Below are 72,089 nucleotides of genomic sequence, written 5' to 3' on the forward strand. Positions count from 1 at the left end.
GAAAAATCACTGTTCTCTGTCCATCTGTCTCGCTACAGCAAAAACCAAGTCCAAAACATCTTCAGGTCATTATGGTCCATTGTTGCAACACTGGGATTAAATTTTGACCCAAATAGCAATTGTTCAGTCACTTGTAGAAAAGAGGAAACAAGAGAGAGTTTTCACAGGTGTAAGTAGGGGCAACATTTGAATTTTGGCTGGTAGAGTTTGCAGAGGTGAGCTTTTCCACAAAGAGTCCAGTGCTTCCATAGCCACTGCTCTGCAGAAAGGGGTGATTCTGGCTGCCCAGCCCAAATGTCCATTCAGGCTGTGCCTGTGCTCGCCCGGATCACACATTCACACGCCCAGGTACGTCCCTGAGATGGCCTTGCTGGGACAGAGACCTGCTGCACCCGGGGAGGGCCGACACGAGCAAGGCCAAGCAGCAGCCCTGGCCTGTGGCAGCCCCACCCAGCACGGTGCTCACTGAGCACCTCGGGGCTATTTTGGCTGAACTGAGAAATGAATGTTGAAAAGGCTGTTTGCTTCGGTGGTGCTTGGCCACTCATCCTCATGCTGGTCCCAGGACAGTCTGCAGGGGTGGGCAGGGTCTGCAGTGGTGGTGCAGAGGGCATCCTTCTCTCTGCTGCAGGGAAAGGAACAGCAGGAGAAAGGAGGCAGCTGGGAGATAAGAAATGTCACGGAAAGAGAATTGGTGGGGGCAACTTGTGTTAGTTCACCTGATTCACCACTATTACCACAAACTTAGATTCGTTTATTCAGATTGTTGAGCCTAAGGATTTGGTTGTCAACTAAAGTGTGAGAGGGAGAAGTGAAAGAGGTGAGGGTGGTGAGATGCGGGGGATTCCCCTGGGCTTGAGGACTGACACTGCAGGTACATCCCTGGGTTACAGACCAGGAGGAAGACATGATGGTGTGTGGGTGGCAGGGGTGAATGGAGATGTGTAGGAGAAGGCAAAAGGCCTTCCTTAGTCTGGCCAAGGCACCAGAAACACAGAGCACCCTCAGGCTGCTTGGGAAATCCATAGGGCTTGGATGCCAGCACATGGCTCTTCCCACTGCTCGTGGTATCCCCAGCTTGAGGGCAGTCAGGGCAAGCTGGCACTTGCCCAGCTGAGGCTGGGACATGGCTTAGAGGCCACCACTGCCAGAGACCACATCTTTATGAGGCTAGGACATGCTCCAACACCTGCCTAAGTGAGACATGGGGTTGTATTTCAGGACATAAAATGAAAGAGGGCATTTAGCCATGTTTTGGGGATGCAGCTTTGAGGAATATCATTGAGTCTTGCAATATGATTCTCAGTAACAGGTGAGTTTGATGTGTCAATAAGAAAACCAGTGTTAATAGCCGTTATATTTCTGAGTTTAAATTGATAAAGTTCGGATTAGAGTTTCGTTGCTGATGGGAGCCACAGAGGGAGAGAAACTGTGATCTGGTGTCAGAATCATCTCTTGATTCCAGTGTGATCCAAGTGTTCCCGGAGACTTTCTGTATCTTTTCAAAGAGACTTGGGCTTGATATGAGATCAAGAGATAAATATATGCTTTCTTCTTGGCAGGAAGGAGATTTTTTTGGCAGGATGGCCCAAACCATGCCTTTGTCATCAGACCTTCATGCAAGAGTAACTGGCATAGTCTGTATAGACTGGTGCTCACCACTTTTGACTATCAAGAGGACAAAGAACTTTGCTGATAGCTTGATTTTTCCAGGTACACAGGAGTCACAGAGCTGTCAGCATCTCAGAAAATGGTTTTATTGGTTTCCTTCTTTCTGTAGCAGTTCTATTCTTTCAAAGAGCCAGACAAAGTGGATGAGATAAACAGAAGTGGTAAAGGGTGGATAAGACAAATGAGTGAAAGCAGGATATTGCAAAAGACTACAAGCCATTTTTTGGAATCTTCTTGGAAAATAAATCTTGATGCCTACCTTCAGCTTAATGGTTGGCTGCAGGGCCCACTTGCTTCTCCAAGCATTCAGGTATAGATATTTTAATGAGATGATGGAGTGGAAAATACGATGCAGTCAGCAGAATGTGCAACCCTTCATGTTAAAGGAAAATTTTGTGACGATGAGTAGATAGATTACCATTTGCTTGTGAGGCAGATTTAATAGACTTCTGGTTTGCTGTTGGAATAAATGACTCTGCAAGCACCTCTTGTCTTTTTGCAGACCTGTGGTGCTTTGACAACAGTAGCCAGTACCTTACTGGGAGCTGAGTCCAACAGTAAAAACATGAAAGGCAGCATCATGGCCTCTAGATGGTTTGGTTGTTGGAAGAGCTGACTGGATTTTATCTTGGAAGGAGATGAGAAACATGCAGACACAACCAGCTCAGACTGAGATGGGCACAATAAATTAAGCCATGTTACATTTTTTGAGGGCATCTTGATAAAAACTAAATGAACATCATTACTAATTGGCAGCCATGCTTTTAAGTTCAATTAAGTTTAAGCCAGTTCTTTGTGAAACAGTTTAAGGACTTCCTAAGTAAAAAGATGATGTTAGTAACATCAAGGCTGACATAAAAGCTTTGTTATCACAAATGCATCTTTTGGCTCTCAGCATATGCTGTTTCTGAAGTCTTGCCTTCTCAGGCAGGAATAATTTCAACTGTAGTCTTTTTTGTTGCTCTCTTGGGTTCTATTCTTGGATAGAAGAGACATAAGATCCCAAAGTGGTAGTGCATGGTAAGCACCATCAAGGAATATTGGGGAAGGTTATACAGGTAGTGTAGAGACATGTTAATATCATCAAATTGCATGGCTGAGACATTATTTTGCATGCTAGTTATGCCCATGGAGATCAGTTAATCCAGAATTATAGGGGGTATTGACATTTTTTCAATGTTCTTTACTGAAATTGATTACCATAATTCAACATATTGGAGCTTAGGAAATACACACAAAATGTGGCAGATTTGCATGAGGTCTGTATTTTGTATTCAGTCCATGGACTTGAAGATTGTTCTTCCCACTTCAAGTGTCTTCACACCACATTCTTGTCTTTTTTCAGTTAACACTCTCTCAGTCTCTCCCATTTTGTTTTATACCACCAGTGGTATCTTTCCTGGAGCCAAGGGCTTGACTTCAGATCTCTCACACCCCAAGAATGTGCCTTGACAAACAGCCTGCCATGGAGACTGAGCAGCCTGTTTTCACTGGAAGTTCCAGGTAGGCACTGCAAAATTCTTCCCAAGAAAACTGGCATGCATGCTTTCACTGAAATGGGTTGGTTTGGACAAATACACACTTTCTAACAAAATGGAAAATTCCATGCTGGTCCTCTACTTGCAGAGATGCTGATTTAAGTGCACTTTGACTGAGTGGACAGTGCAGTAGTGCCTAGCACCTCAAGAAAATGAAATGAAAAAACCCCAACCCAACCTCAAAAATCAAGAGAAAGGGGAAATGTGAACTCAGCATTCATAACATGCAGAGCCAAGAGCATTGTAGTCAACCAGCAAGACAAAGTGACAAGTCACGCTTCTGTCTGAACTTCATGCTCACTTCTGATGAACAAAATCACATACAGTGTTGGTCTATTCCCACCTTTATTTGTCTGGGGTCCCTTTGCAACTGTTTGGTAATCAGATCCTTAGATCCTGCTGCATCAGACAGGCCAACAGATCTTTCTCACTTCTCTTTTTCTTTTCAAAATTTTCTGAATTCTCATCCAATTTTCATTGTTCTGCTTCCCTGTCCCACTCACCAGAGGCTACCTGCCACTCATGTGGGGGGACATGCATGCACTGACACCCAGAATCTTATATCAAAAGAACATACTGAGGAAGAGTTTCAGTGAATATTCATAGCCTTCCTATACTCAGCTCTCTCCTGTCCATTTTCCTCCTCTCTTGCCTGAATCCACTGCTCTAATCTGCAAAGTATCTTCATGTGCTACTCAAAGCACTACACCAAAGAGGAAGTAATCACAGGACTGTTTAAATTGGAAACAAATAAGAATGGACAGTCAGGTAAAGGACACCTTATTTGCTTTCTTGCAAGAATAAGGAGATACTTAGTCATTTTTAAAGCACTGCAGTGGAAATCTTACCAAAAGGAAATGATCTTATATTATGCAGAAGCACTAATGCACAACCACAGGATTTAAGTAAAGCCAAGGTCAATAGGAATAATAAGGGGAATTCAACATTTGTATAAGTAATAAGACTGTAAAATTATGTCTGATGGGAATCTGTTGTTTTTTTAAAAGAAATGTTAAACCAGCATGTTTTTGAAAACCATCTGGGGGTATACTGAACACAACTCATAAGGAGAGCTGGTGAGAAATGGGGGACAGGCCAGTACACAGAGAGCAAGAGGGAAGTGATACAACTCTCTTCCAATACCTAAACCTTTAGGCAAAATAGTAGAGAGTTCCAGACTCCTGGTCTGCCTGTGCCAAACAAAAAGCTGGCAGAAGCAGTGTGGACACTCATCACTGTCTCACAGCCAATGTGAAGTGCTTTGGTCCAGTCAAGGTCACACTTGCCACAGCTGGTTAAATGGAACAAATTCACTACCACCAGATTGGAGAGCTTAAGATTTGGGATCAGGCAAATGGATTTATCATATCTTAATAAATAGAAATTTCAACAGAAGCTCCACTGCATTGCTTTCTGTAGCATCTTGCAGAGCTGTTTCACTTGAATTCTGAAACCATCTTAATTCTTGTATTTCATTTGTTTTCCATGTAAACAGATTGGCAAGACTTAGCTGCCTAATGAGGAAGAATCCCTTCATCTTAAATCTCTGGAAGCTTCTACTGTCTGGAAAAAAGGCTTTTGTGAGAAATCATATAATTCTTAATTCATTTTTATCACTACTTTATCTTAATCAGAAAAAGAAAACATGAAGGAAGTTTAAAGACATTTACTTAAGCTTCTTTTATACAAGTAAATGAGGGATTTTCTTGTAAATTATGTTCACCAAAACTGAGAGTTTGAGGATTATTTAATAGCAAAATCAAGATAAACAATAGCGCAATTCTGAATATACCTAGTGTCTATTTCTGAATGTTGAGCTGTTCCATCAACATTAGAATTTCAGCATTTGAAGAATTACGGACTGCAAAATTTAGCAACCACTCCAACCAAGCTGAAATGTCACATTAGCAAGGAAATGAAAATCTTAAAATAAAGCCAGGCCGTATTTATCCACTTGCTTTAAAGCAAATTTTGCGGATGTGTTAACAAAGTAGACAGCGCCTTCAGAATAAAAATCCTTGTGAGTACTGGATGTGTAACAGGAAGGATTTTTTTTTTTTTTTTTTTAATGTTCAGTGGAGAAAATAGAAAGATTTGTCCACACTGGTGCTAAAAATACAGAATAATTATCATCTGAGGTAGGTGCACTTCTGACTTAAGCATACATGCACACCATGTATTTTCAAGCCCTCGTTGTTAGAATAAACAGATGAATTTTTCCTCAAGTACAGACTTTAAAGGCAGATGCAAGTGGCTTCACTGGGGAAGGAAAAACAGTCCCAGAAAAGCAGAGGAAAATGGAGTCCCAATGCCTTTGACACCTTGTTGCATTGTTGCTTCCCCAGCAGGACAGTGACTGTGAAACATGTGCCACAACCCCTCTGGAGATGGTGCCAGGTGACCTGGACATTGGTGACACAGGCCTACACCATGTGTGGCCTCTGCTCCTTCTGGCCAAGGTCCCACATAGCACGAGGATACACTGTGGCATTCACGGGATCACAGAATCACGGGATGGTTGAGAACGGAAGGAACCTCTGGAGATCATCTGTTATAACCCACCCGGTTCAAACAGGGCCATCTAGAGCCTATTGTCCTGGACTGCAACCAGAAATGTTTCAAATGTTTCCAAGGGTGGAGACTCCACAACCTCCCTGGGTAACCTTTTCCAGAGTTCACTCATCCTCACAGTAAAAAAAAGTTGCTTGGGGCTTTTTTCGTGTTCATAGGGGAACATGAAAAGAAAACACTGGTGTTCATAAGGGATCTCCTATTTTTCAGTTTGTGCCCATTGTCCATTGGGACAGTCTGTCTGGTACTTTTGCTATTGTGAAGTCTTTCAGTAACCTCAGCTATTAATGGAATGTGATACCTACCTGATTTTTGACATGCTGTAGGTCAATAAACAGCTATTCTGATTTCCTGAGTGCATGCTAAACCTTCAGAAAACCAGGAGTGATATAATAAATGAGTAGGTGTAAAGTCAATGCATATTCAGCCTGCATAGTTTTGGTGAAAGAAGGTGAAATTTGATGCTTTCTTCCTTCTGCTTGGATTCTGGTTCAGTTTGTCCGTGTTTCACTTCTACACTCCTCCAGGTTTTCCTTCTCAGGGTGCAGTTGAGGTCTGCACCTCTAAGCATGCAGGTGACCAACAGTCCCTTCTGGACCAACTCTTTATGACAAAAAGGGTTTCTAACAAGCATGGGATGTGCCTTATGAGAGCTAGGACACAGCATCATATTCCAAACAGCTCCTTTAATTATACTGACTCCAATTTTATCCGTGCTCCTTCACTATCGTCTACTCTTTTTGAAGTCCTACTCTCCTCCACTTCCCTGACACCTCTTTTTCTTCTCAGCCATTTTGTAATGGAAGATTATTTAGCCATGGAACTGCTGCTTAACATGGATAATTGGATGAACTGCCTGCAGAAGACACATTTCAGACTGCTTCTCCATGTCCATGAAGCCAGTAAGGCTTCAGACTGGAAACACACTTTTTTTCCTTCCCTCTCACTGAGGAGTGCATGGGTGGGAGAAAAAAAGGTGGGAGAGGGTTTGGTGTACTTGGTCATAGACACTGGGGCAGAGCTGAAATCCTGGACCCTAATCACAGTTGTGCCAGAATCAAAATGTGGCTCAGATCCAGGATACAGGTCTGGGCTCAAATACCTTCAGTGTGTCAGTTTTTCTGAAACATTTCATCACTACATCATTCCTCATTGTGTTCCAGGGCCACAGGAAGAAGGACAAGTTACACTCCACAAGTGTAAAGGCCTTTTTTTGATTCAGGTCTGTGTGAATGCACATAGGCTGCTAAAGCAGAAACATCAGCAGTTATTTAAAAATTAAGGGCCTTTCTTCCAGAAAGCGCTAAATAACTGATTTCCTTCATGCATGGTCTTTCCAGAATTATCCATTTGTGTAATAAAAACCAGCTACACTTCTGAGAAAGAGAGAGTCTTACACAACGGCAAATAAAAGCCACTTGCACTGTTTGTTGAACATGAATCAAGTAATTTTTTGTCTGAAATAAAAAGCAATGGATAACCTAGGTAAAAAAAAGCCAAGCAAGCGTGCCTGTATTTGAGCTGTTTTGAAGGTAATCAACACTCAGTTTTTGCTCTCACTTGGTAAGAAAAGCTCCTTTAATACCTTCTGCCAACTCTCTTAAAAGTTTGGCTTTTCTTCTGAAGAGATGCAGGAGTGCAGGCAAAATCCTTCTTACTTTGCCACTTTGGGTCCTATTTGTTTCGGATATGATGGTTATCTGACTTTATTAAGAGGTCGTACAAGGTATCCCACAAAGAACAGCCTGCAAGGCAGAGAAAGACAGGGATATGCCAGAGAAAGGGGACCTATACAAACTGAACGTACCATAATGTAACAAAATCAGGGCTATTTTAAAAAAACAAGTGGATCTAAGACAAGGGTAAATGGGTTCAATTTATTCCTCACAGTCTTATCAGGCAGAAGATGTGGGCAACTGACAGAAGAGACTTGCTACAGTCAGGAACCTAGGGATACCTTCAGTCCCTATTTTCTCTAGTCTTTCTTCATTGTAGGCAGTTTGAGGCCAGTACTTTTAGTCCTTTTTGCACAGAGCAACTAAGTAGTTCTGTCTGTGCCCCACAAATTGCTTTTGACAGTGCCTGCTAAAGGAAACCTGTTCTGCATCCATTTAAACTAAGAAAATATATCCACAACATATTTACACTGTGTAAGGTAACCCTTTTTTCTTGGTCCCCCTGCCTTCTAAGTAAACAGATCTAACCATTTGTTGTATAACCATAAACACACACAATTTACTCATAATTTAATTATTTCTGAAGGTTTAAATCAATTTTCCCCCCCCCCCAATTTTACAGGTATATATGGATTTTGTGTGAACTGAAACCGTTCCACCTACTGCAGTCAAGTGGAGTTGACATCCATGTTATCTCATCTCAGCTCAGCTCTTTCATGCTTAGAAAATAAAAACAGGATTATGAAAAGAATTGATGTTTTTCCTCTTTTGTTTTAATTTAAAATGCTTTAAGTTAAACATATTACATTTGCTTTTGTTTGACTTGGTGGGGGGGCGACAGAATGGCCCATTTAACTTCAAATAAATAAGTCTTTCCAAAATGAAAAGTTTAGTTTAACCACTTGCTTTGAATTCAAGAGTGCTTTCAAATTTTCCTGTGCGAATGACCTAAACTCTTTGATTTTTGCAGCTGGAGTTCTCTCAACCCCTGGTGGCAGAGGAAGGGGAAATTTCACATCAGATGAAATGCTTGAACCCCTGTGGGCTCTGTCCCCCCCCGCCCCCCGTGGTTGCAGTGGACTCTGTGAACAAGGTGGCTCTGTGGCCATGGAGAAGAGCAGAGCAGAGTGCCAGACAGATGCACTTAGTGACCATCCAAGCCAAAACTCTCTCTCTGGCCATATTCAAACAAACCTTGGTGCCAAATCTTTCTGAGCACAAAGCCATTGGACTGAGCAGCGAAATGTGAAATGTTCACTGTGACTGATGGAGACAATATGAAATACTTTGCTTCTCCACTTGTAGCATATTGATACTTAATCAAGCAGTTAAAAGGAATCCAAACTGTTACTTGGGGTAAACTGGTGAAGTGACCCATGGACTTGAGCTGAGATTACTTTTCTTTCTCTGTTCTTGCCATCAACAAGCAGCAAGCAGGCACTAACCCTTTCCTCAAGCTTCCTGCTGCTTCCAGAAACAAGTAAGCCACAGTAACAGGAGTTCCCAGAGGCTGCTTTTTAGTGGTAACTCCTGATTTATCCTCTGGCTGGAAATGCATCTCCAGGAATTGGATAGCTCATTCATTAGTCTTTCATATTGTCCAGGGCCCCTTTCTGCTGGTGGAGCTGTAGCAGCAAGAAGACAGAAGTTGATCTGGGGTAGGCTGCAGTAAATTTAAAAAGCTACAAATCGAGGTATACAGCATCCACTGAATCAGGCATCCACTGAAATTTCTGTTCACAGAGAAATTCCCAAGAAAAGAGGACTTGAAACAGAGTTTGCAGAAAATTTGCAGAGACCAAACTGAAACCAGACACATTAGCATAACCCAGAAAGTTTTTGGATAATCAGGTGTCTGTCTCTGTGGACTCAAAATTCCCCTCTGGCACGACCAGCAAATGTTTGCTTGGGAGGTAGAAGTGAAAAGCCAGTGGGTCTGAAATCTGAGCTTCCACAAGAATTTCTCTGGTCGGTGTTCCGCGTTGCCTTCAGGGGATGAGAAGGCCGGGAGGCAGGATGTCGGCTGCTGGGCTGACTCCCAGTGCCTGCGGTTATTGCTCGGGTAATCCCGCATGGTATAGCTGAGCTAAAACTAAATTATATCCATTTCTCCTCAGCCCGTCTTTCCAGAAGCAAGGAGATTTTCTTACTCTGAATAAACACCAAAATAATATTTTTTCCTTATAATTCTTTGTCTGGACACTGTAGCTGAAAGTATTTCCTTTTGCAGCAATGAATATCTACGCTGGCAATAACTGCACTGGCAGTGCTGCGGACTGGCTCTATTTTACTTGCCTGTGGCAATTTAATTTTTCAGTAGCTCTTTCCTTTAAAACATTTAGAAATCCCACAGAAACAAGTAAGCCTTGGATATGTGAAGAATTCCAGGCATAAAACTTAAATCATAATTAGAAAAGAAATGTAAACACATCTTTTCATGCCTGACATGGGGCTGAAGATTGCCTTTTACTTTTAGGAATAAGCTGTGCACCCAAAGCCATGATAAATCACACATAAATAAAACCATCCCATAATTCAGATGCCCTCCCAGAAAGGGCAGTTCTAAAATGTTCATTTAAAGAAGTGTTTTCTCATACATTTCAGGTTTTACTCAGAGAAGGGAGTACTAGAGGGTGTTCAGAGTCTGCTGGAAAGAAAGGAGAGGAAGACTTTTTTCTTGGCTTAGGATAAAAGCAGAGCTAGATGTCCTAGAATTTAAAATTCAACATTGAATTTGTATTCCCTAGGCACAACACAGTGAACCTGAATAAAACAAATTCAAGGAGATTAGCTAAAGCCATGTAGGACAAATGAGTCTAACCTCACTCTTCTTACAATATGACTTCATTCATAAGGAAACATAAAACTCTTTTCTTCGTTCTCGCTTTCTTATTTCTATTGCTTTCTTCTTCCTGCTTGAATAATGCAACTGTCCTAACTCTTTGTACCAGAGCTCAGTATTGAGCCATCAATACCAGTGAGTCAGAATCCTTTCCCACAAGATTCAGTACTTGGGATTTTTCAGGGAAACAGTGCCAGCTTGTTATGTCTCAATGGGAATTTTTTGGAAAACACCTTACATTTGGAACATGAAAAACAACCGTTGAGCATTATGTAGATGAGGGCCAAGGACGCATTATCTTCCTAAAGGATACTTTACCAAGAAGGTAGTAAACTGCTCAGGAGGTGGGGAAATTACTCCAAGCTTTCCTCTATTGTTGGCAAGCAGTTCCCTTCAGGCATCTCAGGATTGAACATTAACTTATTCTAGAGAGAGTGAAAAATATCTCCAGGGCTGAATTTGAAACCCAGCGTTCTCCTACAGAAAAAGAACAGAGGTGGCTATTAAAAAGCTGTAGTGTTTTTTATTCTTATTATTGTAATTATTTTTATTTCATGTATAAATAGCCAACTCTGGAAGTATACATTTATTTCTACAGTTAAACTTTCTGTGGGAATGGTATCTCTGGGGCATGAGAGCAAACCCAGGAAACTGCTGATTAAATACTTACTATGCTGAATGGGCTTGTGGGTATTTTAGCTTCAAGCAAGGCTAACCAGGCAACAGGACTGATGCTTTTTTTGTGGGTGTCAGATTTATTGTTGCTCCAGCAAAACTGAAGCATGTGTCTTATAATACCTGAGCTGTGGGATATGAAGAATGATGATTCTTCACAGGGCTGTATTTTCCTAGCTCAAGGGTTTTCCTAGTCATTACCCTACATATAATCCAGGCTTTTTGTTTGTCAGAGTCCTTTTATTCTGTATTCTGTGGGTGTTTGAGTTTGTCCTATACCCTTCAGGCTTACAGTGTGGGATGTTGCAATAACCACCCACTTATCATCATGTGAGAGGGAGCAGGGACATTTCTGTGGGAATAGGTGCAATTTCTTCACTTCCAAAGCATCTTGTAAATACAACGTAGCACAGAGCAATAGCACAGTGCTCTGCCATCCTGGTCACTGCTGTTGGAGCCTTTGCAGTAACAAAGTATTTTTTGTAGAGTCAGTTATTTAGAGTGCAGTGGCTCTGTGGTTAATTGCTGCCCATTGCAGCCTCAGTATGTACCTTGCAGGTTTTCTGCATGGTGACATGAGGATGACAGCATGGCTGAATGGGAGAGTGGTAAAATGCAATGTAAGAACTGAGCCATTCTCTCTGCCAGAGCAGGGGAATGAATTGCATCAACAAACTGTGAGCAGCATGAAAGCAGAAAGAGCTGTAATACGGCTATTGTGTGATGAGAATGGTTTTAAGGGAGCAAGGAAGATGAGACATGAACAGTCAGACCTGGTGTTGTCTCACCCAATACTGTTCTTTTTGAAATTTATTTCTTTGTGCATGTAGAAATACTCTAAAATTAGTTTAATTGAAAAGAACACTAAATTAACAATAGTTAACTCAGAGTTTGAATTCACAGAGCTGTACAAAGCGTTTTTGATACTCCCCTGGTTGTGGCTCCTGGCCATGACTTTTTGTCTGAGCAGGCATATTTTTTCTATTCCTGTTTAATGCAAATTAAGTTCCTGCCTGCCCATTTTTCTTTAACTGTTTAATACGCACTCAGCCACTGGTGTGGCCCCATTCCAGGATGGAGGCTGGTGACTCCTTCAGGCTGTCAGGGCCCCTTCCCAGCAGAGGTGGGTAGAGTCCCCTGAGACTGGGGAAGAAGAATTGCACTCCTGTTGCCACCTCCCTTCTGTGTGTGCTCTTGGATAAGGAGAGGTGGGCACCAGCAGCTCCAGGTGTGGCAGGAAGGTGAAGTAATTATCTGCACCTGAAGGAATCGCTTGGCTGGATTGCACCACAAGGGAGAGCCGGGCTGTAAGACCATGTGTCACTAAGACAGTGGTGGGGTGGGAATGGAGGGACACAATTTCAGTACACAGACCTTTGCAACAGCTTCCTTAGTGGGGCTGAACATCCTTGTGCTGAGTTTAAAGTGCCCAAGTCCATGGAGGGTACAGAGAGAGGCTGGGAACATCACTGGGTCACCACTTCTACAGCTGGGCATTGAACTGCTTTGATGCTGCCATTGCTTGCCTGTGAGCATCCTCTGACAACACGAAATCACCCACTTTGGGTCTTTGTCAAGAACTGCAAGAAATCTTTTCTTTTCTGAGTATTTGGTTTTTGTGATTGTTTCAAGAGAGAAAGTCTGGTTTTGAGGCACCAAGAGCAAAATTTTTCTGCGTCATTCCTCTGTCTTCTTGAGGTTTCGGCATGTCAGTCTTCTCAGACTTTCAAAAACACTTCTCAACAGCAGTAACTACCCATTCCTTGTATCCCCGTGTTGGGTCCCAACCCACGCGGTGTCAAACCAAGCTGCTTCTCTAGCTCCAAGAGACAGGAATAGCCTAGTTTCCCAATGGCTTCACCAGCCTGCCAGCTACTCTCAGTTTGTTTTGTTGCAATCCAAAAAACACACCCTACTTCAAGCATTGACACATCTCCCAAGTGTGGACACCCTTCCCAAAAATGTGAGCCTGTGTTCATCTTCCCTAACTCTGGCCAGGAGAAAGAAGCTTCTGTGAAACTGCTGGTGTTTAAGCACCTTGGTCTTTGATGTCTCAGTCTCTCCCGTTCAAAGAATGCAAAGACCTGACCTATCTCTTACTGACACCGAATTTCCATTGTATTAAACGGGATTAATCATCCTTTAGGATGTGCCATTTCAGTCATCTAAAGTGCCATAGGCAGAGCTGCAGCACAACACAAATACCACACCACTGATACTGTCAATAGACAGAAATCTTGTTTTGTCTGCTGACAAAATTCTGCATATCCAGAATGATATATATCCTACTTGCAGAAAGTTTATTTATTTATTTAAAAGAGAATGAAGACTTGCCTTCTTAGATAAAGAAATAAAGGAGAAAAATATTCTCCGGAAAGTTCTGTCTTCACCATTATTGAACCACACCCTGTCTTCTTCATATAAGAAATATTGCCAAAGCCACAGTCTTTCATCATGTGGTTTCTTTTAAATAACCTCCTAGGTACTAAAGGTCAGGATGATTTTAAAAAAATAGCCTGGTAGTATGAAAGAACTTTTTTTAAATGCGAAAAGACAAACAGAGGAATCCTACGCAAACTTGCCATAAATACAAGGGATGAAGATGATGATGAGTGGAATAAATTACATTTACATTGTGTTCATCTGCTTTACTTCATCTCAAGTTTTTTCAGTTCAAAATTCTAACGTAAAAATAGAATTACTCAATTCATTGCAATTCTGAGTCCATTCTTTTAGTCCTTTTCCCATAGATTTGTCCTTGAACTCCACGGGGAAAAGTCACACAATGACTGCAGCCTTAGCTTTGTACGTATTTTTTTCTCTCCTCATTACCGAGCTTATTGTCAATTTTGCTTCTTCATCTAAGGTAAAGGAAGAAAAATGCAAAACTCTTTTTTTTCAGTTCTTTTTGTCTGATTTTTATTTCTCCACATTATTTCAACAAAGTAATATTTTGAAGGGTGGGCCTTTTTCATATTTGACATTTGTCCAAAACTGAACAGTTTCTGATAGTCTGCAGAAATTACTGGTACCTTTTTCTAGAAATATTTGTTTATTTCTGAGCCATGGTTTTGAATTACTTTAAGGCTGAAAATTTGGCCACTTTGAAGGTGATTCACGAGCAAACCAGACACCTGTGCCTTGGATGTGGCAATGTTGACCCATATCAAGACAGGCAAGGTGGATGTCTGAGGATGATGAAGGGCTTGGTTGAGCTGCAGTCCCCATCATGGCCTGTTGAAGCCCCAGGATAAGTTGTGTTCCTGGTGTATGGTGTGTGTGTGTGTGTGGTGCTCGGTTTCAGTTTTGTGCGCATTCCTAACCATCACTTTGAAACATCATTATTCAGTTCTCTAAACTTTTTAAAAGCTATCTACTACCTGGCTTTATTTTTAAAACATTCAGTCGATAGCAGGCTATACTATCAATTTTTAAATAAGAGCATTCATGGGCCACGGTCAGGGACCAGGCCGGGGTCTATTGCGCTTGGTGATGTGCACAGCATAAAAAAATATTATTACAGAGATTAGTATCTAGTTTCTTCACTAATTTTCCCCATAGTCCAAAGCATTTTCTGGAATTCAAGAGACTGCCTTGATGGAGTACATATAAAGTACATATAAAAAAAACATTTAAAAAGCAAGGTTGTAAAAAATTTTGGAATCATAATGTTGTGCTTTAAACCCATGTTATTTTTCAATAGGTCAGGGTTGTTTCCATGCTTCGAGAGCAGAGCTGGACAGATGACAGCTGAAGAACCTGCCTTAAAACCCATCTCACTGTCTCCTTCAAATATTCCCCAAACAGCTTTTCCTTTCTCTCAGTGAAGAGGAAGCTGACAGGACAGGACAAACCCTGCCCCTGGCTGGGGCAGCAGAGGCAGCATACTCCTGTTGCTTCCCTGTCCCTCTCCTCCTTTCCACCCCAAGGCAAGGCCAGCCTCACTTCTGGCCAGAGGATGACAAAACGTTTGCTTCCCAAGTCTGGTCATCAGCCAGGCTGGGAGGAGAGCAGGCACTGTTACCCTGGTAGGTCAGGGCACCCTGAGCACAGAACCCCTCTTCAAGTCACCCCCAAGGCCCAGCTCTGGTTGGTTGTCCCCAGCCCTCACACCTCACATTTTCCTCCCCACAGCAGCATTTCCTCCAAGCCATGGACAGAGGGACCCCTCTCCCACCTGATGCCCATTGCACATCTTCTTTCTCCTGCAGCCTTCCTTATAAAACAAGCTACCACCCCCAAACCCACATTTTTTCCAAGCATTCCTCCTACTTTCTGTTTGCCTCACCCTCTCCCTCATTATCCTGGGTCTTGCTTTTGTTTGTCTTGGCTATTTTCGGCTGGAGGCTCTTTGGGGAAGGGAATACAGTTTAAATGTCGTCTGCTCAGGATGTGTTCAAGTCATTCCAGCTGAGTGAAGCTGAATTGATAAATGAGGCACAAACTGACTGAGAAGTGTCTACCTGAGCATGGGCAACTGATTAACTGAATCAGCTTTAAGAGGTATAATTCATTAAGCATGTGTATCTTTAAGTTTAGGGGGAAAAATCCTGTTTTGAAAGGCACAGGTAATAGTTTAATGCTAAATTTTCCCAGGAAATCCAGTCCAGGCCATACTCTACTGTAGTGAAGCACAGTATGTTCACATGGTAGTTATAGCAAAAACTGTAGGTTCTGGCTCCAAGCACCTTCTTCACTATTGTTATTCCTGAAGGACCACAAACACTGTATTGCTTACAATGAGAGTTACATATAACTATTTGAAAAATGGAAGTATAAAGTATAAATTAAAACCCATGTACTAAGAAGCAACTGTGCTTTTCTCTAGAGTGATCTATCTCTGTGAAACATTTTTAAATTATATTTCTACTTGATAATATAACTATACTATCAATTACAAAATTGTTTTATATGTAGACAGGATTCAGATGATATTGTTTACAATGTGTGTGTGATCTTAATTTTGTTGCCAGTAAGATCATTATTCTCACTTTAACACCTAGAACACCCCAAACCTCCACACCTGTCAGAGTCATGGAAACATCTGGTATCTATTTTGCAAATTTGAGACTCTGTTGTTATAATCTTTTAATTATATGTAAAACCACTTTCTGTTGTAGAAGTATGTAAATTATCCCAAGTGAATCAACACAAAACTAGGAAATTTTTGTGTGTTCAGCACCATTTCTCAGCTACACTGATAAATGAGATGCTAATAGCATGTGAAATTTAAAAGGGAGTTTATTCCTTTTGATAAAAAGGTGATGTGAGAATTCAGTGAAAAATGAATCCCCAGTATTTTAAATTAGTATGTCCCATTTTTATCCTCTGTATGGAGAGCAATTCTAATGAGCACCTATTGTATTAACCAGAAATCTCTTTCTCATTCTTTGCTTAAGTTCCTCTCATCTGTAGTAGAAGAATATTTGTCATACAAGCCTAAATGCTTATGGATTTCCTTTCCTTACACAATGGAAAAGAATATGTTGAATATTCAAGCTCTGTTCACATGGTTTAAAGAAAAAACCCCAAGACGACAGTCTCTCTCTGAAGCCACCAAAGCCTTTGGTGTGCATTGTGAATGACCACTGGTCCATAAAATTGTGAGCTTTTGATAAGACACTCATCCACTCTCTGTTCTGTTTTTATGGGGCTCAGGGCTTTGTAGGTGCCTCATCCTGTAGCTGAGGGAAATGGTAAATGACTATTTTTCTTCTGTGACCTCTCTGTGTTCCCTTCCTTTAAACACAGTGGCAGTATGTGAGGCTTTCCAAGCCTGTCAGGCCCATGCATCATCTTTCCTCCATGAAATTACAAGCTGTGGTTAGGGCAAAGGTTGTGAGCTCTCCAAGAACATCACTGGGCCAAGAGTGGTGCTGGCCCAAATGTGTCTGTGGAGTTGTAATCAATTGTATCACAACCACCTGGGCCTTTTAGACTGGAACCATTAATACTTTTTTAGCTTCTTCTACATCTTTGCAATGACCGTGAAAATCCAGTGCTCATCAATATTTACATGGTTCACATATTAACTACTAGACCAGAGAGGGAGTAGCAGAGATCCAGGCCCAAGATAAGGTGCAAAATCCACATAGTCTGTCTTTGTAATTAGTTCCTACATCAGAGTCAAGAGTAAAACACCAGTCAAAAAGTAAACTGAAAAATTTAATTGTTTTATAAAATAAGATTATGAAATTCTATATAAAAATCCAGCTTCTTAAATATGGTACATTCACTTCCTCACAGAATATTTAAATATTCAGGTCACTTGAGCTATATTTTCACCGTATTTGAGTTAAAATCATTGGATAAATTAAAACATCCTTACCAAAAGATACCACAACTTATACAAATAATACTAAGCAATAATACATTTTTTTAAATACAAAATGTAAAGAAATTAATAACTCTTAGGGCATGCTACAAAATTTTACCAGAAAAATATATGGAATCATTTTTGTTTAACTAGAAAATATACAGTGTGCTTTCCATTCCTCTTCCTAAAATTCAGTCTCATACAATTTCCATTTAACTTAATAAATATGTACAACAAAAATGTTTATTCTTTGAAGAATATAAATAGCAAATACTGGAGTAGAGAGCCTGGTCTGGCATTCCTTTCTCATCTAGTGACTGTAGTGGGACTTTTCAACTCTGAATGTGCAAAAATGCAGAATCAGGCTCTTAGTGTTATCATTGGGTTAACAGCTTACACAAAAGTGATTTTTATTAAAGAAAAAATAAACCTTCAAAACCACTGCAGGAGACTTAGAACTATTCCAGTCAGGCATTCCTATAAATAGTAAATCAAAATGTGGCAAAATAATGTTCCAGTTTAATTACTGCTGGCAGTAATTAGAGAAAAATAGTCAGTGGAGAGAGAAACATATCTTGAGCTAGACACATCTTACTTTCACAGATTTAAGTTGGTTCCCTACCATTTCTAAAAAGAGTTTCTGGTATAATCTATACATTGTAAATCTGTGAAGAAACTTAATCACCTTTTTCAGACTTTGGATGGTTCGTTTTGGAAAGTGGTACATTTTCAAGTGCTTCAGTCCATACATTAAACCTGTAATGGTGTCCTGGTCACCATTCTTTATTCTCCACAGATTGAGAAGCTTCAGAACTTGCTCTGTGGGTTGACATAGTTTCATTGTGCGCTCAACATCTTCTTTTCCCACCTTCTTGCCTGGTAAGCTTGCCATCAGCATGCTGAGATGTTCAAAGGTGAGGTTCAGGTGGCCAACATGCTTGAAGACACTGTTTTCACAAAGATTGATATCTATAGAAAGTAAAAAGATAAGAGAGGTAAGTACAGAACATTACAAATTTACTGTAGCCTGCAGAAAAGCTTCCACAATTCCAAGGTGAGTTTGCTTTCCAAATACCTTTGCTTCAAATAATTCTCTCATCTTTGCTTTTTTAGGCTTATCTATTTTGTAAAATGTTGTGTGTATGTGACAGGACTCCTAGTATTTGGTTCCAGTGAATGAAAATTTAGCTCATTCTGTTCAGAAATGCCTAGGCAAGCTTTGTTAAAATAATAATTTTGAATTTTGAAGTACTCTATACACTTCACAGTCTGACATAAGCATACATACTAAATAGCAGAGGGTTAAAAAAACATTTCTGCAGCATTTTTCAAATCTACTCTGAGTGGACTATATGCCATTCGAACATGGTGGTTGTTGATGGTGGCTTACATGAAAAGGGTTGGCCTGACTGTTGTAAGAAACCTTGCTATTAACACTGCAGCACTATTTCATCTTTGAAACCTGTCTTGGTAGATTCAGCACAAACAAAGCAGTGAATCAGCATGACAAATAGGTACCAGAAGGGAAAAAGAAGGGAAAGCCTGTCTGTGTATTCCTCACTCCCATGTGCCCGCACCCTGTGGATAGATGTCCCAGTCCAAAATATCAACCTCCACCTTATAGAAGACAAATTGCACTCTCAGCTGCAGGCAACCAGCTCCCTCTAACCTCAACTGCTCAAACATTACAGTGGGAAACACTTTCCTCACTTGATCAAAATTCTTCGTATGTTGTGCAGTCTCAAAAGGGGACCTTGGTCATGGCACAACACACGCTCCAAAGCAGGCCACAAGTCTGGGAAGAATTCAGTCCTTGACTGATCTGGAGAAGTGGAATTCTGTTCCTGCTTTCCCCCATCTTCTCTATGCTCACTGCATCGATGTATCTCAGTCAGCCCCTGCAGATCCTTCTCCAAGCACAACACATCCCCAGGGGGTATTTGATCCCAAACAGTTTTTAAAATGCCATTCAGAAGGTTGTTTATAATGCACATGCTGTCACAATAAGATACCTTGGATAATCTTCTTGACCATATCCTGTTCTTTGTTTTGCTGCTTCCATATTTTCAAAAGCTGAAAGGTCTGCTCTTGAGGACTGTGCCTTTGTTTAATCCTTTCGATATCTTCTGTGCTAACCTTTGTCCCAGGCAAGCTGTCTGCTAGTATGTTCAGCCACTTAGGTGTGAGATGAGTAGGAACAACAAACCTGAACATAGCCTCCTCACACAGGGTTACATCTGAAATGAGAAAGAGATGTCAGTTGTTCTGATCTCTTACCTTGACTCAGAAAAAAAAAGCAACAAAAAAACCCCAAGAATGATAAGAAAACGTGTTAGTAAAACAGACTAAGAAGTTATCTTTATAGTGCTGTTTCTCTTTCTGCTCGAGTTCTTTTTAGTCTGAACTACAATAGTTAAAATTCTACTATGGCCATCACCATAGCAGGCAAAGAGCTAACAAGCTAGGTATTTTTATCCCAGATTTTGATAAATTAATTTCAATGATAACTAAAGGTATGTTTTCAGAGCATTCTTCTTTAATGTGATACACACCTATTCCACATTTTTGAGGTGTCATATCTGTATTTTCCTGACAGATGTTGTCACGAACCTCATTTCCTTTCAAAGCTATTTTGAAACCCAGGGCACTACAGTTGGTGTGCTTAAGACAGGTTGCTTTGGATGAGGTTTCATTTGAGAAAAATCCTTCTGGACATCTCTCACATACAGTGTCACTCTCAGCGGTACCTGTGGAAACAGGAAAACAATGCATTCAATTATGTATAACCTCAACTGTGGAAAAAAAATTTAAAAGAATACAGAAAGCAAGGAAAACATTCCTCTAAACTGTCATGCTTCTGTTTTTTATGTTTGCAATCTACTAAGGAATCATTTAAAAAAAAAAAAGACAGAAGATGCCTAAAGAGAATTATGTTCCTGCTGGTGAAATACAGTAAATAGTACTTTTAAATATGCTTGTTACCAAGTTTAAAATCAGTGATCACTGGTTAAATCAGTAATTTAGTAAAGTAATATCTTTAAAACCTCAATTACTTGAATCTGTTCAGACATTACACTATGTCTGATCTTCATCCTTCAACTGTACAAATATTCTGTAAAGCAATTAAATGGCAAAAAAAGTGTTCTGAATTTCACTCTGCAATAACTGCCCAGAACCTTACTTGAATTACTTCAGTTCTAGATAAAAATACAACCCAACTAAATATCAACTAAAGACAACAATTTTGAAATTCTTTTGAGGTTTGAATTAAGTACTATTAAAAGCAAAGAAAGCAGAGTAACCAATGTAACAAAAGTATTTAATAGACATACATGTTTCGCTTGGTGATTTATAATGCGTATTTTTACTTCAGAACTAAATATATGATACAACAACAGAATGACAACATATGGTTCTAGCACATTTACAAAGAGGAAGAAAACTAATCCATGAAATCTGAAACTATGCAGTCTAACCACTAGTGTCAGGAAAGTAACAGCACCAATAACTGCTGTATATTCACTCTTAATTCATCCTTATTCATCCAACATTTAACAAGTGCCTGACGTTTGGTATCTAATAGTGCATTAATGAACATGAACTTAAACACGTGCTTAAAATTTATTCGAAATAATTGGAAACTATACTTGAATTAAGAAAATACCTCCATCTAGTGTATTTTTAAAGTATTTACATGTGGATGATTATTTTAATGTTAGCTTTTAAGTAATATTCTATTTATTTTGGGAAATCCTTAGAGAAAAAGAGTATGAATCTCAGGTTTTGAATCAGCTGTGAAATAAAGAATAGTGCTTGCATACAACCTGACTTAGCACTTCATCAGACAACGAGTGAAAACAAAGGAGTTTATAGTTGCCAGAGACCCTGTATGTAGCCAAGCAGCTCCCAAATCCTGTGCTTTCTGCAGCCACAGCGTTGCCCTTGCGCAATGTGCACTGCCTGCAGTTATGGGCTGTCCTGAATCAGCTGGATTTTAGCAACTTTCCCTGCTACAGACAGGATGCTGTTGTGTTCTGGCAGCAAGGAAGTGGAAGAAAGGAGTGTTCCCGCAAATGGTGCATCGTTCTGCTCAGAGCTTCCTGCCTAATCTTTGCAGCACAAGAGAGGAATAAACCGGGTAATCCATCAGTGTTCTCATCGCTGAGCATAAAGTCACCCTCCAGCTCTGCCAGGTTCTTCGCTGTTTACCTCGCCGCTCTTGTTCAGGGCACAAACTGCCGCTGTCTGCCTGCCCCTCTGCCACTCCCTCCAACTCGCTTGGAATCCCCCATTCGTCCCAGGGAAACGGCAGCCGCCACCGGGGAGACAGAGCTGCCTCACAGCAGTGCTGCTTCCCTGGTACAGTGATACCCTGCCTCGCACAGGGCCGGCCGTGGCAGAAAGGAACAAAGCCTTAATCTGCACTCACAAAAGGGGATTACAAAAGCAAGGTGATATCCCAGTGTAATCGTGGACAACTGGCACCGGGGAAACAGATTTCTAATGCTTTAAGCCTTAAATGAGGCACTGGACCACACCACCTCCCTGTGTGGGAGTGAAATCATATTTTTCTACTCTTAGGTTTTATTCATCTGAATTTGCATCATTACAAAGTTCAGGGCTATCATATGGAAGAAGGCAGTAACACAGTGCAGTACGTGCTTATTAAATTAATTGCTGCCTCACCTCAAAAACTGACTATTGACATAGGGGGAAGCAATTATTTTTACAATGTTTTCATTCCTTGTTTGAGGTCTGCTTGGGTTCAGCTGGTTCAATCTGATGGTCTTTTGGAAACCAATTTTTCAAGATACTACAAAATTCAACATTTTATCTTTAAAAGTTTGCTTCATTCTGAGCTGAAGGATTGAAATTTGTCTGCCACATTTCCTTGTGCTCACAGGGATGCAGCATGCTGGTTGCTCAGACAATTTATACTTTGTTCACCTCCCAAACATTCTTTCTGAGAACTTTGTTTCTGGCCCCTTTTGACTTGCTGCCGAGATACAGTGGAACCTCATTAACCCAAGTCCCTGGGTATAATAGTTTAGGTTAATGAAGGTTTACAATATGGAAATGGGGTAGCTGCCAGTGGAAATGCTTAACAGTGGAAGGGCATCAGGATAATGCTTCATCAACCAATTACTCAAGGACTAGTGAGCAGCTACAGCAGTGACATTTCTCCTTACATCAAAGCTGCTCTCCAAGGAGAGGTTCATAACCCAGAAAAGGGCTTCCAGCCTGTCATTCAGCTCAGCTCTAAAATGTAGAGGCGAGCCCTAGTGTTTCTCACTGCAGGTACGTCATTCCTAGGGAAATCATTCAGTAGGCCGGAGACGGGTTGCCTGTGGGTGTCTGAGACGCTTTGATTTTCTGCATTTCCTTCCTCAGTTCTCCTCTCCAGACGGTGATCAAGCTCTGATACAATGACAGTTTACAATTCTTTCAGGCTGTGTTAAATACTGGAGCTAAACTGGGCCATGACATTTACCAAACAATAAATGATGTATTTTGTTTTGAGGGAAGAACATATTATTGGTTTAACAATTTATGTTGTCTTAAATGAAGAATACACTCCACTGAAAAGTGCTGCTTTGCTCTATATCCCCATCAGACATTCAGCACTGTGCCAGCCTGCTTGACAAAGAAATAGTTGTTTGCTTGATAATAGTAACAGTTTCCCTAAGAATTCCACTTAGGATGGTGATAATTAATTATTACCACATATTGCTGTGATGCTAGAGCTACATTAATGCTGTTATAATTATACACTTGGTGTCAAATGTAGTGCTCCTGGTGTTTGTCAAGATACACAGTTGCTTGAAACAGCAGATTTCAAAACGAAAACATTATTATTTATCACACACAAACACTACACGCCAGATAATGTTCCTTTAAAAGACGCAATCCATCATGTTTCTCATTAGAGTGCAATTTGCTACATTTGCTACTGCCATTAAGTTATATATTACAGCAGGAGCAGGGTATTCCACTGAGAAACCTTCATTTGGCTACAGCCCAAATGATGCAGACTAGAACAGGTTCAATTGGCTTTACAATTTACTGTCCTGCAATTTCATCTGGACAAGCCTCTTTCCTAATCTTGTAACCGCCATGAATCGGGGACGTGCGGCAGGGCTCTAATTCAGTCTGTGCCTATGGAAGAGCGGCACCCACCTGCCTGTGCAACACCGAACCCGGGCGGACACTCCGTGTGCCTCAAGCAGAACTCGAGCTCCAGGTACCTGCCCTTGACGCACTCGCAGACGCGGTTCTGCGTGCTGGAGCACTCCTGCCTGACGAACTGCAGCTCCTTGCACACGGTGCTGCAGTACTGGCACTCCTCGTTGCTGTTCCACTCGTCGGCGTAGTACTGAGCCGGGCACGGGGCGCACTGCGTCGGGCTGCTGGCGCTGCAGTGCTGCTTCACGTAGCTCCCAGGAGGACACTGGTCACACAGCAGCTGGCGAGATGTTCCTGGGTCGTAATGGAGATACTTAGGGGGAGAGTCATCCTGGATGGTCCACTTAACAGAAATGTCCAAGAGCTAGTGACAGGAAAATAAAACATCACTTCCTTTTAGTTCCGGGGAGCACCATGATCAAAAAGAAACCTGCACTTTAATGAGTTTATGAGTCTACTCATGTCACTATCCTCAAGCAAATATTTGCGTTAGAAATTGCCAAGATACTGGCCAGCTTCCAGACTCTTCCATGTCTATCTTAGAATGGGAAAGTTTCAGGATTTTATCTAGCAAATCTTCCCGACCTAAGTGATTCCTTGTTCTTCCAGAGATGTAGATCCTATTCTTCTCCCATTTACACCCTTTTAATATCACTGGGCAATGGCCTTTTACTGCCTGGCACCAGAGAATTTATCTGATGCACAGTCAGTGTGGGGATTATGCACCCCTGTGTTCTTGAGTACCTCAGATACAAAAGCAATTGTGCCCGAGCATATGAATCTGACCAGTGTACTACACCACCACCACACCTTTAAAGGTGATTCCTCACACTATTTTGCTTACACTATTTTTTTACCAGGAATTAATGGCTAGAACAATAGAGGTTACTTTTTAATGCTTTCCACTTAATTTTTCACTGATACGCAGCAGCTCTTGGGATGCAATGTGGCAGCTACATCAAAGGGGAAGACACAGCTGGAGACAGAGGCAGAGAATGACGCAGGTTATGAAGGGCACATTAAGTACTTAATTGCATGAGCTGGAAGAGACCAGGCCAATGCTTTCGTTTCCTACCTAAAACCACAGGCTCACAGCTGTTGTGAGAATCTGGTTCTGTACAGGCATATGCAATGACAGCTACAGTCCTCCTGCTTCCTACAACAGCCTGCTTTGCTGGTGTGATTTGGGACCTAGTGATCGGAGACATCCTGCCCTGCTGCAGAGACAACCTCCATATCCCTTTGTTCTGGTCTTATAATTGAAAATTTGGTTCTGTGATTCCACCGGTCTACCACAAAAATAACTCTCGAGAACCACCCTGATCCCCACAGGGTCTGCCAACAGCAGACTCCTCCTCACTGATAACCCAGCTCTGTCCCAGCACTGTATGCATGTGCCACTTCTCTTCCAAAACCTGTACATTTTATAAAGATGAAGTAAACTGGCTCTAACTTAAGATGTTTTTCTTAAGTGTATCAAATCAAATTATAGATCTGACAGACTTATCTGTGTTGCTATTTTAATCCCTCTCAGCTAATACAGAGTTGCCAATTCAATTTCAAAAATGTATTTCTTCTTTTCCAAATGTCCCAAAGTATAAGTGGAATTAACTTTTTTTTTTAAACTCTGTATTTCCTTGAGATGCTTCATTTAAGGGCCTCACTTCTGCCACATCATGGCACTTCTAAAGCCATAGTCTTATTAAGTTTGGAAAGGACAATTCAAAATTTCATCTGCATTAACACAAGTCACAATAAACAACTTAGGTGCTTAACTTGGGAACTCTTATTGCTTAAGCAAATACTCTTAAATGCATTCTCCTGTTGCCTGTCTATGAATCCACTTTTCATACAGCTATAGTTAGGCTGAGGAATGAAATGCAGATAGTATGGATATTCCCTACAGCCTCTTGTAGCTACCTTTGACTAAGTCTGATAACTTATCCAATCTGTGATTTCTAGAGGTAGAGATCTCACTTTTCTTGTGATCTCAATGCACAATACCTTTCATTGTGAGAAATTCCTTATTAGTCTTTGAAGTTTGATGAGCAAATCCATTTTCCTTAAATGACTGGATCTGGTTCATGTGATCTATTTAACAAAGAGGGCGCAGCACATTTTTTAATAGTGAGTGGCTTTACATTGAGGAAAAATGCCCCCACCCTTGGTAAATCTACAGCTATGACTCTAGTAATAAGGAAGTCCTGGTAATCTCATTAATTGTTGATGTGAACAGTAAAGTTTTCTTCTATAGTTTTAATTCAGTAATAGATAATACAATTACTAGCATCCTAGAGTCCAAGACTTGCATGGACACATGCGCTCCCCTCACAAAACATATCTGACTACAATCTGTGGCACAGGCACTACAAGGACAAGAATCAACCCACACTTCATGAAGGTTTCTGTGGAAACCCAAGACAATTCCCAACAGAGGTAGAAGTGTGACACTGTGAAAATTATTAGGGACAGCAACCAGTCATATGGGCAGCACATCCTCATGCAGAAACACCAGTATTCCTGCTCTGCAGTGCACAGCTCCTAACAAACCCAAAGCTGTCACTGCACTATAATCTGCTCGTCTGGGTTGTGCCTCTACCCTTGGTGACACATTTTCATGTGACAAACAGGTAGGTGAATCATTTCATGACTTTTAACTGTACTCTGCAACACGTAGGAGCAAGAACAACAAGATTTTATCTGTGTTCCTTACTCAACTATTTACAATGGAAACCATGTATGAGGCAAGTAAAGAATTTTGCTGCAGGGGATGATTCAGCATTAAAATTAATTAGAATTCAACAATCAGAGTATGAAAACATAGGGGTGTGTAGGGGAAAATGGAGACGCTTCCTAAAGAACCTACAGCTGTGGAAACAAGCCAATAAAAATTGAAAACATTTCAACACAATTTTAAAAATTGAGCAAAACAATACTTGAACACTATGTGTGTGAGATATGCAGAGTTTTGTCTTTGGAAGAACCAATAACTCTGAACTAATAATGACAACCAGAATGTTATTAATCTAAATTAGCATAACCAAACCCCATATTAATAGGATTAATAAATCAGCATCACTAAAATCAGTCTTCCCATTTGATTTTTTTCTTTGTGCTTTTAAAACAAAAGCACATCACACTTGTTTTCCCTTTTTTTCCCAGAAACACAAATTACATAGCTGCAGTAATCTGTTGATCAGTGGCTGAGCCACACGTATGCAGGATCCAACTATTTTATTTAGTGAAAAATTATGACATAAAGATTCTTCAGTCAAACTAAAGATATAAATGCAATCAATATCTCAGGATTTTACCAGAGCATTTTATACATCATTTTCAACATAGAGCTAGATTATCATCACTGCTACTGTTTGACTACTATGAGTTTATTAGCACAGTGAGCTGTGCAACTTACTGCCACAGGACATTGTAAACAGTCGAGTTCATGATGTTACCTGACATAGTAATAGATGAAAATCATAAAGGACTATTAAACATAAACGTCACCTTTTAATCAAGAAATCCCAAGCTAAAAATTGCTTGAGTCTGAGGACTGTTTTGGAAAAATAGTGATATTTTTCTGTCTTTTTCTTCCATGTCTTCTATGCATCAGGTGTTGACCACTGCCATAGACAGCCCATTTTAGGGCTTTTTGTTTCAGGATTTTTTTTTAGACCAAATACAGCCATTAGTACTTTGCTAAGTACATTTCTAGACCTCAATCCCCAATACCACACTTCATAAGACTACTGTAAGTTACTTGATAATACTTAAAAAAAAAAATCTGCAAAATTGTCTTCTATGCAGTCTGAAAACACGTAGCACACCGGAGTACTCTGAATATTGATATGCAACCTGCAAATCAGAAGTTAGCTTTAAACCTACATCAAGTGCCAAAGTAAAAGCAATCTATTTCTCAGATGTTTTGCAAAAATTCAGTAGTAATGGTGGAAGATAATGAAATATAATTTTCACTAGTTTTACTGCAGCAACTTGGCACAAACAGAATGAAAAGACTTTTTGTCCCCCAGTTCCCAGAATAAGCTGGAGGGGAACATCACTAAATTGTCCTTTCTCCTGGCCTAACACACCCTGAGTTTGTGCTTACATTAGGAATTTGCATCACCTGTTACAGCAGATTTGCTGAGCAAAACAGATGGTGCTGCGCACCTGACATCCACATTATGTATTATTCTGAGGGGATATTTTAGACTAACTTCAATCTGCTCTCATGGACAAGCATGCATTAGTGGTTACAGTGCATCTGGTGTGTCTCTGGGGTCCATCTCTGGATTTACTTTCATCAGGCCAGTTTACTTTGGTAAATCTACTTTGTGCACTCCAGGGCTGCTCTGATGTGGAAACTTAAATACGGTAAATAAGGATGATCAGGAGAGGCCCTTCAAAAGGATGTTCCTAAGACAAATTAAAATGGTATTTAAATGAATTTTATGTCATTCCTGACATTTCCTCTCCTAAACTATGCTATGACCAACTTGATGGCAGATTCTTAGCTACATAAAACCTCTGATTGATCTGAATGCCCATATTTAAAGGTGGTCTACATACGAAGCACCTGAATCTCTTCTGTAAGAAACAGCACTATTTGAGCATAGGAAAATGCCATAATCAGAACTTACTAGTTTTGAACAATGGTCTCCCCAAAAGCTTCATAGAAAGCAAGACTTCTTCCATAATCATGCTGGCACTGGCCTGTTTTGCTCTTGCTGGAAAAGGTATATCATGTGCTAGTCTGGAAGAAGGAAGAAACTACAAGTCTGGCTTCAGTTGACGGGAATCAGAAGTAGGGACAATGAAAATGTTCATCCTATAACCCTTAAGAAACCAGAGCTGGCATCCACCAGTGCCGCACATGGCCAAATTAATGGATTTGTCATTCAGAAGATTGTGTAAAGTTCTGTTCATCTGTGTTTAGGAAAGGTTAATTCACTGGGAAGCGATACAGAGAAAGTTTAGACGGAAATAGGGAGCTTCTTCTTGGAGAGGATCTGGACTTGTTCAATAGCTTGGCAAGTCATAACAGAAGCTATGAATTCAGTACAGGTAGACAGTGACCTCAGAGAGAAGAACTTTCTCTGTTAAAGGGTAATGCTGGCAAATGAAAAGGGGATTCTCTCATCAGAAGAAGATTGGGAACAGCCTTTCACTGAGAAGCAGGTGCAAGAAATGTACCTTAAATATAGCTCTCAATGCTTCTCTGAAAGTAGATATGACATTTGGTTTCCTGGAAGAGATGGAGAAGGGACTAAAAAGATCCAGGCAGCTTCTTTCATTTTTAAACCCTCAGCCAATCCTTTATATCCCAACACTGAGGGAAGCCAATAATGCTCAGTATGTTTTTCATCTCAACAAATTAATTTTTAGTCAGATACATTTTTTTCTAGGGGTAGTGAAATGCAAGGCTCAATTTAAAAAAAACCTCCCAAACGTTAGAGGTTTTTTTTGTTCTATGAATACGAAATGCTATCAGTAATAAAATAGTTATAGCAAAAGAAAACCTAGTATCACTAACTACATCTAACAACCTATTGTGTGAAACTGAGTTCTAGTGTCATGGGCTCAGTTCTGAAAGGACTGAAGAACTCAATCTTCATCCATCTCCCTGGGGAAAATCCTGGGCACCTCTCAGGATGCCTGTCTCAGTGTGAGAAATTGGGATGAACTGTAAATATTGGAAAGTAAGTCTAGTGTAAGTCAGTGTGATGCAAGTAAATACTGAGAACTTATTCAAGATGAAGTATCCAAGGTTAGAAAGCAGTTCTTTCATTGTGTCACTCAGCACATTAGGCCTGAAGCTATATTTCTCCACACCATCCTTATGTCAGCATACACAATGCTAACATAAAAGGCCTGTGCAGTCCATTTATTTGAGTCCTTAGAAGATGTTTTTGAAAGGGAAATAATGTGATTGTAAAATTTCATTTCAGATACTGGGCATAAAAAAATACACGCCCTTTTCTTTCATCTTTAAATGTAAGGCAAAGAGCTGCTTGCTTTCTCTTGTTGAATTAAAATGAACTAGAAGACAAAGCACATGAAGTAAAAATCATTCAAGCATCATCCCTTTAAATCACTGCTTTGTGGCAGAAAAGAAAGTGGCTTTTCAGCATATGAAAATATTATTATATAGCTTGGCTTTGTGGTTTTGGGTTGTAGACCAAAGGAGAATGTTTAATTTGCTGAGAAAGATAAATCTGTTTCTGTTTTGCATTCCGCAAGTATTCCAAAGCATATTTTCTTGTGTGATAAATAATCTTTCAAGACATCTGTCAGATTGCTCCCAGTGTTTGCATTGGGTTCAAAGTAAAACCTCATAACTCTCCTACTTTGTCTTCTACACAAAGTATTTGGACAAAGCTAAGGCAGGAGGCCTTCACATATCCTCAGCCCTCAGGTAGAATTCCTCACTGAAATCATGCTCAGGCCCAGAGAAATCCCACTGGCAAAATATTACCGGATGATATTATAGCACTGGATGATATTATCAAGGTCCTCCTCATCAACAGCTTGTGTCTCAGATCCAGTATGTGACAATGCTGTGCTGGATCAGGTCCACGTCCACCTACTGAAAATAACCATTCTAAAATATTTGTCATCCTGGGAGAAATTACTCCCATCCGGCTCTCATCCTTCTTATCTTGCTGTTCTGGAGGCCCATGCAGTCACCAGATTTAACCTCTTTGGGCCAGCAGCTCTGCAGCACTGATGAACCATGGATTGCTGCAGGCTCACAAGAGTGCTGCCCAGACAAAGGACCTTTCTGCAGACCACAGCCGAGTGCCAGGTACACAGTGAAAGCTAACATGGAGTCATTTTCACTGGTTTGAGTTCAGCTTATAAAGCTCTTCCACCATTCTGCTTCACTGTAATCCACTCACTTTGGATATAACAGAACCTACTTTTGTTTGGAAGACACTTCATAAAGTGAAGGCTGTTCTTTTACATAAGGAATGCAACTGGTGACTCTCCTGAGTGACCCGTATTGAAAACTGAGGCTATGAAACACTGTCTTCATTTCTCTACCAGTAAAGAAATACGTCAAAAAGTCAAGTCTTGTAGAGACTTTTTGAGGCACCATTAGTTGTCATTCACAAAGCAATTTAGGGGTCGAAACTACTGTTTCATTTTCAGTGGTAGGAAAATGAAATTCAGCTGAAGAGCAGTTTTATATCTTATCAAACAAGTGCTAAATTGAAAGTCTTCATTTATATGAGTTACATTTGCCTTGAAGCTTGTAGAGGGAGAAAGCCGGAAAAACTAACCGGATACTCTCCAAAATACATGTCTTACATTTTGGAACATTATTCACCAGAGTGACAGCAAGATTTAGAGCTAACCCAAAGCTGGGGTGCTCCCACAGTGACTACAGTCTCCCTTTGCACTAACATAATTTCTAACAGCTGACTGCTAGCTAGAGAATGTATGTCCAGTACTATGTGCAAACAGGTGTTTTTACAGAAGGAAAAAAATTAAGTTTTCCATGAGATTGAACAGTGGGTGTTGCTTCAATTTCGACAATATTTTTTAAAATTCTTCTGGTAACCTTAGTGTTTTATTTTTAACCAAGACACATGCAGACAGAAAGAAAGTCAGACAGAAAGATAACTCCTACCCTCGCGGGCTGCAAAGCCACTGCTGCCTACGCACAGCAAACCCAACAGGCAAGCCAGAAAAAGAATGTCACATGTGCCCAGAGATCCAAAATAGAGAAAGGTCAAGTATAAGGGTCAAGATAGTTACGTGACAAGTAATGAGATTCAGCTCTGGGGAACTTCTTTCCATTCAGACCAATTTCATAATGTTTGTAAGCAGCTTTAGTGTTCCAAGCAAACAACACAAACATGAGTGCACCAGGTAACCCTTCTGAAACCTTAGCAAAGAGGCCAAGGTTCTCATCATGCTCCAAAAGTCTTTTTAGATACAATGTCTCCAAACTAGGTTTGGAGGCGTGTGAGCCAAACAAACACAACTTTGAACAACAGTTGTGCCTCCTAAAAGGGTTCTTATAAAACAGGTACTAAAGCTACTCTTCTAAGCTCTAGCACATCTGATAGTACTTGAACTTCACTAATTTTACTTGTCACAATAATTTAAAATAAATTGCATAATAATAATAGTAATAATGCAGTTGAATGATTAAGCTCTTTGTTATCTACTGCCACTGATGTGTTTCAGCTCCAAGACTCATCTGTCAGAGGATTAAGCTGAACTTCACCAAATGCTATTACTTTATGGGAGAACATGAATAGGCACATTGCATTTAATCAAGATCAAAATCCTGATGTGATTATTTTATGACAGCCACAGATAAGAAGGCAAGTTGATAACTAGATATTGCTGAAATTCCCAGATTAACTTCCTGTGATTTCATACTGAAAAAGCAGGCACAACATCAGACATGAAATGAAAAACTGTCCTGCATTTCAATCTGCCGACCACAAGCCTGACAAATTTTTCTTCCCTTGCACCATTAATTACTTCGGGTTTGTTTCTCAAAAAGCTCTTTCAGAAAGTTGTACAGAGAATAATAAACACGCATTACTCATCAGATCCTGGAAATCTCGTTGCATTTATAAAAAGCTTTCAGAATAAATGGATCTCAGTTCTAATGCTCTGCCACAACATTAATGCCAATGTACTCACCAAAACAACCCAGAAGCAAGTTATTCAGCCTGCTCTGAATATTATTTTTTAATGTTTTTCTTTGAAAGTTTCCTTATGCAAAAGATGAATAGCCTCCAAATAGATGTTACACAGGATCTGTCTGTAAGCAGGTTTTAATTAAACTGAACTCATATACAATTCCATATGACTAAATGGATTAAATAACATTTTGAAAGATTTACTGCACTGCTAACATCTCTAAATTTGCACCTGGAAGCATCTTACTAAATCACCAAGTAAACAAAAACTTTTTAAAGCAGGGGCTTATACCAGATTTAATAACACAACTTTTTCTGTAATAGCTACTGGCACAGCTACTAATTCATCACTTTCTTGCATATGAGGCTGAATTTTCTAAGCCAAGACAAGAACCACACACTTGTGGGGTTTTTTTTGTGGAGTTCACAGTGGTTTTCCTGGGTAAAAAAGCCAGCCCAGTATCTGAGATACCAAGAGTACCACTGCAGCAGAGATTAGAGGCAGGCAGGGATGGAGCTTTTGTAAATCAGAAACAAACATTCCAGCCTACAGTTTCTAAATTCATTACTTGATACAGGGTTTTGCTTCAGACCAATACGATGAGGCCTTACAAAAGGAGGGAGGAAGACAGAATAAAAGCAAAAGGAAAGCAAATCATGCCACTACCTTGAAAATGGGATGAAAATCCCTGCTGTCTCCCTGGAGCTGGACATGTCCATCACATTCCAAACTCACCAGGAAAGTTGGGAGAGATGAAACAAAAAGGGTTTACCAAGAAAATGGAGAGAAGGCAAAGCAACCCACAAACAAAAAAACAAACAATGCCCCCCCCCCGGAGCCCAGGCCAAAACAAAAACCCCAGAGGAAAAGCCGCGTCTCTCCAGCCTGATGTCTGAAGCTGCAATGCATCCTAGAGCCTATCTACCTCTCCGAAGGGACTCACCACAAGCGTGCAGCACAGGAACTTGTTCATTGTGGTCGGTGGAAGAAACCTCAGCGCGCTGGGAATCAGGCAGAGAGTCAGCGCCAGGCTCCAGCAGCTGCTTACATCCCCAACATTAAAGACACGATATATATATAGTCCCGGTGTAACAGGAAGCTTGGGCTCAGCTTTGATCACACATTCCCTGCCATGACCAAACTTTTCTTTCGAGCACTCCCCCTCACCTCCCCCCCCCCCCCCCCCCCCCCCCCCCCCCTTTTTTTTTTTAAGGAACCTGTAAAACTGGGTGACTTAATGGAACCCTTTGAGCGCCGTAACCACAGACTGGAAAATGCAGGAGGGAGTGTCAGGGGCTGGCCAGGGGAGGGTTTAATTGCTCTCTGTCTGGCTGTCTGGCTGAGCCGCCCTGCGCTCCCCTCAGCAGCGGGGCCGGAGGGGAGACTCCGGTTCCTTGGCTCGGCTCCCCGGGGGCTCCCAGCAGCGGGGCTGGCTGGAAGCAAAGGCCAGGGCGGGGAAGCTGAGGAGAAGGAGCGTCCGCGCTCGCTCCCCTTCCCTGCTGAGGCAGGAATGCGAGGGACGGCGCCCGCCTCTCGCCGAGGCTGCCCGAGCGCCGCCGGCCTGCTCCGGCCCCGGGGAGAGGCTCGGGAGAGCGGCGACACGGGGCCTCTGCTGTGATTTGCCAGCGACAGTCATGCCTTCAGCATGCTCCTGCCCACAGGAGAAGCCCCACTCAGGGGGCTGTTCTTCCTTCCCCCCAGTTTAAGTTAGAAAAGGGCATTTTTCTAAAGCCGAAAGGACCAAACCCTGCTGTTCGTGCCTCCCGGGAGTGCTCCGAGGGCTCCATGGAAGCCCCGGGGAACCTGTGTGTGTGTCAGGTGTGGAGCAGAGGAAAAGTGCAGAGAAAGGATTTCTTCTCCCAACCTGCAGATAGCCATAAAGGATTATGGGAGCCTGTGGGATCCTGGGGTAGAAGCCAAACCTAGATGTGCCTCCAGATTTCACAGATGGTTTTCTCTCCCTTTTCACAGGCCAGACCAAAACCTCAGGTCTGGATACACCAGCTCTTGAGCATTTGAAACTGGGGCCCCTGTTGGCACTGGGCTGTGCAGTTTTGCCCCTTTGAGTCACAAGACTGAGCAGGATTGGCAAAAGAGTGAGGTGGAAAAAGCCTGCATATTTTTTCATAAAAATTCAGCTACACTGTCTGGAAACCATAATCTTCAAGGACAGCCTCACACATGCTTCCTTACAAATCCGTAACCATTTGAACATGCATCAAGCATAACCTAAGATTAAAACAGATGCTGGTTACACTTGTCACGATAATAAAAGTTCAAGACACTTGAATTAGTAGTAAGTTCTCCGGAAGAAGTGATGTGCAAACTGGCACAGAAACCCTGCCACCCGAGGGAACATAGCTGACATCTGTTGGGAAGCAGTCACCCCTTGATTGTATCTGGAATGGATGATGCAAGTGTTCCTGTAATCTTTTCAGAAACTTTAAGTATTTTAGCATACATTTGAACATACTGCCAGATAAAAGCACAGTAGTGCCAATAAACAAATTCTACCTGTATGTTCCTGCATTTTCACTGTGGGGCAGGGGGAAGGACTGTTCCTGACATGGATGTCTTTGCGCATCTCAGGGTAGCTATGTGTGAGTATGGTATTCTCCACAGAGGGACCAACTTCCAGTGTCAACCATAATGCTACAGCAATTCCATCAGCAGAAGTTCATAAGTTCTTAAGCAGAAGTTTAAACTAAACTACTTTTATCCTGTCAAAGGCCAGGAGCTGGACCTGGCAATGTGCCTCTTCTGATTGGAAGTGGCTCCAGTGTCAAGTCAGGAGTTCCTGGGAGGTAGGTGAGGCTGATTGCTTCCATCTCAGATACAGCAGAAAGAAAAGCACCAAACCCATAGCAAGCTCCCCATGGTTAATTAATACTGTTAACTGGATTTCAATGGGCTTTGGATGGAGCTTATATCCTCTCATGGCTGGTACCAGCCATAAATGCCCAACAGCTGGCTCTGTAGAGAAATAAAAGTACAGATAATAAGCCTATTTCAACAGGTTAATGTGTATGGACAATAGTGTTCATATCAGAATTTTCTAGAGATGGAAATATTTTATGCAATTAGCCAGACCAGGAAACAAATCAAAAGCCATTAAAATTCTTCAGCTGAAATTGGTGCTATTGTTAAGAAGTGGCATCTTCTTCAACACAACTATTTTGTGTATATTTTTGTTCAGAGTTAGATATGCTGATTTCTCTGAAAAGATGTTCTTCATCCCTAAGCAGTAAAAAAAACAGACAGAGGTTAATGAGAAGAAAACAGATCCTCCTCAAGCTCATTCAACTAAATGGAAAGGGGGCAAGGCGTATCTGTTTCAATGACAATTGCAGGTTTGGACAGCTGCTAAGGAGACCATCATCTTAACCATACATGAACATGAAAGTTTCAACTATCTAATCTCATTGGAGTCTACAGAGCTAGCTGTGGATGTTAGGAGAGAACTTGTACTTAGCATGTTTGATCCTGAAATCACATACACAATAAATACAGGATCCCACACTGCCATTTTCCGTGTCACTTTCCAAAGAAGAACTGTGCTTTAACAAGGTTAAACTATAGTTTGAGTGTTTTCACAAGTGTTTTACAATGTTGCCACTTTGCCTTTGGGAATTAGTTAAGATGTGCTTTTGCAGAGCATAGAATCATAGGACAAGGCAGTAAACCCTGTAATAAACACTTATCCATGCTACAACCAAGTTGTCCTCAGCAGTGTTTAAAAGAACTACGTTTGTGACTACATGACATAACAGAGAAGGGACACAGCCTGAAAATATTTTTTAAAAGTTAAGTGCCTTAAAGTATTCATTATTCATAGTATAGTTTACAAAATGTCATAGGAAAAGAAACTAAAAAATCAGGTTTTCGTCTTTCACTAACAAACCTAAGTGTTGAGTGTTACAGGCATTAAGTACTCCATTCCATTCCATGTTACAGGAATACAACTAGCTTATTTTAATTGTCATTAGTTAAAAGTGATGTAGAAACAGCCCTCTAGTTAACAGAAATGGTTCACTGCAACTTGCAACAGTACATAGGACTGGAGAAAAAGCACAACTTGCATTGGGCAGACTGAAGGTTACCAACAGTATGTTGCTTTCAATCTGTAGTGAAGTGCTTTTGGTAGGACATCAACTTATTGATTCACTAGTAGTCATATTTCCAGACAGGTATTTATCTTTCCCTGGTTTTTATCCTCACTATTTGTATTGCTGTCCTGGATGTTATTGTTGTTGTAAATCTATTTTTGTTCCCATGCATCATTATAATCATCAGGTCTATAAATGGCTTTGCTCTTCCAGCCTGTCTGATATCTGGAAAAATTCACAAGTCCCGACCAGTGAGTTGGTGCTGGCAGGTGAACTCTGCCTCGCTGAGTCATCTCAATATATCAGTGTGATGTTTATTGAGCCCAAGCAACAAACAGTGGGAAAACTGTGGCTTCGGGCTTGGGATGTAGAGTTCACCACATGTTGCATTTAGAGAACACTCAGAGACTCGTCATTAAGAGATTTCTGTCAAACTAAGGGGAAGAGGAAAAAGGAATCTCAAAAAGATCAATTGGCTCTGAAAGCAAACATATTAGTAGCTGCAAGAAGGAAACAATCTGGCATTCTACCATGCTATTATAGCTGTCCCTAAGAAATTAATCTCTCTCTTTAAATTACAAGAGCTGATGATCTGAACTATCCTGAGAAGACTTTGAAAATGGAGACTTAAAGGAAGCTGTTAATCTGCAGTCAGTGTGGTGGTGCAGGTAGCAGGAAAGCATGTCTCAGATTTGTCCAAAATAGGAGAAAACCTTCTGCAGCTACTTCCCTGTCCTTTTTCTCTCATATAACTCAGAAACCTTGGGAAAAAGATTTCACGCCAGTATATACTGAAGGAAGAGAAAAGGTATTTAGCTAATAATGTTGTCAAAAGAAAGCTTATACCTATGTGATTAACTGTGTGGCTTGTTTTATCTTGTAAGTGGATTTGCCTCATTTTTTAAATTGAGACTTTGTCTTGTTTTGTAAATCTGAGGCAGATACATGGGGCTAATATACAAAATGGAAAATCCCACTTGTCAAACTGTGTCCAGAGAAGGAAATACGGAGCTTGTCCTATCAAAACAGAACTTGATTTGGATTATAGGATTCGAAGGTTGCAATGAAGGAACTGGAAAATTAAGTCACGAAAGATATATAGCATTATCATCCCTAAAAAAAAAAAAAAAAAAAAAAATTAAATAGAAACATCTTCTCCAACTTCAAAGTGAAGAAGGACATATATTCTTGCTGTTTGGGCTTGTCTACTGTCATAGGTTAGCAAGCATAGTCCCGGAAGGGATGTCCTTGCTAAGGGGTGCTTACAGCTTCCTCTGTGACCTGACCTGACAGAACCTATCAGCTGGCCAGTTTGAATAGGGACAATTCTTTAAGCCACTTAAAGTTGTGATCGCCTCTGTGATCCACCTTTAAGAATAGACAAACCCCCCCCAAGCTCTCTCTCGTTTCCGGCACGGGGACAGGTGGCTGCGGGCCCCGTGTGGGGGCCAGCGGGCCCGGCTCCAGGATGACCCCCCCAGCAGGGCTGTGGGCAGCCAGAGCAGCTCGGAACCACCCCCCACCCCCCCACTGCGGCCAAGATTTCAGCAAAGCGGCCAACAGCGATAAACCACACAGCTGCAAGGCCGAGGTGAGATTAACCCTTTTATTGCTGTGAAGAGCTGAAAACCTGAGGGAAGAGAAAGAGGAGATGCTTAAAGCTGAAATTCTGTTGTGAAGCTATGGTGCATCAGAGTATCCCGTTGTAATTTCATGAAGGCATGGGGGGTGGAGCGTTCAACTTGTACTTGTGAGCAAAAGCACCTGCGCTGAGATAGGCAGATGCTAAAGCAGCTGTAATTTAATGAGAAATTTGAACAGGGAGAGATGGGAGCGATGAGGACTTCTGCTCCACACGGGAAAGGAGAAAACCTCAGTCCCTAGAGATGCTCCCACAGATAGTCCTAAAGATGAAGATGAGGAAGACCCTTTGCTCTTAGGGAAGGAGAAGGGCCTCTGTTCTTGTTTCTGAACGGCTCAACCTTAAAATTGTACCCCAAAAAAACTTCAAGAGTGGACCCTCGAAAGCAGTTGCAGGAAAAGCTGCAAGTTGGGGGAAGGGACTCCCACATGCGAGCAGAGAGACTCCTCTTCCTAAATGGACTGAACAATATTTGGAAGTGGGCAGCTCTCTCGTTGTGATAATGTTTTCATAGCACGAGCAAGAAGAGACTTCTCTTTCTAAATGGACTGAACAAGGTTATTATGGACGTGGTAAACAGACTGAAGGGTTGTCTTTTTACATTGTCAGTGGGAGAAGGGAGGAAGGTGGGGGGAGGAGGAGAGTTCTGAAGGTATGGTATAATTTTTTTTCCCTCTTTTAGGTCTGTTAATAAACTTCTTTATATTCTTTCAAGTTTGGTGCCTGGTTTGCATTTCTCCTAATTCTTATCTCACAGAAGATAAACAGTAATGAGTATTTTGGACCAAACCACTACATCTACCTAGGGAATTAAGTCAGCTTGTGAATCTGAAGAGTGCTGGTTCCCTGTGTAGACACCCTTTGCTGGCAGATAATGTTATCTTCTCTAGTTCCCTTTCAAAGTGGATTGACACCATTTAATTCATCTGGATTTGTGAATGTTTCGGGTTGTATAAACAATTTGAACTGGGTAAGATCAGATTTCTACCCTTCAGATGACTGTAGTTCAGACTCCCCTCTTTGTATAGGGGCCACCAAATTGCTGCACTGTAAATTTACATCCCAGCCTGCTTCACAGTCACTCCTACCTACAGGCAAACCAGCATGAGCGTAAGGAATGCTGAAGAGCTGCGAACTGAGAAACGACAGTTTTATTTAGCCATTCCTGCCTTGCCGTTTTTGGCCTTGAATTTCTTCCTTACTTGATCTCTGTGACATCAGGAAGCTTGGGGCAATGATTCAGATCCTTCAAGTACTCAGAAACCTTTGAAGTTTTCTGAAAAACTCAGTAGTAAACCCCATTTGATAAGAAGGAATTCATTGTTCCCAGAATCAACATTTCCAGTTAACACCAGTACTCCAAAAGAGAAAGAGACAGCACATGTTTTACCGAAAGCTATGGAAACTGGAACTGAAACAAGACAAGCTTTAGCCAGTAAGATTTTCTGGCTAACAGGTTTTTCTTTTTTGTCTCTACTAATTTGCTTGTTACTCTGTAATTGAAGGTCACTGGTTAAGGAAAATGATCCTCTTAGCTCATGAGGGCCATCTGCAATTTTATTGCTTTCAGTCTGACTTCATTGTGTATTTTTGGGCAGTATTAACATGGCACCAATTTTCCCTCCTTCTGCTTTTCCATGTACACAGGATTGTCAGGCCATAAATGATGCCACTTTCGGCCTTCAATGAATTTTGCATGGAGATCTGAGATTTTTTTGCTACGTGTTCTGAATTCAAATCTCTCAGACACTGGGTTCATTCAACTGTGAACCAGCTACTGGCTTATGCAGCTTGATGGACAGCCTGTATAGTTTACATCCAAATGGTGTCACCACCTGTGGATTGCTAGGCTCTCCCCTTTCAACCAGGAAAGTAGTTAAAGGCAGTTGCCATCCATGAGAAGAAGCTGCCTGCTCTTGGACACAGGACCTTGGCTGCTTCTTGTGACAGTAAACATCTACAGTACAGCAGGGGCTTTCATTGCTGAAGAATCTGAAATGCAGGTGAGGTAAGAGACTGGAATCTCAAGGGTAGACTTGACTGAGGTTGGACAGAAAAACCACTGTGAGAGAGTACAGTCTTTTAAAGAAATCAACAAAATAATATTTGGTATAAAAGCAATATCTTTCAGCTGCAAATATCAAGCAATCTTCATGAACATTCTATGAGTTACATAGATACGTAGATAACATTACAAATACAGTGATTTCAGACACAGATCAATGCTTTCCTCCTTATTTATAGAAAGTTCCTGGCTTTGCCATCTGTCATATCAATGCCATGCTACTTTGAATTTCTCCAATAGCCTTTCCTTTTCCCACTGAACTGAGTTAAAGCATTTTGTCCACACCTTTGAAAGTGACATGGTCCTTTCCCTTACTAGTTATCTTCATGTCTCTTTTCATATGGCTTCTGTTTCCTTTTCCATGCCACTGAGGCCAGCCTCAGCTTGCCCATTTTCCCCCAACCACCTCTATGTCTTCATCATTCATAGATCACCCCTCTTAACTGAAGTTTGAAGATTCTTCACTTACTACTCTACCCACCCTCTCTGGGAGCAATGAGTGTTTGATGGGCAGGTGGTAAGTGTATGCAATATATGTGTAATATATATGCGTATACATATTATAAAAAATGAATGTACTTTTCTGCCTTGTACTTGCTGTACTTTTTAAAACATTCTAAAATTTCTTAAGTATGCTGCCTTCCTCAGACAGGTTGTGCAGCACACCCACAAAAAACCCCCCCATTTACAGCTATACTCAAAATCAATCACAATAAAGTAATGAAATCAATAATGAATACCCAATATTTCCTCCCCAAAATGGCTTTCAGAATTTATTTGAAATTCCTTGTACAATGTCAGGTCTGCAGCTTCTTGCTTCAAAGGAAGTGAGTGCAGTGGTGCAAGCCAAGAAAAAAAGGAGGGACCTTTGTGAAGTAACACAGAAGGAATATGTAATTTGTGGATGATGGCAAAAGTCACTGGGAAAGCTTGCCATGTCCCTGCAGAAATAGTACATGCTCATGTACTAAATGCTCTGAAGCACCTTTTAGGTAATGTTGTTTGTGGCCAGACTTCAGGCATAATAAAGCTTTTGTCCTTTTCTTGGCAGAGAAGGTCGAAAACCAAAAACAGGAGCGGGGGGGAGATGGAAGGAATTTCAAACTCCTCAGAAGAGGCATTCCAGCTGGTGTGGACTGTGCTACATCCTTCCTGGATGCTGCAGTGCATTCCTTTGTTTCCTCTGGCCAGACATTTTCTTTTGTTTAGTCCATCAGTGCCCTGCAAAGTATGTTGTACCTCCTCGGCAATGTGGAAGGCATTGCACCATCTTTATCTTCCAGCTCTGAAGTTTCCCCAGATTTAGCATTTTTATCACATGCTGCTCTTTATTCACTGTGTTAAAAGAACTATTAATTATTGTTTTTAATTTCTCTTACTCAGCACTGAGACGTGAGCTAAATTAAGCTTTGGTGGAAGCCAAAATAACTGTCAACTTCATGCATATTTATTCTTCATCGCCATATACGCAGCAGGGTGGCACCCTGAGAGCAACAGCACAGATTCCAGTGCTTCACCCAGCAGGGACCAGGACGTTTTAAAGAGATTCCCCAGAGTCACTGATTATTGTGCACAAGGGAATGTGCTGATTTAAAGATTTTGCATCTACCATGCTGTGCCTCAGTTAGCACTGGGAGTTTGCTGTATTTCATGCAATGTGAATTTTAAACGTTGAACATTAGACTTCTCTGGGTGTGTATATGTGTGTAAGATGCACCTCTTCCCTGAATCCACCTTTATTAATCCCTCCAAAAACACATAAACTTCTCTCTCAGCTTTCTTCGAAGCTTGTCCTCTCCCAGTGGGATTTTGCTTTTGAAGCTTACCCTTAACTTTCTAGCTTCTGCCTTTTTTTTTTTTTTTGCATGGAGATCTCCATACACTTCCATATTTCTAGAGGTACAGGGATTCTTCTGGCCTGCTGTCAGAATAGGCAATACAACTTTGTACTGTAAGACAAGTTTGCACATTTCCATGCTCCTTTTCAATCAGTATTCAAGAAAATCGCTACTAGGACAAATATTAAAGGAGCCAAGGGTCAGTGGTGATGGGCCATGAACCAGGATCCTTTCAGTGAACAAGAAATTAAAGGTTCCTCTCAAGCTTTTAGCAAGAAGCCTATTTTTTAGCAGGTGTAAAGCAGAACTTGCTTGATAAATCCATGTATTGCAGGTTATGGTGTCCGCTTGATCTTCAGTGAAATTTTCCAGTAAGTATTCCTGCAGTTGCGAGTTCAACTGCAGGAGATGGAAGCATGGCTCCTTGGCTAGGTCTGCTCTTGGACTGGGTTAGGACTCAGGAGGCTTGAGAAGTGGAAAATAAAATGAGAGGAAGTGAGTGTTCACCCTATTAAAAAGTATTAACACACAAAAGATCAATATACTTTTTCCTATGTAAAAACAGATATTGTAAACAAGAAAGAATAGTAATAATAATAATAACTTTGAAGCGACCTTTCAGTTAAAGAATTCAGTGCTGCTGCTTTAAATTGTTGATGCTGACTGCACAAGGAAAGCTAACATCATTCTGATTTGTTGTGAGAACTTCTCCCTAAAATGTAAAAGCCTTCCTTATCAGACAAAGACTCTCCCTTCTCTGCTTCTGCCATCTTTTTACATATTGCTATAAAAAGGCTAACAGTAAATATCAATGAAAATGAAGGCAATGTGGAAATACATAGAAACTGCTGCTCTGGTCTTTTTTTCCCCCTGTGAATTCTTTTAAATAATTTTGATCTGCATCCAGAGCAGTTTATGGAGGCACAAAACAGTGCATGTGAAACAGCAGGCATGAACGTGGAATGAATACTAATGCACTCAAACACCCTCCCTCAAGCTCTCTAAGCCTGAAAAATCCTTCTGCAGCATAACTGCTAGTTCCTGTGGAGGTTGCTTATATCCTCATGGAAGAAAGTCCTTCAGTATTTAATAGAAAATTATTATCTTTTCATACACTTTTTGAGCTTTTAGAATTTAATACAAAATTTCATCCTTTCCATGTAGTAGCTTGGGAAAAAAGCCTCTACAGACTATCATGAATAAATTCTAAAATGTTTTTAGGGAGGACTTTTCAGGCCAATAATAATTTTTATAGGACCTGAATACCCCTTGATAAATAAAATGTGGTTTTTTTCACAACAGCAGAATCTTGAACTAAACTGATTTTACGGGTAGATTTACCAGGACAAATTTTGACTCTTCAGTGTAAGAGGAGAACAGAAAAAGGCCACCTGTGAAAAACAGAAGAAAATTTAAAAAAAAAATGTACCCTTTTTCCTGAAAAATATATTATAATTTCTGGAAGGCTAAATACTTAAATTATTTAAATCTTTTTGGCAGAAAATGCCACAAAAGGCCTTTCTTTATCTTCTAATTTCAGAGGTCTAATTACAATCTGACATATCACTCAGAGATGTCAGCGAGGTGCACAGCACAGAGTTTGGGGCCAGACTGGTATCAGAACATTTTTTTTCACTAAACCATTAATTCTGTGAAAGGGGTTATGTGATGTCTGGCCCACAATAGCAGAAAACTGCAGTCAGTGGCATTCTCTTTTCTGCTCCCTCTGCCTCCCATTTCTCATAAACTGGGGGTCCATTTTTCCTCCCATTCTGCCTATATAATGACTTTACATGTTCAGAGTGTAAATATACTTAGGCAACCATCCGGGAGGACAAATGTAAAATTTCAGCCTGAGTGTGCTTTGGATACCTCTCTTTCCTTAGACTCAAGGAACTCCAAGGTCAAAGTGGCTGCTGTTCCTGCTTATATGCAGAGTTGGAAGTTGCAAAGAGACAAAAAGCGTCACAATTCCATAACTAAAGACAGCAGATTTACTATTTATAAGCCTTGTGTGGCATGGGCTGTTTGCAGATGTTTACTTCCCCGATGCCATTTCTCTACAAAAGGGCGGGGTGGCCCAGTGCAAGGTTTTTGAATTAATTGACTTCACTTCTCTGCTGGGGCATCACCTCACCCATGCAATCCCAGCAAAATATCCACACTGGTTTCCAAGATTTTTTGGCTCTGCAAGAAGAAATGGGATTCTGACAATCTTGCAAAGTGGAGCCTGTCCTTTATATTTTGCCTTTTAAAAAATTCTTTTTGGGTAAAACTCCATATACTGGTATTGCTAACAGCTGGATTCTGAAATGAGAGGAGCTATATGATTACCTTGGGTAGGTAACTAAGAAGTGTTGCTGACAGGCCTTGGCATTTAGCATGCTGACTGTGACAATGGAAAGATTTATTCAGAACTACTGCATCAATTAGAGACCATATTTTATTTCACTGCAATATGCTTCTTGGTGTTTTGCTTTTTAGCTTATTTAGCAAAATAAGCTCCCTGTTGAATCTACCAGCTGACTGTTAAAATGAGTGAAAATCCATGGCTTTCCACAGCAGCACTGTGCAGAAAAGAGAAAACCAAATTAAATCCAGATATGCTGATGAGAAGGGTGAAGGAGATTCATCAGCCACTCTGGCAACAGCAAAAGCCAGACAGTGATGGTTATCTCTCAATCTCCCTTCTCCCTGCCTCCCGGTGGTTGGAGTTGATTCAACAATGGGAGAGGTCAGAATCCAAATTAACGATCTCTTTAATGGAATCTCGTAGTCCTACAGTAAAGACCTGTTTCTTCTCTCCCCTTATCTCCATTTATGTTCAGGCAGCCTCACCATCTTTTCCTTATTTCACCCCTCTCTCCCTCACTCCATCTTCTCTCAAAAATGGAGGAGGCATAAAGCTATGATGTTGTTTGCTGCTACTACCATATTCACTTTCCTTGCAAGCTGTGACATCTCTTTTGAGGCCTGTCTTCACTGTTTGCATTTCATACTTCTCTGTTTTACATTCATCACAATGGGACTATGATCTCTTGAATGTTTTCCAAATAAATAAATCTAGGTAAGGTCAAGCATGAGGCAGTAGCACCCCACCCATGAGAGCAGGCACTACTTTAAACATCAAATCAGTACTCCAGTGTATGGTGCTGTGCTTCTCCCTCACCCTTTTTCTGCTTAAGCAATAGCCATCAGTAGTGGTCAGAATGGCTGTGTCTGTATTAAGTTGGACTCTGGAGAGACAGATAACAACACAAGAACTAAGGGCTATAAGTCTTGCTCGGCAGCTGAGGGCTAGTTGAGCATATGCCAGCCAAAATACAGCTGGTATGCAGATACCACTATAAGTCAATCAAGTTATCCCTTAACTAGTGGACAGCCCAAAACTTGTTGAACTCTCCTGCACAGCAGCAGAGTTGCATGCCAGGATCACCCCTTGAGTGGGGATGCCTCCCAGGGTTACTCCTTAAGGCCGAGAGAATCCTTATTGTTGCTGTTCAGGAGAACTGAAGGCGGACAACCCCGTGTGCCACGACCTTCCTAGAAAGAGTGTCCTGCAAGAAACAACTCTTCCAGGGGCGGTGGCCAGATTCCCTGGGCAGCAAGCACTTTCAGCAAGTGTAGGGATTTCTTAGCTACAAGTGATTCCAGCTCTTGTGATTCAGCCCTTTGTGAAATCACCCAAGATGAACTCGGGGATAGAGAGACAGGAGCCTCGTATAGCAGTTCCTTTATTGTCCAGCAGCCTCTGTGAAGGGAAGGCCAGGGACGAGAACTCCCTACTGAGGGGCAGAAACAGGGATCTTCTATGGGAAAGGCAGGGGGTGGGGGAGAAACCAACTAGCCAACTGGGTACAGGCTATTACCATATAGAAACAAGGCATGCTGGGGGTGGTTCACTTTGTCACCATGACCCGAGGAAGGCTGCTTATCTCTGGGGAAGGTCGTCTTGCCCTCAGGCCTCTCTCCTCCAAGGGAGTGCAGAGGGCTCTTGTGCCAAAGGCTCCCAGCCCTTCACACCTCATCACATCAGATACCCAGTAGGTGAATTGGGAATAGGAGCACTGAAACTTTGAAATCTTAGCTAAGTGATGTAAAGGCTTATTGTGTATCTGTTATCATTTAGACATAAACCATTGACCAACTCTGGGACTGAGCCTGAATCCAACCACACCTGAAAATCCTTGCTGGGAAAGAATTTAGAATGCAAGGGGATCCTTTCTGAACCTCATGACTCAAGGGAGGGTCTCCCGACAGTTTTGCCTGACGCTCTCCTCCATGCAGCACATACCTTGCCATTGAACCTTGTTAAGCCACTGTCACATTTACCTTTGAACTTTGGTAACTCACTGTCCTATACCAACAAAATGTATCGTTGCTTCCCTCTTGCGAGGGAAGTGCACGACTCCATCTGAGACAAGGTGAGACTCTAATCATGGGAGCATCTCCCATATTCCAGCTGGTTTCATTGTATGCCATGGCCTCATTCCTGGGATATGTAAGTACATGGGCAACTCTAAGTGTGTCAGTGGCCCACTGCTTTGAATAGGATTACTCACACTATGAAGCACCTTCCTGAACTGGAGCTTCAGTATTGACTTGAATAGCAGAGAAAAATGCTTTTGAGATCCATTGAAAAAGTGCTAATTCAAACCCCATGTAAAATGTAAGCTAGTCTGAACAGCTACGTTATTTCTCTAAAAAAATATACAACCATCTTGGCAGAGCTCCCTTGTTATTGAATTCATTTTTATATGTCGAGTTACGGGAAATGTAATAATACCTCATATTTTTATTTTTTATGGAAACTATGCAAAAATACTTGAAGTTAACAAATGCTAACAACCTTTAGTAGTCTTCAAAGCACAACTAGAAAATTAACTTTTTTCTTTATGGTGGTCCTATTTAAAAATCACAGATAGACACAGTTCTTTTCCCTCTGAAAAAATGGGAAATCTTTTTAAGTAGTGCATATCAATGAAAGAAAATGCAAGTAGATATGGATCAAATAGCACCAATATGAAAGTAGTTGTAGATTAAATAACATTTTTGTTTTATTGCCAACCCTTGTGGAGGTCCTTTGCTTTCTCAGACGTTGAATAGTTGCTTGGGGCAAACTTTGGGAATTGTGTGCATTTGCCTACCATTGCATTTGTCCCAATGACTTTTCTGTGAAACCACAGTTTGTGGTACCTCCTAAGGGTATTCACAGTGAAAACTTTGTGCATCATTTTAGGGGTGTTGAAACTACTGAAATGCTGTGAGTAAGAGACATACAGGAATTTCCCTCACCAGCAGGAGATGAAGTAAACAAGTAAGAAAATTCAATTTCCTCATAAACCCATTGGGGGTTGGGGTTGGGTCACCATGTCAAGCAGTATAGAAAGAATGGCTTGGTTTCCTTGTTCATTAAATAGTAATTCTCTCTGCTGAAACTGCAAGCAAGAATGCTAATTAGTGCTTGCCACTCTCCATTGGACCAACACCGTGAGACGTCTAAATATTCATCTGACTAAAAAGCTGTAGATTCTCGTGACCTAACTTATTTCTGAAGCAATTATTCAGAAGTAAAATTCTCTGCTTTACTTTTTCAAAACTGCTCTCTCCGTCTTAACCTGTTCTAATTTTGCAAAAAATGCACAATTAATTCTTCCAAAACCCCCAATCACTTATTCCTACAATATTGTATTGATGTTACTCAAAGGTTCACGTGACAGCTGTAACATTTTGCATTGAAACTGTTGGCTGGTTTAATGGTATTGGCCACATTAATGAACTCCAGAGCTGGAGAGATCATTTTGCTTAGCAAACTTGGTTGCTTGTACAGCGTAGATGATGCAAATGCTTTGTGCTCGCTTACAGAAGATCACAGAATCATAAAGAAGTTTGGGTTGGAAGGGACCTTTAAAGGTCATCTAGTTCTACCCCCACATGTGGAAATCACAGAATACTTAAGGTTGGAAGGGAACACTGGAGATAATCCAGTCCAACCTGCCAAGGCAGGGTCACTTAGAGTGGGTGACATAGGAAATCTTCCAGGTGGGTTTTGAACGTCTTCAGAGAGAAAACTCCATGACCTCCCTGGGCAGCCAGTTCCAGTGCTCTGCCACCCTCAGTGTAAACAAGTTCTTCCTCCTATTGAGGTGGAACTTCTTGTGTTTTAGTTTATGGCCATAGGTCCTTGTCCATTTTGAATACATCCCATTTTTATTGTAAGATCACTCCCTGAAACCCTTAGTTGCTGTTCCACTCATTAATTAGAAACAGCACCAAAAAAAAGTGTGGTTTATCTTGTCTGTATACACAGAAATTCAACTAATCTTTTATGTGATACAGTTCACAGAACACCACTCTGCTACCTCAGTATTGAGTCCAGCAGCTTTTGTCCACTTTTTCCAAAGAGATATCTTTGTCTGCATTCAAAGGCACAAAGAAGTGGGGAATACACCAATATTGCTATTTTGTTCTCATGGTTAACCACCACCTAAGTAATTTCCCTACTGGTTTTTTTCTTTGGTATCTTCTGATTTAAATTATGTAAACAGTTCTTCCTGATGCCATTTTGAACAACTGAAGCCTCAGTCCAACACCTATTTAAATCAAGGGAAACATTCCTATTGATTACAAAGAATATTGAATCAAGCTCTGAATTATATATAACATTTTCTGTGGTTTATGAGATAAATGCTAAAGAAAGTCTCTCAATTTTCTAGCAGAAAGAGAATATGGATGATAGAGAGAATGCTGCCCTCTCATGGTTTTATGGATAAATATGATCTTATAATATATAAAAAATATAAAAATAATATTTTAGGTCACTATATGCTGATCTCTTCTCTTTTATGTATTGCACTGAAAGGCATACTTGCAACAGGTATCACTCCTGCCACAAAAAATGCTATGAAAGCACGGAAGACACAGCCCATTAATTGCAGACATGGAAGTAATGAAGCTCAAGGAGAAAGGGTGATGCAAGATGCAAGTTTAATATCACTTTCTTTCAATCAATTTTTTAAGCTCATCCATTCCCCAGATGAACTGTTCCACATGCCATGCTTTCCCTGCTGGAGAAGCCCTGGGTGCCACTGGGCAAGAGGTACAGAAAGTATTTTTCTAGTTTAAGAGCAAATCAGTTCCAAATTACTGGGATCTTTTTCTCTCCAAATGAGTAATTGACTGAGCATGCCTAAAGGAATAAAAACAGGTACAAAATGACTGAGAGTGAGTCAGGCTTCCTACACATCCTTGGTAGCTGTTGAACAGTATGGAACATATCCAGCACACCCAACATACCCTGTGCATGCAGGACCCAGGGCAGCTGCTGAACCAACTGCAAGATCAGAGCTGGTGTTGGTCTTCAGTGCCCTCTGTGCACATTCTCTGCCCTTGATAATCACCTTTATTGTCTTTATGACCAGTTGCAAGTTCATAATGAAAAACATGGCATTAAATAAGAAGACCCTGTGTGGTGTTTTCCCTGGGAAAGGGCTCCTGCAGGCTGTTCAAAGCACGTTTGTATTTTTTTGTGAGAACTGTATATCATACTGTATAACCTCAGACTGTGAGCTCAATCACATCTCACATTCTGTGGAATCCTTCATATGCAAAACCATGAAAGAAACCACATCAAGATGTGCAGACCACTGAAATCTTCAAATAAACATTACCCACATTTATCTATTGCTTCCATACTAGGAACAACAAAATTCCATTTTGACTAACTGCTAAACTATGTTGAATTGGAAAAAAATTGCATAAAGTAAGTAGTTGTACTAAAACAAATCATGGGCCAGAATAGACCATTAGGTCACGTAGCCTTGTCTCCCACATAACAAGAATTTCCCCTAATTACTGCCAATACGTTTTGTTCGACTCTAACAAAATACTCCAGGAAAGCACTGGTGTGAAAACGTCAAGAAAGGTAATTCCTTTCTTCCTTTGTCGGTTTGTGAAGGCTAAATCTCTGTCATTCTTAAGAGTTTGAGTATTTCTCCTTCACTTCTCACTGAAAGATATGTCTCAGTCACTGTAGGTTACGGGCGGGTTCGGTCGGGATGGAGACGGATGGAGATCTCTATAGGCAGGTCTTGGGACACAGTCGGTTTATTGTAAAGGGCGTGGGTATTGGGACACTGCTCAGAGCTGCTAGACTCAGCTCTGAGCAGGCCCAAGAGAGTAAGCAGGTGAGAGAGAGAGAGAGGGTGTAAGAGCAAGAGTGGAAGTAAGAGTAGAAGTGGAAGAGAGGAATAGAGAAGTGAGAATCAGAATCAGAATGTCTGAAGTCCTGGTTACAATACAATAAATCATCTTCTGTACTGAATATTCTAATTGTCACTAACCAATCTAATACAAGATACAAATCCTATAGCATTTACATACAGCCTATAAGAGTTCTTATATTACCATAAAGTGTTACATCTTAACTTCTAAAAACTACTCTTTGGACCCCTTCTGCTGAGCTAGTAGGGTCTGCTCTGACCCTTGGACCTGTTTGCAAGCAGAGGGTATTGTTTCATCAAGAGGGGATTACTTCAGTGGCCATACCATTGTTTTCTAGTTGTTCAGTAACTAAGACCTGGTATTTCAAAAGTGGCTTTCATTTCGATGTTGCCTGTAGTTTTCATATTCCCAAAATCTTTTGTCAGGCAATCATATTTCCAAGGTTTTCCTGTTCCATCTTCCCCAACAAGTCACCATTTTATAGCCTCATTGACAAAGTATATCTTAATTTAATAGATAGGTCTTCCAAACAGTTGTTACTTAAAGGATTTTTTTTAACAGAGACTTTCTAAAAAAAGGCTTCGTCTCCACAATGATATTTTTAATAGTTTTGGGTGTAGCCATGACAATATAATGTAAAATAAACTTTTCCCACGTGGGGTGGTAAAGCCCGGAAGTTATTGCACTGAAAGGGGAAATTCACTCTGGGAATAATATGGCTTATCCATTTTTTCAAAATTGGACTGGGATGTTTTGGTCTGGCCATACTAAGGCTAAAAAATTACTTGGGTACCAAATGTGAATACTCAACACATTTCAAATTGTGTTTCAAATTTGTTTTGGGTCAGGTTATAATACTGTAATAGGGTGAATGGCAGCAGAATAATTATGGTTTCCAGTTGGTCTCAGGGAAGAAAACCTGTCATATCTATCACAGTCAATCAGATATATCCCTCTGAGCACAGACTGGATTTTACTTCTTGTGAGTGTCCTAGAGAAAGTCCGAGTCCAGGCTTCCCCAGTTACTCATCTCTGTTTCTCCATGGTACCAGTGTTGCATCTCATGGTAATCAATTTTAAAATGTCAGAATAACGTTAGGTTAAAAAATATACCGTAAATATTTTTTACTCCTCCATTTCTCTGTAGCAGATTTCTGAGTGTCAAGAGTCAGCTCACACATAGAAACATATTTAAAAATCGCTTTAACATATCCCTTTGTCTCTTCCCACAGTAATTGCATCAGAAAAAACACAGGAGAAGAAAAGCTTATGACAACTAATATTGCCATATGGACCAAACAAAAGGGTTAATATCTGGTTGATACATGCCTACACAAGAGAGCAATTCAGACAGCTAAGCAAGCATAGCATTTCAATTCTTCTCAAAATACTCAAGTGGAATAAGTGGCTGGCAAAATTATCTGATAAGGTCTACTTTGGGGACTATCAGAAACCTCAAATTTCCATTCCACTAAGAGATCTGATGCTGGCAAACAGAAAGAGATGCACCTGTAGCAAATCCACAGATCCAAAGTGAAATACTCAGAGATTTGCATCCTCTCTGATTCATATGATGTTGTAAGAGGCTTGTCTCTTATTCAGATACACATCTTGCTAACAAGGCTATCCTGTTACCCATATACTCTGGGCTGAAGTTACAAATGTTTCCCTAATAGAGGGCTACATTGAAATACGACCACTTTGCATTTATCATACTACATTGAAAATGCATATAACCAATGGTGCAAGTTAAATAATGTTTGTCAAAATCCACCCTGGCATTTTGATTCACCCAGTCTACCGGTAGATGTTCTTTCTTCCTCTCCGCAGCTATGCTAAATACAGCATGGCATATTTTATATATTCAGGATTGGAAGGCATTTAATTCATTACATCACACATCTTCAGAACCTTAACCAGAAATATACTTTGCCAAATATGTATATTTAGCCAGTGGCTAAACCTAATGTTACAGAAAACAACTTCAGAAGGCTGTGCAATCCTAGAAAATTATATGCAAGCTCTGTAGCCTGAAGCTTTAGAGAAGTGGCTTATGGACAACACTACAGACTCTCCAGCTTCCAGGATTAGGTGTAGCCAGGCATGACAGCCATTACCATAACCCAAGCTGATAAGGAGAATAAATGATCTTGCTCAGAAGGTATTTTTAGTCTGTATTGTCACAGGCCAATAAATTTTTGGGTCTGTTGCTCCAGAGGAAACAGAGCTCTGCCTGAAGGGGCTGAAGGGTACATGCCATAGAGCCATCCACCAGTGCATATGAATGAAAGATCCGAGATAAAAGGATTGAAGAATGGGAAATGGCATTTACTCATAGTTGTCTTTGAGTCCACTGAGCCCAAATTTTCCGTCACTGTTGAGCATAGCCAAATGCCAGACAGAATTACAGAATCACAGAATTATTTAGATTGGAAGTGACCTCCAAGATTATTGAGTTTAACCTTTGACTGATGACCACTTTGCTAACTAGACCGCGGAACTGAGTGCCACATCCAATCATTTCTTGAACACCTCCAGGGACAGTAACTCCACCACCTCCCTAGACAGTCCATTCTCAATGTTTAAGAACCCTTTCTGCAAAAAAAATCTTCCTGATTTGTGGTGGCTAGTTAGCCTGTGGTACAAGGCACAAACAGAGTTCTCTGGTAAGACAGTCCCTAGTACCAGAGACTTCTGCCTCACTCCCGGTGAGAAGAGAAGCCTCTCCCAGGATGCTTTGTTCTATTAATGTACCCCAGTTCTGCTCCCTTGGTTGGCTCTTCAGCCTCTGCGCCCCCTCTATACCTTATATGTCCCTGCCCTTGAAGGTTTTCCACTCCAGGTTCCCCCCATTGGCCCTTGCCCCATCGCCACTCCCCCAGAGCTCCCCCATGGGTCCCCATTCCCTAGTCTCGCCTTTGTACCGCCCCTGTGCCCTCAGATCATTGGTCCCTGGTGCTTGCCCTGCTCCCATACTTAAACCTGGACCCTCCATTGTTTCTTGTCTTTGCCCCCGGGGCCGTTCGCAATGTGTGCACGAAACCTCCATCCATGGAACCCCAAACGGAGACCCTTCCTGCCTCTTTGCCATCGACCCATATTGCTGAAGCTATCCGTGCGTTTGTGCGTGCACGCCTGTGTGAGTGTGTGGCTGCCCTGCCGAGCGGCTTACGAGACGCTTTTGGAAGATCGCAGCACCTCGCGCTCCGGCACAGAAGCTGCAGAGCACAAGTTAGAGATTCTGATTGAGGTGCTCTCACTGTATTTCAGAATTGCTGCTTCTCTCTATGGAAATCTTCTTACTGAAATAGCTGTACAGTGAAAACAGCTCCAGACCTACAAAACAGAGACTCACTTTCTGCTTTATATGTGTTTTGCATTAGCTGTGCCTTGGGGTTGTTTTTTTACCCAGGCCTCATCCTGCCTTATTAGTATGGATAAAGGAGCTGATGACTACAGAGATTACAAGGTTTTTATTCAGTATCCCCCAAGGGCCATTTTGAGCATTTTTGTAGCTATTTATCTACCCAAAACAGAAAGCAAATGGACAAATGAAAGACAGAGGAATGAAGCATTATGCAAAGAAAGAATTGAAAGAACTGGGATGGCTTAGTCTGAAGAAAGGGACCTTCTAAAAAAGTAACAGCAAAATTAGCTATTCTCTACCCATACTGAGCACAGAAGAGAAAGGAATGAAGTTAAAAGACAGTAAGAGAACTGAAGGCTGCACCTGGAAATACTTTCTGGTTGGAAGACTGTTGAATACTGGGAGAGGTTGTATGAAAAAGCTATGGCTTCAGTGTCACTAGGACTGTATAAGTAGAGGTTATAAAAACCTTTGTCAGCTATGCTGATTTTATCTGGAGACAGCAGAAGGTCTTCACTGGCTTCTCGGGGTCCTTTCTAGGGAGCAGCCACAGTCCTGAATAAACTGCAACTTCTGCTCCCCTTTTACTGACACTGAAATCAGAAGAGCTACAAGTTAGGAAAGCCTCGGGAAAGAACCAGGCAACATTTCCAAAAGGTTTAGGGAGAGGCTTTCCAAGTACCCTTGAAGACTTTAGGCCCACTACACCCATTGTCACCACAGAGAGAGCATTAGTAGAGGGGAAGGGATGTGATTAGAGGACATTTTCTGTTGGGTGTTTACAGAAGTAGACAGGGAACTAAATTAACAAACTCTTGGCAGAGTTATGAGGCAAGAGCTTTGTATTTATCATTCATAAGGAGGTATTGCTGTTTTCTACCACTATGACTGTATGCCTTTTCCTCTGAATGCAGTTCCAGCAGTCTCCTATAAATTATTGGACCTCACTGCAAGTGTTGTGTATTTGGGGCACATCAGGAGGCAACACAGTCTGCAAGAGGTTGAGCTGGGGATGTTGGTCTCAAAAGAAGAGACGTATCCAAACCTGTCCATTGTTTTTGCCAGAACACCAAGAAGGAGGCTTACAGACAGAAAATTACTTTTTCCTAATACTGGCCAGAGATCTTTTTGCAGAAATCTGTGAAAAAAGAGTACCTCCTAGTAGAGCCACCTTTACTACCTCCCTGATGGTCCTTACCTACCAGGTCTAAGAAGAAGCAAGTAGTTGCAAAATGGGTCTGAAATGTTTGATTAGGTATAGAGGAAGTAGCAAAACTCAGATTTTCAAGGAGCTTAAAGTGCGGGGCTGAGTTTGGGATCTATTCTGTACAAGAAAGCGGGGGAGGTATTCACACCAACCAGCTGAGAAAACACAGGGAAATACACCTGTGGACTCTTATCACCGTAAAATGAATGTGCTTAAATGCTCTGAGCAGCTTTGCAGTGGCAGGGGAGAATCTTCTAATAAGACCCTTTGATCAGGGGAGGCCTTGAGAGAAACCCAGATCTACATCTGGAACAACAATCTTTCCCCTGGCTGCACCATTCCCTTCCAGGGAATCAGAAAGCAAGTTCAAGGATGGCTGAAGCTTTTAAATAAACCGGAGTACTTTTATCTAAGCAAAGCACATCCTCTGCCCATCCCACAGGCACTATCAGGTACTAAGTTTCCCGGAAATCATGTAGTGTCAGTCATTCTTAGTACCCAGTCATTTTTTCTAGTGAGCCTTTTCCAAGGACTTTAAAGCAAGGCTCAGCCTTTTGTTGCAGTCTGATGTCTTTTCCAACCATTTCTAGGATTTATCTGGTGTGCTTCAGATGTGCTGTAGGCTCTGCTCCAAATCATGTTTCAAGGACCATTTATTTTAGTCATTTCTGGGTTAGTCTGTACCTCCCAGCACAGCCTAGTCCAGGCACTTGCTCTCCCAGCACAAAAGTGACTCTGCTAAGACAGTGTCTTCTCCACCCCTTCTCTCTTGGGTGAACTCACTGTCCCCAAATAATTTAATCTTCCCACTTGGCTGTAGCTGCCTCTTCCAATGAAATTATAAGCCACTGACAATCAAACCTTAATTCCTGAGAGAAACACCAAGAACAGTCCATTGGTCTGTTTCTTGATCTTTTGAGGCTGTTTCTTCCAATCAGAGGCAGAAGATAGAGGGAAATATGTTCTTCAGTCCCAGGAAATTCAGGGGGCAGGCTTGAGCAAAGGGGGAGTAGGTCCAGGAGAGAAACAATAAAATATAAAATAATGAAATGAAATGAAATGAAATGAATGTTCAGTGTCAGAATCTGAGTGGTATTTATGGGTGTACAGAAAAATATGAGCATCTATGTGGTCTCAATGTTTTTTGAGAGCAATAAAACTAACATGGATCTAGTCCAATCTCTAAAATTCTGCCACAGTATGTTATTTCTAATTCTTGAAGATTAAAGCAGCCTCTGGCTCTCCCTCAGTGGCCCAATAAGTATTGCAGGCTGCCAGAAAATAAACAAGCTGTATTAATTGCCCTCTGTGGTGGTGTTTCTTCCAAGAATGGTTGGCACTGTCTCTGTAGCCATTGCAAGTTCTTGCCAATGGCCATGACTAAGAAGTGGATAGGTAATTGTGACCCCTTTTTTCTGGTTTCCTATATTCACCACAGGTATATCACACCACAGTGAATTTGGTATTAAAGATATTGACAATGCATAATATCAAAAGTTTCTCTTCAGGAATTCATTACTTACAAGAAAAGTATTGAAAAAAATAACCCAAGGTTAAACTTTGTTAGTAACTGGTGTGGATTTAAATTTATTTAACAGTGGAATTCACACTTGAATCACAGCAGCATTTTCCTTTCCTGAGCAAAGTTTTGACTGCTGACAGGGTTTTCCAGTAAAGAAACTCAAGGGACCTTCAATCATTCCAGTTGAAGACTCTCTTAATTGTGAATCAACTACTTAGAGCTGCATTCCAAGGAACTATGGAACTGGAGAGAAAAAATAAACACAAACAATGCATTCCACTCTATTTTAAGAGGTTTGCTGCTTTCCTTTTTTAAAATTTTTTAATCAGTGCAGATATTAGCTCAGATGCACATTCTCAGCTTTCTCAGTGCTCTCCATAATACATCCTTTACAGGAAAACCCTAATGAGGTCTTAGATTCAGACTGTGTTATGCTTGTGCTCTTTCCAGTACTCAGGGGAAACAACACACTGCCAAAGTTCCTTCAATGTTTATATCTTGGAGGCAATACCTGGTGTGTGAGATCACTGCACACACCCAGGCTTTTCACTTTGAGACAATTCTTGTAAGTTATAATAAAGACAATATGTTTTGCAAAATGCATTGTTGCCAGGACCAACAGTTATAACTGTCCGCACTTTGGTTCATACTTTATCTACGTTTTCTCTAATCTTTGGATAAAGTATCAAGAGGATGCATCAGGTGGTGTGGAATATTGATGTAATTTTCTGGTGACAGAAGAAGGGAAGCTTGCGAATGAGATCTGACAGCTCTGGGAAGTTATATGGGTGAGAGGAAGAATACAAATCAGAGTATTAAATTTCCACTGGATTTTATTTAGAATTTAAGGAAAAGAAAAGAAACTGCTGAGACACGTAAGCTGCTAATCATTATTGACTACAGCACATGCAAACATACAAACCCACTGCTTTGCATGAGATTAAAAAAAAGGTGCTGCATTTTTCCAGTGTAATTGATAAAGCTGAGTAAATAACTCAGTGTACAGTACACTCAGGAAGCTGGTGCTCAGTAGATTCTGTGAGAACAAGCACCATTATGCTATTATATTCCACTTATGAGATACCAGTATACTCTGGGAAAAAGTGAATCAGGCCCTGTCCCTGGGAATTTCCGCTTGACAATATTTAATAGCTGCCTGAGGGGGTCAACAGGGGACAAGAGATCTGGTCAGCTCATTTCCTGGTCCTTAGGTGCTAGTTTAGGCTCTACTAGTTTCTTGTCATTACCAGTGGACCTAGGATTTGAACGGAGGGAAATTTGGTGCTCATGAGTTACATACACACTCTCCTTGCTTTTTGGTAGTATGTCTATTCCCTGATTCATGGCTTGAGACCAGTGCTCTAAGTAGAGACAAGAAGAAAAGGAGGATGTCATTCCAGTCTCTTTTTCCTAATACTGTACAAACACAGCAAATGCATACACAGTGTCTAGCAGGAAAATTTTATGGTTTAAAAGCAAAGCCTTTGAACTAAACACAGATCCCTTGCAGCAAAAGTGAGAAGAATTTTAGTGTTCAGCACAGGAAATACTTTATGCTTTTTTCCTTAGTGGAAGCAGCAGAAAGAATAATTCATACTGAATTGAAGTTTTGTGGTGTCTCAACTTTGTTTAAAACAATTTTGAGGGTCCAAGTCTACAGAGTCTGGTAAAAAAATCTATTTTTCAATCATTTAGCTGACACAGTGTGGTCTCCTTTGAAGGATGCAGAGCAGCCAGAGCAGTCAAAGAGCAATTTCCTTTAAGACAAGAACAGGTTTGAGTTTTTCTTGAAAGGCCTCATCCCTTTTTTATTGAAATACAGAACATTCTTACTCACTCAGATGAATTCTGGGCCTCAGAAGTCCTGTAAATAATTTTGTGTTTTAATAGCTAAACAAGGTGAATGGATATCTCAGGATGGGAAGTGGAGGGGCAGGTACAGATCTCTTCACTCTTGTGACCAGTGACAGGACCTGAGGGAATGTCCTGAAGCTGGGTCAGGGGAGGTTTACATTGAGTATCAGGAAAAGGTTTTTCACCCAGAGGGTAGTTGGGCACTGGAACAGGCTCCCCAGGTAAGTGGTCACAGCACCAAGCCTGCCAGAGTTCAAGAAGAGTTTGGACAATGCTCTCAGGCACATGGTGTCACTCTTGGGGTGTCCTGTGCAGGGCCGGGAGTTGGACTCGATGAACCTGACAGGTCCCTTCAAACTGAGCATATTCTATGATTCTATGATACAACAACTCACACATCCACTGACAAGCCTCCTTTTCAATTAAAAAAGACTCCTAAAATGCAATTAAATTGATGATTTTGACTCCAAATGATGCAGGAAAACTGCGTATAATCCAAATATGGGCGTGGATCAGCACATTCAGTTACTACTTCTGCTCACAGGAGTGAGCACATTTTTGTCTGAGCTCAGCTTTCAGAAGCCATTCTCCTTCCTAGGGCTTCTTGAGATTCATACAAAATGAAAATGCAGCTTGATAAACTGAGTGTGCTCACAACACATGTAGAGCGCACTGAGACCTGAGCCACAGCCACCTACATTTAAAGATGGTGGGAAGAGGTGAGCAACAGAGTAACTCCAAGGTTATGGTACTTGCTCAAGTAGGAGAGCTGGCATATGGACCAGGATGACAGAGCCCAAGTCCATGGTTTTTGCTTCACACAACAGAGCCTCACCATCAAGCTGGGAGTGAGGAGTACACTATTCCTTCTCACTGAAATAGGGACACTCTGTAACTTGAATTTGAGGTCCATGAGTTCAGAGAGGCAGCAGTGACCTGGAGCTGGTAGCTCAGCAGTATGGGAGCTCTGCTTCTAAGGCAGGGCTCAGATTTCAGGTATTCAGTATCAACACACTCAAACTTTTGTTATCTTTTGACCTTTTACCTCATGAAAGAGAGGGAATCTTCAGTAGTGCTGCTTCTTTGTAACAGAGACCAAAGTACGCACTGAGTGAAACTGGATTGAAGTGAAGAGACATTGCAAAGCTTTAAATGAAACATAGTTAGGCTCATAAAATTACTCTTTACCCTCAAAAAGTTTCCTTTCCATCTCCTCTCCACAAAAGTACTTAAACATTTCCTTTTACTTTTGTTGGGGGTATTAAAAAAGTCTTAGTGATGGTTGCAGACCACCTGTGTGATTTTCCTGCACTGGGTAATTTCAAAAAAGCCACAGAACTAAGTCACCACGAAGTGTCTACAAATATAAACACATAAAATTCATGGAAGCATTGTTCACTTACCATATAACACAGCCAAGCATTCCTTCCTGTTATTGCCATCTTATTATTGGGAAAATGCCCAGTCCTGCTCATTCTTACAACTCAGCAGGTTCTTTTAAGCCAAAAGTGTGTTTCAATGAGAGATGAGCTGGCAAATTCACTTTTAAAGTTTTTCTTAAATGATTTCATGTGACTTTGGCAACAAAATGCCTTTTAAATAATTTCATATGACTATGATGATCAATGCAGAACCAAGATTTGCAGACAGTGAGTTGGTAGAAATTGCTGAACCTAAGGTTGAAACAAAGACACTCATTCTTCCACGGGGGAAAAAAAGGATACTCCTTTGCCATCCCTCTGTTTTTGGTATAAACTTTTCCATTTGCGCTGTGCTGTTTGTGTCTTCAGCACCGGCGATGAGTTAAATTCAACAGACAACAACAACAACATCCTGAAATTTAAAGCAATATTTTATTTTGGTTTAAGTCTACTGAAGTAGATAGTGTTAAATGTGAATGGATGGAAACGGGTGTAATATGCTGAAAAATCAACTCCTTTGAAAGCAGTGAAAAAACAGAAGTTGCCATTAGAAGCACTTTAGCAGCAGGCTGAAAGGAGCATTAGAGAGACATACAGAACAAAAGGAGAGCTCATTAGAGACTGACTGCAGCAAGCCAAGCAGATAGACGGGTTGGGTATTTCCACATCGAGCTCCAGAAGTTCAGTCATTCCAGTTACCAAAAGAGTGACTTTTTTGAAGTTGTATCTATTTTGCTAAAGTATCAGCAAGCCAAGCTAAATTAGCAGATCTTAGTAGGAAGAAAGTAAATTAAGTCCCCGTTATATCAGCTCAGCTAGCAAACCACTTGATACAAACTGCCTTCACACTAGCTTTAACTAGAACAACTGTAACTGCTTCATTTGACTTTCCATCAATAGTTACTCATTGTGCCTGTGTTCACAGTACCACATTGCTATTTACAACAAGACTGCAGTGACAGGGTTCTTTCTAGTTCTTGGGGATGTTTCAAAGTGGGGAGTAGAGAGGAATTGTTTTGCACTGCCAAGACAGAACGTGACTTTGGATCTTGGCAATGAGAAATTTCATACAGGTTTGGGTGACCTACAAGTAAAAATTTGCTTTTTGGCATCAAGTTTATTCACTTTACTGGTCATTCAGGAAAGGGTAAAGATTAGAATCACTTAACTCTTTCCTCAGTTTGTTCCTCTTAACAGAGTCTGTTTTTTCTCAGTTTACATATAAAGCAAGCTTTCATGCTAGAACTAATATGGCTTATTTCAGTTTCATGCTATTACATTTCCCAGGGCTAAGCTAGGGACTCCAGAGAGTCCAGCAATAGCTCTCCTTCAGCAGTGAGAATAAGAGAAGCTTGGCACTGAAATATCCATCAAAACAGAATTCAGTGATGACAAACATAAAGGGATCCATTATCTGCTTTCCTGTATATATTACAGACCTTGGACCTCCCTGGTTGTCAAGATCAGGGAGAATAAAATATGTGGCAGGATATGAGGCCGTAAGTACTATTCAAATTCTCCGTGCAGCAAGAAGCAGGGCTGAGACAGTACTGAATTTTATGCTGGCTTCCTGGTCAGGTGTGCTTTTCACCCTGGCTAAGGGACATAACATTTTCTTAACTCCCAACAATTGTGGAATGCATTGCTAACCTCACCACAGCCTGCCACAAGTGCAAACAGCAACCTACGGCAGCATGACAAACCTACCTCCGTGTCCAGCTTCGAGCTGCCTTCTCCTTCCAGCCACATGCATTCTGGCAATCATTCAGTCCCTTACTGTCCCTCACCTGCTTTTTGTGAAAACAATGTAATTTCCATTACTGGCATCCAAACCCCAATGTTACAAATATAAAAATCAGACGGCTATTCCCTCTTTCTTTATGGGATTTTCCAAGATTGTCTTGGATATATTTAGTATTCATGTGTAATGAGTCAGAGTGTCCACCTGTGGTCTCCATAAATGGATTTTGTAAATAACATTGACTGATGTGACTCAAAAAAAAAAAAAAGAAAAAAAAGGCCAGTTTCTGTTTTCCAGTTTTAGTCTGAATTCAAACACTGTTTGCAGTTCCAAGAACTCTGTGGGTTTCATGCTCTGGGTCAGTGGGTGGGGAATACTGGAAAAGGCACAATCCATCCTGTCCCCTTGTTCCGGTGGGCTGTAGATCTGCAGAAAGATGACTTTATTTTATAGCACAGCAAACAACCTTTTCATTTAGCAGCTGTTTAATATGGAACCTGTAGAAGAGGCCCTGGCATACGTATCTTCCTGTGTCCCTTCCTCACTTGGATGTTGCTTTTGAAAAACATTAAATTCAGCACAAATGAATGCAGAAAATGAGCTGAGCTCTGTTTTTTGTAGGTGCTGAAAAGCATGGAAGGATGTCTGACTGACATTCTGTAACGCTTTGAAGAATATGGGAGAACAACTTCAGTGTTCTGTTATCTAAGATCAATTTCGCCTCATGCTGATAGAGGTGGCCACATTGTGAAGTGCACCTAAACTTCTTATTTTGGACTGAAGTCACTTGGGTGTGGTGTGAAGTCCTTTGGGGCTGCAACAGAATCATAGGATTTTTAAGGTTGGAAATGACCTCTAAAACCATGGAGCCCAACTGTTAACCCATCCCCACTGTGTCCATTGCTAAACCCTGTACCCAAGTGCCACATCCAGACACCTTTTGAAAACTTCCAGGAATGGTGATTTCACCACTTCCCTGGGTAGTCCATTCAAATGCCTGAACACCCTTTCAGTGAAGAAATTTTCCCTAATATCCAATCTGAACCTCCCTGAGTGCCACTTGAGGCCATTTTCTCTTGTCCCGTCAGTTATTATCTGGGAGAGGAGACCAATCCCCACCTGGCTACAGCCTCCTTTTAGAGAGTTGTGGAGAACAATAAGGTCTCCCCTGAGCCTCCTTTTCTCCAGGCTAAACCCCCCAGCTCCCTCAGCTGCTTCTTCTCAGATTTCTGCTCCAGACTCTTCACCAGCTCCATTGCCCTTCTCTGGACACGTTGCTGTTCTTTGGACAGCACCTACTCTTGGTTTTTGAGCAGCTGAGCTGTGGGTCTGAAATGTTCCTGTATTAATTGAGAGGCCTTTTTGGTGCAAAAGAGAAGTTTTAGACAGACAGTGAAAGACTAACAGCAAAGAAGAGGAGGCAGCTTGTATCCTGTTAATAACTGAAGAGTTGTGTTAGTTAAGTTTAGATTAACCTCTCTGACAGATCAATATCTCAAGTTAAAAGCATCATCATGCATCATGTAGACATATATAGATTTGGGTTTAAAATCAACTATAAAAGGGTAACTGAAATCAGGTCTGCAATGATGGCAAGCCCCATCTCCGGAAAAGATATACGTGAAATATACCTGAAACTCAGGTTTCATTTTAAAATTTGGCCTTTCTTATGCGACATTCTTAAGACTTTTCTAAGTTCTTGTATTAAAATCTTTCATCTGCTTCCTTTGAAATTGCACAAAATGAGCAACTCGACAGGTGTTCTATAGTTGCTAAAGGACATCATAAAACTAGTTCAAATTAAGGTGTCAGAAGGACACATATAAGTGCACAGGTACATGCACTAGAAGGCTGTATATATTCAAAAATAATGAAGGAAAGTAGGCAAAAGGATATGCTTGCTGAGTGTTTAAACAGTCAGTTGACTTCAGTGGAAGTTTTGGCAAAAGCTAAAGGCAGGCTGGCCCCTTCCCAAACAACTGAATGAAATAATTGATGATTATGGCAGTATCCACTGTGTTTCTTTTAGTTTCTGCATTAAATGCATTGTGTTTAGGGCTTAGAAATAGACCCCTACCTAACAACACGTGTATTAAAAGGTCCATTAAGACTCATAGAGCTTTTGAACCTGCTCTGAGTTGCAATCTTAATAACACTGCTTATCTTCCTTCACCACAATTTAATGAAATTTACAGTTAGCATGTTTTCATTATGAAAGTCAAGAAATATGGTACCTTGAAGGGCTTTTACATTAATGCTTCAGAAACACTTGAACCTGGAGCTCAAAGCAAACTTCAAGGCTTTCAAAACCACTTAGGTGGGAATGTATAATACAATAAAAGGCAATATCTGCATGACTCTTTGCCAACTGAAACCACCAAGGACCACACAGATATATTAGGACATGATTTTGCCAGGTGCTGACGTGTCTTGTGAGTCATTGTGTACTCTCAGCTCTTTGAAATCAACAGAATCAAGTCAAAAGACACCCAGGACTTACTGAGATCGGGTTTCTTACAGATCAGTAAAACAGTGTTTGCTGCTATATTCTTTGAATAGAAGAACAAATGCCAAAGCACCCACTTGCAGACATCAGAATTACTAAAATGACCAGGGAACCAGCATTTCTCATCTTGTAATGAATGCAAAGCAAGCAGCTGAGCTGGTAGATAACATGAAGCATGTTAATTTGGAATTACAGAAGCACTTGATAGCAAGGCAATGGCTAAAGTTCTATCAGCATTTCTATTATAAGCCACCATAAAAACCTACTGAAACTAAATATTTGGTGTGTGCTTTCTGAGCCTCAGACTCATTCTAATGTTTGCATTTGATTAAGTAGTTTCCACCAAAAAGAAACCAAATCAGTTATAATAACTGGCATTCTAGATAAAAATTCAGCTGAAGTTTAGGTGAATTAAATTTACTTGTACTTCTATTACCTAGCAAAATTTGGTCTTTAACACTAATTGCAATGCTTATTATTCCGTAACTGTAAGAAAGAGCTCTCTTATTTTAAAAATAACCTGCAGGAGTAAAGCAACTGCTCACTCTTTATGACTTTGTGCTAAGTGTTCCTGATGTAGATATGTGTGACTGACAATTTCATGTTAGTGTTAAAATATGCACTAGAAATGAAATATAAGAAATTACTTAAGTCCATTATGTCCTCTGTGTGGGAATGGCATTTCCTGCTATTGTACTCTGTGCTTTTTGGTGTCTGTGATGCTACGTCAAGATTATTTACTGCCTAGCACAAATTTCCAGGATTCCTCAGGTGAGCAGTATTCTTTCTTGTGTATGAACTCCAGTAGGCTGGGCACTTTCCAAATAGGAAAGGCAGCTCAGCTTTTGTTTCAATGGTGTCACAATCTAAAAAGGCAAAACTGATGCAGCAACTTAGCATTTAATGAAATCCAGCCAGGCCCCTTGAGTATTAAGCAAAGCCAGACACCCCTAGAAACACAACTGTTATGGCAGTGCCAGCAACCTGGCACAGACCAAAGGGAAGGAAGTACAGAAGAAAGAACCACAGGCAATTAAAGTAACCAGAACTTTAAGGTAATTACCCAGTCTGTAATACAGCCCAAAGCAGGATGGAGGCTGCTATTCTTGTGACAAGTGTCATCCACTATTTTACAGTCTGAAGTGGTCAGGACTCAGAGCCTCAGTGCTGGGATTCACCTGCAGGACAGCACCCCAGCAGGGCACGAGTGACTCAGGGTGAAGAATGTCATCTTCTGAATCACGTTGCCACTTCCTGTGGCACTTCTTTGTTTTATTTCCAGGATTCCCCTGGCTGTCTGATACTAGGTAGACTGTAAGATCTTTGGAAGACTGAAGATATCTAAGGACTTGGACCAAGTTTGTGCCCACTGCAATACAGTCAGTGTGGCTGACTTTGCCTCCAGATTGAAGGTTTCATTTAATTTCCTCTAGTCCTTATAAAGGTAGGAATGGTATGTCTGATTTTAAAATATGCCCTTGTTTTTTTAAGTGTTGTCCAGACTTCTGGTTCTGTAGTCATTTAAAAATTAGTCAGTGTTTCCATTACAAACTCCTCTTTCGGGGATTTATCATTGCAATAAAAACATATTCTCATGGCACATATATACTCACAGAAATTCTCTGGTGAAGGAAACTGAGTTCAAGTGTCAAAAACTGCTGTATTAGAGCAAGATATAAGGAAAAGGACAAAGAACTTGATTATGAAATGAATGCAGAATACTTGGATTTAAGCATCTGAGGAATTCTGTTGAGTTCCAGAGCTTTGTTTACATTGTTAATAAGGAAACACAGGGATCAGAGTAATTAATAGTTGTTAAAAACAATTAATAAACAAATTAAATAAGTAGACACCATAAATATGCCTTGCATTCATTCAAGGAAAAGCCACATTTGCCTAGGAGAAAGGACATAGAAGAAAGGAGAAAGATCACAATCTTAATACAGAAAATACTGATATCTCAAACATGTAATGAATCCTCTGCTCTTGTTCAATTTAACTGTAAGAAGAAACTCAAGCTGTTAAAAGAGGATTGTTTCCTACCTTCTGAAGGTTTGATAATGCAGAGTCTTATGCATCTTCTTTCTACCTGCTGATAATATCTATCTTGCATAGATACAATAGGAAAAATTAGTATATATTACAGTTATTGAAGGAAGATAACTGTGTGATGGAGAGAAACTGAATGATGCTTCTAGATAACTGATTCTTCTTCTGAGGCTGGAACTCTAATCCAGCATTCAGCAGTAGAAACTGTTCCTTCTCTGTTCTTTCATCTTGTACCACACATGCCTGCTGAAGGGATTAAAGACACAATTTTAAGAGTTGCTTTGAAGGATAAGATAAGAATCTGGGTAAAGTAACGTCTTTTTCACACATTCTGCACCAAGTCCCAGGAGTAGATGTACTCCCAAAACAACACAGTGGTGCACTCATTTTCCTGAAACAAGTAAAGCAGGTGAGGATAATCTGGTGAACAAAAACAAACCGACAAAAAAAAGCCAACATCCAAAAAAACAAACCACACCAACCCAACCCTCCTAACAATTTTCCCCATGGAGGTCCTAAGCTGTTTCTTTAATATTCAAATATATCAAAATGGTGCTTCGGCCTGAAAACTTTGTCAAGTGCCATGCTGCTTCAGACATAAAAATATTTTACAGTCAAGTCTTTTGAAACTCAAGTCACTTTTGACCATTAGTTTATAGTTACAAACAACTGGAACTCACATGCATTAGGGCACTTCCATCAAAAAGCTTTTACTGAGAAAGGGGTCAACACACTCAGACCCAGCAAAGCACTGCTGATGCAGAAAATATAGTCATATTTAGTCAGCATGTTACAATGAAGAAAAGCCATCTTGGAAGGGCTCTCTCTTAACAGTTCAACCAAATTTTGTGGAAGGACTCTGTCTTAACGGTTCAACTGCATGTGTTCACCTCCACTGGCACTGATGCCTTTTCCTGGTAAGAGCCAGACACGGTTAAGGGGAAAAAGGGGTTTATAACTCTGTATTTATTTAATGATCCTTAAAAGTGCACCGCTTCACCAAGGTGGAATGCACCGAAACGCACACACACAACAGATCGCGTATACAATTTATAGACCTTGCAAGTTGGTATATCTATCAAAGATTCCCCAATGAGAGGCTTAAATGAATAGCGTGATATCCCTCCATCCTGAGGAATTCCCTCCTGGATGGGCTTATCTTAGTTTACAGGATGTGTTCTAGAGAGGACCTTGGCTTCTCAGGATAGCATAGGGCTTTCCGGCCTCCAGCTGCGAGGCCTCCAGGATGTTTGGTCTCCTGGCTTAACAGAATATTAGGACTATGCTAAGTTATTTGGCTTAAGGAATTACAAGTATGCATGCTAATAGCACAGGATACATAAAAGTTGTATAAAAGGGTATATAAAAGGTATATAAAAGAAAAGGCAAAAAAATCTTCATGGCATCAGCACCACTATATGCAAAACATCAGAGAAAGATTCTTTGTGAAAAAGAAAAATTAATTAGGGCTGAAAATTGTAATATATTGTTATTACTAAATTAGTCCTAGGGGTAGATATCCACATGAAGAAAAGGTCATAGGAAAGGGACAATTTGCCACAAATGCCTACTTGGTAACTAAGCAAAACACTACATGTCTGGGTCTGCTTGTGTTATGCAGCAAGCCAGTGACAAATGACACCCTAGAGGTGTTTAAGAGGTGTCTGGATCTGGCACTGGGTGATGTGATTTAGGGTTTAGGGCTTACAGTGGCAGTGCTGGGTCCACAGTTGGACTGGATGATTTTCAAGGTCTCTTCCAACCTAGACTTTCTATGAAATCCAAAATCAAGGGGTAGGTTTGCTAAGCCTCATCTCTGAAGCCTAGTGCAAGACTCAAAATAAAGAAATGTCTATAATACTTAGTCTTCCTTATGGCTGAAGCTGTTTTTTAAAGCTTCTTCATAACTTGATTTGGGGGCTAGCTGGGTTATCTTCCTATTGATTTTAAAGTATCTGTCAGTTTTCCTACAATTCTGCTCTACTGTTAAGTGCAAAGGCTCAATTTCTGCTTACAGCCTACACATTATTTGCTTTTCTCCTTGCCATGCCTTGAGCTTACACTTGCCTTTGGTTTAGGTTCTCGAAAAGTGACAGGTACATATGAATGGATGACTGATCTGTTAAGTGCAGTAACACAGTATTGGGACCTACAGTCCATGCACATCATTGATCCTTTCAGGTTATTGGATTCAATGGGAGTTTTTATACACTGTGACATTTTGTGTTCAGTTTGGGCATGACTAAATGGGGAATGGCAGGCATGCAACATTGCAGAATGAAGGATTCTTGGGAAACCCCAGGTTTGGTACTTCCTTATTTCAAAGTGTTGATTTTGTAACCAGATCTAACTTCGTATGAATCAGGACCCAAGGGAAGAAAGAGTCCATGAAAAGGCAACTGAAGATTATAGCAGGGCACAAAATTACCAGGCTGAATTTAGATTGGCCAGATAGGCAAATATCTGGAAATTCTCCACTTCAGAGGACTTGATTTTCCACCTAAAAAAAGTGTGAGTTTCAGGTGTATGTTGATAATTTATTTTTTTTAAGAAAGTCTACTCTGTTCACATGCAACCACATCTTCATCACCAGTGGGACTTTGATGCTGACTGCTTGTGGTAGGTACACATAAGCCAGCTCTCTGAGCAATCATTTATACACTCAGCTGCCAGCCACACACACCTTATTGCCAGTGGAGAGAAGTGATGGAAAACAGGATGGAGAGGGCTCCTAAAGTGGGGCAAAGGAGGGAGCGTTTCCGATTCCTCAGAGAGCAGCGCCAGCATCCCTGTAACCTCTTCTGCTGTGCTGGCTCCAGTGGAGCTACACCAGCATCAGCCTGTGGTGATGGCAAGCAGCCACAGCTTCCCTGAGCTCTGATCGGGAGAGGCAGAAACATCTCTGGAAAAACAATTTTGTGAGACAAAAGTTATGTATTTCTTTTTACAGTAAGAGCTCCTCCTTTTTGTCCTGCCACATACACGTGTACACACTCCTCAAGCACATTTCAAAGCCCTGCTGGATGCACCAAAGATGTTAAAACTTCTCAGGAAGAAGTAACAAGAACATTTTATGCTGAAATGGGTCAGGGCTCCCAGAGTGCAGGTAGAACAACTGCCACCCCTGATGATTAAAGCAATATAAGCTACAGCCTACCACAGGCTGGAGAAAAATTTCCTCCTTTCCTCCCTACCCACGTATGAGTTCAAGTTGCTGGTCCATATTATCCCAATAAAAGTGCTATCACTGACAACAGGGTAAGAGGAATCCTCAGCAGGTTTCTTGTCTGGTGTTCCTGAATTAATCTGAATTTTAAATGTGCAAAATAAATGCCGAGTGTCTGCCACAGCTATTACAGGAAGAAAAAAAGAATAATGTCACATGTTTCTCTCAAGAAGCTTTGATGTCAGGAAACAAAATATGTAAGTACAACTATTTTTCTAACTTATTCATCTTTGGGGGTTGCCAGAGGAAGGTCTTTTTTGCCTCCCAGACCACCACAAAGTTGAGAATGAGGAACAAGTGATTGTCCACATGACTCGTCTGTGAAAGTTCTGGATTTTCCGAAGGGCCGTTTACAGTTACGTGTTTATTCATTTTTCCAGTCAGTGACCATTACAAAAATAAAGGACAGAAAAACAGAGGTTATGCTAATAATTCCTGAGTGACTTCAAGAGCATGCAGTTTCAATCTCTGATGCAGATGATAGCAGAGTTTCTCAGGAAGCTAAGGGACGACACAGCCCAGCCTTGTAAAATTGCTTAGAAGCTAATAATTTGTAAAGTTTGTATCTATAAGGTCATTCAACAATTGATTTTTAGGTGATTCTTTGAATTATTGGTAGCATTTGTCACATTCTCTGACAGACACCAACTGTAATAGCCGTAGTGAGGTAGTCAGGAATTTTCCATCAAAGCTGAAAAGCCCTGATGGTCAGCAAATACATCTATGACTTAAAAAAAAAATCTTTCAGTTGAAGAAACAGTACCAAATTTCTGGTCTTCTGATATTCAGAAATATTCTGTAGTTGAGATCTGACATTTAGACTGTTTTATCAGATTTTCTGTCTTACCAAAAAAAAAAATCAAGTCAAATTAGAAAAATTCTGTGAACTTGACTAAATATTGAAAATGTTGGCCCATTTTACTGCCCTCCAGCATGATTCACTGAATAATCCAATAGGTTGCCTTGTTCCAGTAGAGGTGAAATAAACTATACCTTGCTTCCTCATGGGGATGTTGGTAATGGACAATCTGTTCATCTGCATTAAATGTTAACAACTCTTCTTTGTGATTTCTCCTTTTTGGAAACATCTGAAACTTCTGAAGAAAACAATACAGACTGCTAAGCCATGCCAAAACAAAAGCTGTCACGGACAAAATGTTGTATTCATGGGCAAAAGCACAAAATTTACTTCAGAGACACCTTTCTGCATAAGTCTCAGTATCTTTTTGATATTATTTGTCGTGTGATTTCGCCCTGTATTTTTTCTACTTTCCAAAGTAAGTGAAAAACAGTCACTTGGAATGGAAGGACCTTTAATATGTCCATTCTTAAGTTCTTCTACCTACACCTGTTCCCATTGTGAATTTACATAATTCTATTGAAGTGAATCTAGTGAAGAGGTGAACTGGGCTCTTCATATTTAAACACTCCTTTTTCCATGCTATATTCACAAAAGAATTTAGTACAAAACTCAGGGAAGTTAAGGGGAGATTTTCATTCATTTGCATTCAAAGACATGCTGAACAATCCCATTCCAGTTCTGTAGCTTCCCTTCATTTTTTCTCTTTACCCTATTTCTTCTTTCCACAAAAAAAAAAAAGGGATATTCTCTGTTGCTCCCATGTCTTTTCCATTTGCATCATGCATCCTTCCCAACCCTTGTCACATGCCTATCCAGTATATCAAGGTGTTCTGAAACAGCTACATGGCTTTTTTATTCTCATTCATGGTGGAATTTGTTTCTCCCACATACAGGACAAAGTCAAATGCTTTGTGGAAATCTAATAGAATCAACTCTCCACTCTGGAGTTTTGAGATACAGCCAAAGGAAAAATACAGGCACAACCTCCGGACCTGAACTGTTCTTGGGAACAACTGCGTAAGCAATACTGTGGCACTGTGCCTAAGCTCCTTAGCTTTGCTGGATGTAGACTGACTCACAGGATCATCTTAGCTCTCTCTGTAACCACTGCACTGGTTGATCTGCAAACCAAATTGTCTTCCCCTGCATAATGGGGGGATGACTCTTCCCTTTATTAAGCAAATTGGCTGTCTCATCTAAAAGGTTATTTAGGCAAAATGTTGAGGTTTTAACCTCAGATAAAGATATTTGCAAATATCTTAACTCCATTTTTTTTCAAGAGAGACACAAGGGTTCATCATGTGAGAACAATCAAGGTCACTAGGAAAGAGAGGCAACATCTCAGCCACCTCTCTAAATGAAAGACAGAGGTAAGACTAAAGGCTCTAACTTAAATAGCTGTGGAGTTTGTCAAGAACAATATATGCTGCAACAAGTTGAATCAGTGGGCTTAGGGACTGTTATCTAATGGAAGCAGACCAAGAAACATGCATTGCTGTGGGCTGAAAAACTTCACTGGTAAGAAATGTAGCACTTCAGGAAGACAGCTGCTCTCTAACTGTAATACATCATGAGATAAATCAGCTTTTGGGATAAAGGATGTAGAACTAGTTGGCATTTGGGCCTAAAATTGATAGTTATAAATACTTCAAATACAATTGTTTATTTAAACAGGTAAACGTATTAAATATACTTTACTAAATACGCATTGCAGAAGATCCAGCAGGTTACAAAACAATGGTAACTAGTCACTAGAACAGGGTAGTTGTATTTTCAGTCACTTGACGTTGTAATATAGAGATGACACATCTTCCAATCACCACCAGCATCTCTGAGCAGGAATCATTCCATGACATTCCCAGGCTTATGTTACATACATGTGCTGGTTTGGGCTGGGGTAGGGATAATTTTCTTAACAATGGCTGGTGTGGGGCTGTTTTGGATTTGTGCTGAACACAGGGTTGATAGTATATAAGTGTTTTTGTTATTGCTGAGCAGGGATTGCACAGAGCCAAGGCCTTTTCTGCTTTTCATACCACCACACTGGCAGGGAAATTGGGCGTGTCTGGAAGGCTGGGGAGGAGACACAGCCAGGACAGGTGACCCAAACTGACCTAAGGGAAATTCCAGACGATATGACATCATGCTCAAGATACAGAGCTGCACAGAAGCAGGAAGAAGGGGACGTTTGAGTGATGGTGTTTGTCATCCCAAGTCACCATTGCTCATGATGGGGCCCTGCTCTCCTGGAGATGGCTGAACACCTGCCTGCCCCTGGGAAGCAATGAATTGATTCCTTGTTTTGCTTCACTTTAGTACAAAGC

General features: G+C 40.8%; 1 protein-coding gene across 1 annotated transcript; it reads right to left on the bottom strand.

The window, feature by feature from the left end:
- Positions 1 to 17,125: 17,125 nt before the first annotated feature.
- Positions 17,126 to 33,300, bottom strand: TNFRSF11B (TNF receptor superfamily member 11b). Its single transcript, XM_042036253.1, has 5 exons — positions 33,080 to 33,300; positions 23,467 to 23,836; positions 19,842 to 20,036; positions 19,302 to 19,526; positions 17,126 to 18,258 (listed from the first exon to the last, which is right to left on the bottom strand). Exons 1-5 carry the CDS (start codon positions 33,107 to 33,109, stop codon positions 17,870 to 17,872), a joined length of 1,209 nt encoding a protein of 402 aa, XP_041892187.1. The 5' UTR covers positions 33,110 to 33,300; the 3' UTR covers positions 17,126 to 17,869.
- Positions 33,301 to 72,089: the final 38,789 nt, after the last annotated feature.

This window comes from Corvus kubaryi, unplaced genomic scaffold (genome assembly GCF_017639235.1).
Source record: "Corvus kubaryi isolate FWS band 111438036 unplaced genomic scaffold, C.kubaryi_AGA036_p1.0 37385, whole genome shotgun sequence".
Lineage (NCBI taxonomy): Eukaryota > Metazoa > Chordata > Aves > Passeriformes > Corvidae > Corvus > Corvus kubaryi.

What these genes read in the sequence shown, in the direction of transcription:
- TNFRSF11B (XM_042036253.1), bottom strand. Translation starts at nt 33,109, where the DNA reads ATGAACAAGTTCCTGTGCTGCACGCTTGTG. An exon ending in GTTCGGTGTTGCACAGGCAG is followed by an intron (nt 20,037 to 23,466) that starts GTGGGTGCCGCT and finishes CTGTTTCCACAG; the next exon opens with GTACCGCTGAGAGTGACACT. An exon ending in GGTCAAGAAGATTATCCAAG is followed by an intron (nt 18,259 to 19,301) that starts GTATCTTATTGT and finishes TACTTTCTATAG; the next exon opens with ATATCAATCTTTGTGAAAAC.